Source organism: Hippichthys cyanospilos, chromosome 6, assembly GCF_059441005.1.
Source record: "Hippichthys cyanospilos isolate Australia breed blue-spotted pipefish chromosome 6, RoL_Hcya_1.0, whole genome shotgun sequence".
NCBI classification, from domain to species: domain Eukaryota; kingdom Metazoa; phylum Chordata; class Actinopteri; order Syngnathiformes; family Syngnathidae; genus Hippichthys; species Hippichthys cyanospilos.
Genome location: NC_142374.1, coordinates 23,997,720 through 24,069,808, shown reverse-complemented (window position 1 = coordinate 24,069,808; position 72,089 = coordinate 23,997,720). Strand labels below are relative to the sequence as shown.

Below are 72,089 nucleotides of genomic sequence, written 5' to 3'. Positions count from 1 at the left end.
GTTTGACATTTGCAAATGGCGTCGGGGAAAAAGTGGGGAAAACAAAATGATGCACTGTCACACTTTCATATCTCAAAGCGACAGCAAATTTTCTCAAACTGCTATGACCGATTGAGTGGTCCATGTCCTGCTGGTCACGTCAGCAGCTGTCGCCAAAATTCGACACGCCGAGCTGCAATCTCCATCTTGTTGACTCGTTTGTTACCTGTGACCCTGTTACCTACTTTTGACTGCATGTGTTCAAAGCAAAATCGCAAGCTGGAATATCGGTCAAGATATTCGGACAGCGTCCCCTTTGTAAGTTTTCTATTTAGTGTTGTTAAGATCTACTCTGCTTACCCAGAACTCATAATTCAGGACATAATGGTATGGCCTTTGTGACTCTGACTTGACTCGGACTTGTGGACTCAGACTCAACATAGACCGAGACCTCTGACTGACTTGATTTGGAACTTGTGGACTCAATTTGTATGTGGATCTTTGTGACTGACTTGACTCAGACTCAATTTGGACGCCGACTGCTGTGACTCTGACTCGGCTTGGATCTTGTGTACTTGACTCAACTTGGACTCAGACATTTGTGACTGAGTCGACTTGGAACTTGACTCAGACTCAGTTTGTAGTCAGATCTTTGTGACTGACTTGGACCTTGTAGATTCAGACTCAACGTACTCAAACCTTTGTGACTTTGACTCGACTTGGACCTTGTCGACTCAGGATCGACTTGGACTCAGACTTTTGTGACTGACTTGACTCAGACTCAACTTGGACTCTGACTGCTGTGACTATGACTTGGACCTTGTATACTTGACTCAATTTTGACTCAGACATTTGTGACTGACTTGACTCAGACTCAACGTGGACTCTGACTGCTGTGACTATGACTTGGACCTTGTATACTTGACTCAATTTTGACTCAGACATTTGTGACTGACTTGACTCAGACTCAACGTGGACTCTGACTGCTGTGACTATGACTTGGACCTTGTATACTTGACTCAATTTTGACTCAGACATTTGTGACTGAGTAGACTTGGAACTTGACTCAGACTCAATTTGTATTCAGATCTTTGTGACTGACTTGACTTGGACCTTGTGGATTCAGACTCAACTTGGACTCCAACCTTTGACTTTACTTGGATTCTGTCTTTTGTGACTCTGGTTTGACTTGGACTCGGGCTTGTGGGCTCAGACTCTGCTTGGACTCTGACCTTTATGACTCCGACTTGACCTGGACTCAAATCTTCTCAAGTAAATCAAGTCAAATTTATTTGTATTGCCCCAAATCATGACAGTCTTAAGGAGCTTCACAGGTGGAAAAAAAATCACAGAGCACATCACAAAGACTCAGAATTGGACTCAGACCTTGGTGACTCTGACTTCACTTCAATTGGGACCTTCTTGGACTCGACTACAGCTCTAGTCATGAATTCTCTGGTGTCACCAAAACACATCTGATGAAGTAAAACAAGGTAAACAACCTCAACAACACTACACAAGTGATTGTCTCATCAGAAAGGATTGCGGTAATTTGAAAAATAATCCCCTCAAGGAGAAGCTTTGATAACATGCAGGATACCAGCCCTCGAGGACTGGAGTTTGACACCTATGACGTAAAGCATTATTTGGAAACTCCGCTTGCCAAACCGTCACCTTCATTTATGGCTGTTGCCAAAACGCAGCTGAGAAAGATCAATGTCTTTGACAAGAAAACCACCGCTCTTAATTCCTGTTGCCAAAACACCGCGGACAAATAGCAACATACTAAATGGACACAGCCAACGCGGATGTTGAAGCGGCACTGAAAAGGACAATTGTAAAAAAATGGACACCATTGAAGAATGCGCCCCACCCCCCACGTGGCCCACCTTTCGTCCCGGGCCCGTGGTGGGTCTTTCTCTAACCAGGGACAGAGAAGATAAGATTGAAGCCAATTTGGTTTTAAACGCTGACGGACACCAGACAGAGCCGCAGGGTTCCGTGGACGTGTCCGCCGTCCGCACCTTCTTTAATGTCGACGGCGATTTGACAAACGGGAACTTTGGTGCCACAATGGAGGCTGGATGATCATGCTAGATGTGTTCCAGCACCTACGAGGACATTTTCAGGGTTCTAAAACTGTTCTTGAATGATGCTTGGGAAAAAAAAGGTCAGTTTCTTTCTAAAATATCATTTTTGATTGTCCTTCATTGGCTACTGCAGAGGCAGCGTGGGAATAGGGTCACGTACAATCAAAAAACGCTTTCCATTTGGGGGTGCGCCAAATCTGTCGTCTTGTTGAAGCTTAGGCACTTTATTACGTTTCGGAAAGCTTTGGGGGGGGGGGGGGGGGGGGGGGGGGCTTTTGGGACTGTGTATAAAGATCAAATACCAACATAAACACTTCACACTCTGTTGCGATGCGAAAAACAGTCTGGGTGAACTGGAAATCAAGCCGTAAGCCAAAAGCAGCTGTTAACATTTTGATGTGTAATTAGATACAGTGAAAGTACATTTTTACATCCACTTTATATATAAATATTTAAAAAGTCCCAAGCGCCCCGATTAAAATCTATCATCACTAAATTTTTTCATTTTTTTTTTTATATGCATATATAAGAATTTCATTGTATGGTACAACTATACAAATGACAATAAATCTTTTTTACATCAATATTATATAAAATAAATAATAAAATAATATAAATAAATATAAAAAAATCCCTTATATATATATATATATATATATATATATATATATATATATATATATATATATATATATATATATATATATATAATATTACATAATTTTTTCGCAGTTTTATTTATTTATATATATAAGAATTCATTGTGCGGTACAACTATACAAATGACGATAAATCTCTTGAATTTTGAATGTTCTCTGTGACCACTAAAGTTAGGCATGGGTAGTCTTATACTTGCGTTTTTGTGAAATTCACCCTAATTGAAGAAAAAAGACTTATACGCAAGGTCGATTTGTACTCAGAGAAATACTGTGGTACTTTTCAGTCAATAAATTTCCCCTACCAAAAATCTTTGACCAGTAGTATAATTTTTGGAGAAAATAACATAAAATTCATCCAAATGGCAAAATCCCGTTGCTGTGCGCTATTTTTAGAACAGGCCCACGAGGTCCTTACGACTGACGTAAACATGTGATTTGCCAGTGCTTGTGAGATTCAGACCTCTTTTTTTTATGCTTTATAGGAGCTCTTGTGGCTTGTAACTAGCCAGTCTTCAAAGCAACTCATGATTTAAAAAGTTCAAAAATGAAATAATGCGTTAAACGAGAGAACCACGGCTGTGAAAATGGCAGATTAAACGATGCAGTACTACATTTCATGGACAAAGTCCCTGTGCTAATATAGACATCCATCTCATTTTGGACGCAACAGAAAATTACGGGTAGAAATTCGGGTCCCATTTGAACTCTGTTGCAAACAAAAACAGCAGCAGGAAAGCTTAAGCTTCTGTCAGATGATCTTTTTGACATTCCAACAGACTCCAGAGTGTTTGCTCCAAAATGTTGTGTTTATAATTTACCGGGGAAAACCCGTGTGTTATGACAGCGGTTTTTGCCGACAAAGTTCACCAGCGCTTCAAATTTTTAAACAACCTGAAAAGTAGTAGTAGTACGAGTGCAGTATGTCATGAGTGCAGACAGAAGTAGACCAGCGCCTGAAGAATGACGGACCAGAAAAAAAAATTCAAATGTAAAACTACTGAAGTGATGTTAACTTTAAGTACCAAAACAGTAAAAAATAGTTAGTATGAGTGCATTATGCCATGAGTGCAGACAGAAGCAGACCAGCGCCTGAAGAATGACGGACCAGAAAAAAAAGTCAATTGTAGAACTACAGACGGGGTGTTAACTTTAAGTGTAAGTACCAAAACAGAAAAAATAATTACTATGAGTGAAGTATGTCACGAGCATAGACAACAGTAGACCAGCGCCTGAAAAATGACGGACCAGAAAAAAAAGTCAAATGTAGAACAACAGACGTTGTGTTAACTTTAAGTTTAAGTACCAAAACAGAAAAAATAATTACTATGAGTGAAGTAGGTCATGAGCGCAGACAGCAGACCAGCGCCTGAAGAATAATGGGCCAGAAAAAAAAAGTCAAATTTAGCACTACAGACGTGGTGTTAACTTTAAGTGTAAGCACCAAAACAGAAAAAATAATTACTATGAGTGAAGTATGTCATGAGCGCAGACAGTAGACCAGCGCCTGAAGAATGACGGACCAGAAAAAAAAGTAAATTTTGTTTAGCTTGAAAAATGACAGACTGATGATGATGAATGACGGAGCAGCAAAAAAAAAAAAAAAGTTGCCCACCTCTGGTAAAATATTGGCATATATCTATAAACACCGCAAAAACAATTCCACCAAGCACCAACATGAACTGCGTGCGTTTTGCTAAACCTGCTCAGCTGCAGCTGAAAAATGAGCCTGTAGCAAAAAGTGCCTCTCGCGCTTAAGTTTCCATTTGCATGCTAGCTTGTTGGTTTCCTTGCAATCTTTTCAAAGAAAACTTTGTAAACTGCAAAATTTATACTTTGCCAAAATTCTCATTCCCTTGTGGGATTTGCGCCTCGTCCCGAGTAACCACGTTAAGTCCAATTCAAAGTACACGTTCAAATCCTGACGTCGTGAGCGGAATAAATTGATCTGGGAAAAATTAATTTTCACCCGTAAACATCCCGGAATGGGTGAAAATATGCAACTGTGTGCATGTTTTTCTCGTCAAGCATTTTGAACTTATGGACAACAGATATTCATCATACTTCCAAAGACTTGGCAACTAGATCAAATCCGTTTTGTTTTGCCTGTGTCCCCATGACGCATCTTTTTTTCCTCGCTTGAGGCCGGAACTGTTGCTCAACGACCCCCAAATATGTGACTGGATCGTTAACGTTATCTGAAAAACGAGCAAATGCGTCACTTGAAATGGAACAAAGTGTAATCAAATATATTTGGAGATCATTGTTAATAGCATGCGAAGACTCAAAACAGAACTAGCAAGACAATGGGCCCATGGCATGAGTTTGATGCCCAGCTTGCTAAAAAACGAAAAAAAAACATTTTTCCTACGGCTAGTGTTTTCAGACTGACGTTAACCCTTTTTTTTTAACTGTATTTTGCGTACCCGAAAGCCTTCAATGGTCTCAATTGCCTTATAATCAGATGCGCCTTCTACATAGCAAAAACCGCGAGTTTTCCGTTTTGGGGGAGGAAAAAAATAAAAAACAGTGGCCCGACGTTTTTTTTCACTTTACGACGTGGACTGCGATGTTTTTCGTCCCCTCTTTATGGCATTTTCCCCGCTTTACAACATCAACAACTGTCATGACGTGAGGTAGGCTGTGTTTATGTTGTTTTGCCTCCCTCTTCAGGCGTTTTTAGTGTTATCAAGAGGTTTTTTTTCCCCATTCTTCACATAGTACTTTCCACAAATCATATTTATTCTTAATTTCTGATTGAAGTTTGACTGAGCCATCTGATTGTTTTTTTGGCATTTCCTTTAGCGCAGCTCCATCTAATGGCTGCATAAGGCAACTCTAGCCATTACTGTAGCTTCTATTCTATGCTCCTTATATTGCGATGCGCCCTATAAATGAAAACATTTTTAAAATAGGTCAATGCGGAAAATATGGTATACAGTTTTTGTCTTGATGGTGCAGTTAAAGTTTAAATCCGATATGGTTTTCATGACTATAAACTATTGTCTTTGGCGACATCTTTTGTGGCGCATATTCAAGATTAGCATGCTACTAGCAGCTAGTAGCTAGTTAGAGTATTAGTGGATGAACAGGTCTTGTGTCCACCTATTACTCGTCAGCTTCACTCCATTCACCCCGCGTAAGCTATACACAGCAGAGACTAAGCGAAAGTTAACAGTTAATTACGTTTGCTAGCTCGTGAGCTAACGAGCTAATGAGCTTATGGGCTAACAAGCTTGTTTGACAGTGGTATTGTCATCCAATACGTTAGCTCAGTGTCGTTTTGTGTCTGTTCTACTTAAGTCAATGTTAGCTGTTTATTCCATTTGGTAGCTTGTAAGCTAGCGCGATAATGAGCTGTATTGTTATTTAAATTTGACCTTTAATTTTGATTATTGGGGTTAAAGTTTCCATCGTCGTTCATATTTCCGTCACTTGTATACAGGATATTTACTTGTATACAGGATATTTACATTTTTTTCAGATAACGTTGGATTTTTCCGTGCGTTTTCTGTCAAGCGGCTTTGAACGCCACATATTATTGAAGCTAGTTTGTTGTTATGTGAAGACCTTTTTAAAGACTTGCGAGGACCTATGTGGTTTTCGCTTCTTTTCGTGCTGTTAATCGTCAAATGTTTAGCGTTTGATCGTGTTTTTTGTTTGTTTGTTTGTTTTTAGTGTGTCCGGACAGTATTTTAACACACCGAAACGCTTCGATGACCCCACCAGCGTAATCTAAAATCATCCCAGATTACAATGCACTTGTAAACAGGAAGTGGAGATCCCCTTGCAGTCAACGCGATTAGCGGACTAAGAATAAAACCGCATGTCCGCCTCGATTGTGGCAGGTCAAATTGTTTTGAAATGTAGTCAATATATGAAGAGAAAAAAGAAAAATAACCAAAAAAAAAGTTTTTATTTTCCTATATGAACAGCTTTTGTTTATATTCGGTGTATTGTCAGAATATGTCATTGTAGGATTTAATTGAATAATTTAAATTATTGTAGTAACCATTCTAATAATATGACTTCAGTAAGTTATCACACAATATTATGAAAATTACAAAAAAAAAATCATCAAAATGAAATCTTATCCAAATCTTTTCATCTTCAAAATTGCACGGTAATACTGTATATTTTTTTAGATTTTTTATGAGTTTTGGAGAGATTTTTGTTTTTATTTTGTGCTTGTTTGTGATAATGTCATAGTTTGGAATCCGTCATGCAAAATTACAAATTTATTCTCGTAAAATTGCCATTTTTCTGAGTATTTCCTTTCAATCTTTTTTTTCATAATCTGAGATTTCTTGCATCATTGTTTTTTCTCATTTCCCACCAACAATTTACCCCACAGAACTAACGAACATAAAATTGACATCAGCTATGGCTGACATTTGACATATTCACATAAAAACACATATGTAACAAACCACTTTGGCCTGTTGCGTTGTTAGCACATCCTTTGAATTAATTTTGTAAGTAGAAGTATCACTCTTCCAAATTCTCCCACATCTCCCAAAACGATCGTTTGAAAACATTTTTCCAAAACGTGTGACGCGTCAAAGCAGCGAAAAAATCAGGAGCCTGGAGACAAAAACGTAAGAAGCAGCCCCGTATGAACTGTTGGTTTACGAGCCCGTTATTTTACTGTCGTCACGAAGGAACTCGTGCGGAATGCCCTTTTGATACCCAAAATAACCACCGACCTGGTTTGAGACCTTTTAAAAAATAAAGGTTGAAATGTGTGTGCAAGTGAGTCATACCACCCAAGTTGATAAGCATCAGGAGTTTTAAATCTATCGGAGGCGGCGCTCTTTGGTCTGGTAAACAACCGACAGGGACGGGATGACAATATGGCCGTTGTTGCACATGGGCCCGGCGTACGTAACCTTTCACGCCGAGCTACCGGGTCCGATCCGATTACGTGATTGCAAATTTCTTGGCAATCGGTCGCGCTCGCCTCGGGAGCGAGATCGATTTGTTGTTTTTGCTAGCTGGAGGCTCACGAGTCCTCGTTTGGTCCTTATCGGCGTTATCGGCCGCTTCGGGATTCCTTCTTCGAGCGGACGTTTTTTAGCTTTCGGCCAACGTAGCAAAATCCACCTCGGCGTCAGAGTTGGTTCCACTTCACAAATGTTCGTTCCTCCGCAGCTTTTGTGGTTTTTCCCGTTGCCGGGAAATTCTGAATGTTCAGAGTTCCGTCGTCACAAGGAAAGTACGTGAAAATGACACGTTTCACGAAGGTTTTGTGAACGTTTGCCACCCGCAACGAACCCGTTTTAAGCTCCTATCCCTCTGAGGAGCGAGCATTTACCTTTTTTGCCGAATGTAGCAAAATGTTCTTGTCAGAGTTTCTTAGGTTTCGGTCTTTAAATCCCTATCCTGCTGAGGCAAAAAAAAAACGCTAAAAACATCAAAATTGTATATACAAATTAAACGTGTGTAATAAAATAGTATAAGTGCTATTTATGTTATTTTATTGATACATTATTTATGATTTTTCTTTGTTCAATTCGTTCAATTTAAGCTGCAGCTTATATACCCATGTGGCTTATAGGCCAAAAAATTCGGTAATAACAATGCCTGTTATGCACCATGATATCGTGAATATCGGCCCCAATAATCGGCCCAGCCGATAATCGGTCTATGTCATAGTCCATAGTCCATTGTCTTATGTCAGTGTCCAGGAGAGTTATGCAGAACTTCTTCTATGTAATACCCTCCAATGGCTTGTTTTTTGGACTAAAAGTTGCGTGCTTGTGAAAATGTTTTCCGGATGATTCGTGCAAACGTCTGTAAGGTTTTTGAGGATCTACCGATAAGCATCTCTGTTGACATTGTTGATTTACTTTCTTGGATTTATTTTGTAATCATCAACATGATCAAAGAGGCACTGTGAGTCAACTATTTGTGTAATTGCAATATTGCGGCTGGCGATGATTTTATTTAGTTCTTTATTTCTTTATTCGTACCCAACTACAAGTGCGAGCAGAGGTTCTGGCTGAAACATGGTGACGGCAACTTTGTTGGCTTTTCAATGTTCTGTTTCAAAACACAGGATGTTTTGGGAGCTAACCTCTCGGGGTGAAACCAGTCCTCCATTACCTGTACCTTGGTTAAAAATGTATCGTTTTTTTCCGCCTAAGTATCCTTTTATTTACCGTATTTTTCAGACTATAAGCAGCACCGAAATGTTAGCTGCAGCAGCAAAATCGTAGCCCCAAAAAAATGTTGTCGTGGATAAACCGCAAACGGACTATAAGCTGCAGGTAGCAACACTAGATATTTACGCAGAATGGTAGGGTTAGGGTTAGGTAAGGTTAAGGTAGCTTTCATTTATTGTCATTACCTGCAGTACAAGGAAAAGAAAGGGTTAGGGTTAAGGTTAGGGTCCAAGATGGATCCAACACATTTTACTGTATTTGTCACAAGGCAGCGCTGTGCAATGGCGTGAAATTTGTTACATAGGCGGGGATAAAAACAGCCACTATTCAGCCATGTCCCAAAATGGCTGAAGTCCAAGAGAAAATCCCTGTACATGCAGCAACGGAAAAGGACCCAACAACATATCTCGCACAGCAAGAGGATTGGCGGCGTACTCACGTGACGTGATACAGTTGAATAGTTTTTGAAGTCCAAACTTCAGAAGAAAATCTCTCATTTTGAATTTGACGCCTCTCAAATCTGGCAAGAAGCCATCGGGAAAAGTGAAGCTCTTCGGAAATGGATTGAGGCAAAGTGGAATGTTGTGACACAACGTGGAAAATTGTGCGATCTGACGAGTCCACATTTAGAGTTATTTTTGGAAATCACTCAAGTCCTCCAGGCCCAAAGAGGAAATGGAGCATCCAGACTTTTATCGGCGCAAACTTCAAAAGCCGGAATTTGTGACCCAGGGTGTCCCGATACAACTTTTTTATTTCCGACACGATACCAATATTGCAGTCTAGCGCGGCAATTCTCAACTTTTTTTTGATGTATTCCCGAGAAATATCTTTTATTAGCCAAGTACCCCCTAGATAGATAGATAGATAGATACTTTATTCATCCCCGTAGGGAAATTCACATTTCCAGCAGTATCCTCAAGTCGAGATATAAAATATGAGAAATAAAATACACAAGATACACATAAGTCCAGTACAGAGTATACTTAAGGTAACCAGCGTGTAACATGTACCGTATTTTCCGCGCTATAAGGCGCACCTAAAAGCCTTATTTTTAAAAAAAAAGCTGATGGTGCGCCTTATAATCAGGTGCGCCTTATATATGGATCAATATTGGGATCCGTAGACAGGGAATGAACTGATAAAGTAAGCTTTAGCTGTTTCTTTGTGTGTTTCCAGTTGAACAAGGTTGCTCATATTCACATTGAGTTATAATGCCATTGAGAGTTTAGAGTTATTATTTTAGTTATTGTTATTACTTTGAGTATTGCTATATTGTGATTGAAAAAGTTTCAAAATATGTCATTAATTGAGGGTGCGCCTTATAATCCGGTGTGCCTTATATGTGGAAAAGTTTTAGAATGCGTCATTAATTGAGGGTGTGCCTTATAATCCGGTGCGCCTTATAGTGCGGAAAATACCGTATTTGTATGCATCCAGGTATAACAAAATAAAAACGTGTCACCATAACAGTTTTGCAAAATGTTCCTCCATATTCCGATTAGCAAAACAAAGCACACGACAGAAGGAAAAAAAACTAGTTTGCTGGATTCGCGCCGGATCGAATCGCTCGAGTCAATACCGCTGGAAAAAAGGTTCTCATGGAGGATTCTTGTGACCAGCGTGGACGTGAGGCCTTTGGTTTAGATCCAGCCAGATATACTTAATAGTTGCATGAAGACCAACATTGTTCATGATGGAGACACTCAATTCTATGAAAACATCCCCAGTGTACTTCCAGTCACCTGACACTAAACAATGTAAGCAGATTATTTACATTGACCGATTTCTGGAATGCTAATCGTAGCTAAACCGTAACGCAACCTGGAACTTAAACGCAAACGAAATCGCTCCCACACGTTATAGTCTGCTGGAACAACGGCGGCCATGATGTAGCCGTCGCGTCCTAGCTCCTCTCCGCGTAAACATGACGGGGGAAGGGGAGGGACTCCGCGTCATCGTCTACTAAGAACGCTAATCATCATTGAAGACGTAAGATCATCCCTCGCTGGCTTGCCACCCAGCGCCGGGCCAGCGGGTTCACGTCTCGCAGAAAATAGAAAGTCGTCTAATCTGTCGCTCCTCCGCCTTCTCGCTAGAAACTGCAACCACGCGCTGCATCGCTACACTTCACTATAAAAATATGTCATTCGTGTACGTACAAAGCATACAGTCTGTTTATTTTGGAGTCTATCTGGTATATTTGTTCACTTTGATTTCTTTAAAGTGAACCGTGGCGCTCAAGAACGTTGATCAAGAAAAAAAAACTGCATCCAAAAATTTTTTGTTTTGCTGGCTGTATTAAAGGAAGCTTAAAATAGCTCGAGGTAACTAATTGTCCAGACAACATGCGCCAGCCATACTCGCCAGCAGGCGGCGAGTCTTGGAGTCCGTACTGGATATCGATCAAGAAAATGTTGCAAATGGGACACAGTGGAAGAAAACACCAGATTCTGGCAAATATGGAAACATCTAAGTAGTTTTGACAAATAGTTTCCCCGAGCTATGATAAGCTCTTTTTAATACAACCAGCCAAACCAAAAACATGTCTGAATGCAACAGGTGGGGGGGGGGGGGGGGGGGGGGGGGGGGTGTTAACAGTCTAGCTAAAAGCTAACCACAATTACCATTTGATATCACCAGTGCAATTTCCATCTTCCTATTTTTATTCAAATTTTGAAGAATTACAAATATAGCCATAAATAGCAATGTAAAAACATATACAGGTATTTACTTTTTACTTTTTTCTTACCCCAGACATTCAGTCCTAGCTACTGAATAATCAAATAAATTATAAAAAATTAATTTACTGCGGTACTAAAGTCAAGGATTTTACTACTTTAGGTGCTTTATGTAATTTAGTACTAAAGTACTCGATTACGTTATGCAATTAATGACGAAAATGATTTGTTTATGTACTTGAGTGCAAAAGTAATCGATTGCTTTAGTACCTAAAGATTACCTTTAGTACTCTAGTACCCAATCAATTACTAAAGTGCTAAGGTAATCGATTGCTTTTGTACCTAAAGATTACTTTTAGTACTTTAGTACCCAATCAACTGATTATTTGTATTTTAGTACTGAAAGTAATCACTTTTTTTACTCTAAAGTAAAAGCTTACTTTGGTACTGAATTAATGACCCTAAAGTAATCACTTCAGTTATAAATTATTGAAGTAATCACTTCAGTAATTAATGACCTAAAGTAATCGATTCCATTTGTTTGTTTTAGCCAGCAGTAAAAATGATCAATAAGTACCCGGGATTATAGGGTACTTATTCCCGGGGGCGGCTATTTCCCCGTTAGCATTTTGTTGCTGACTCAACGGGCTGAGGGCGAGCGAGCGTAAGAAGGCGTTTGAACTTAACTCGGGTGGCCTCTACATTTAAAAGGATTCGACAGGAGGAGTTCACGACCTTTGTCGGCACACCAGACGACCCGCCCCCGCCCCGCCCCCTCCTCCCAGCTTTAGCATTAATGCTAATCTGCTTAAGCGGCAGGCGGCGAGAGATCACCTGGCTTGTTGTTGCCGAGCTTGCGCCGCGTTATGTTGCGACTTGCTTTCCAATTACCGCCGCGCTGACCCGGAAATGCTGAGCGTGCAAACGGTTGCCAGCGATAGCGTCAACTTTTCGAGCAACCGGAACGTAACGCACCCCGATTCGGGCCGGGCGCCCAAGTGGGACACGCGCTGGTGCTACTCCAACATTTTCAGGGACATTTGTAATGGGAGCTCGCTATACTTCCGCGCCACGCTTGTTTTTTTTTACGCTACATTACGGGGGAATCTGGAACCGGACCTTTTTGAAAGAAAACGGAGGGAAACATTTTTGCCTGTATAAAAAAAATAAATAAACGGCGTATACTTGGCGGTTAGTGTTTCAAACTTGGTTTAAATATTGGAAATAGGACTTCATTCTAGGTTTTTGCCTGTATAAAAAAAAATAAATGTCGCACCCTTGGCGGTTAGGGTTTCGAACTGGGTTTAGATTTTTGAAATAGGGCTTCATTCTAGGCGTCTGGTTTTAAACTTGGTTTAGGGCCGTGCTTCTCAATTCTATTTTGCCATATTTTGATTCCGAAGTCTCTAATTACTCGAAGGTTCCCGTCCTAGAAAGAAAAAAAACATGGTGCTAATGGTGCTAGTGTGCGTGTATGATTAGTACATGTGTGGCAAAGCATTCTGTGCGTCAAGACATTCTGGGCCCCCGTGTTACCAGATGAATCTCGTTTGGGCCTGTAAGGCGAATTTGATGTGGCCCTCGAAAGAAAATTGTGTCGATTTCCCAAATTTGATCTTGTCATGTAAATAATAAAGTTGAGATTTTGCGCTACGTTTTGTTTAGTTTTTTTACTTTAATGTCATCTGACTGTTTGGTTTGATTCCCGTTAAGACAGCTCCATCTAGTGTACAGGTATCAAATTCCAGTCCTCGAGGGCCGGTATCCTGCATGTTTTCGAAACTTCTTTCTCGAATACACCTGATTCAAACGATTAGGATAATTTTCGGGCTCCCGTAGCGCTTGCTAATCGGCTCATCGTTTGAATCGGGTGTGTTGGGGAGAGAAAACTGAAAAACTTGCAGGATGCCGGCCCTTGAGGACTGGAATTCGACACCTATGATCTAGTGGATGCATAACACACCCCTAGCTACGACTGTAGCTCCTATTCTATGCGCCTTATAATGCGGTGCGCCTTATATATGAAAACAGCTTTAAAATTGGCCCTTCATTGGCGGTGCGCTCTATAATCCGGTGCGACCCAGCTGAAACGTTCTGAGAAACCATCAAATACGGTATAAAATTAGTGACCCGAAGGTGGAAATTAGCGGGAATTTGTGGGTATTAACTGGAATTAACTATGAATCCGCACCTGTGACATTTGGCTCGTCGCCAAACTGTTTTAGCATACTGTAAAAAAAAAAAAAACATAACTCACTGTTTCCCTTCCACATCATTGCGGGGCGACCGCACGTTCGCACGATCAACTAAATGTTGCTTTGGATGAGTCATCGAAGCTTACACGTAGAAATGCTATCGAGAATTTGCATAGACTTGCGAGCACACGCTAACACCTTAATGGTATTCGTGGCTTGAGGCGTTAATCATTTATACAAAAACAACAGGCCTTGAACTTGTTAGTATAGCCTCCACATGTTTTGAGTTGGATTACACAATTGTGTGCATGATAGGGACACCCCGCGAACGCCAAGATTTGACTCACCGTTTGCATCAAAGGATTAACTCTGTGCGCTCCGTTTCGCATTTTCTTTACCGCGGCCTTAACCTGAGAAAAGCGAACGCAAATGTGATCCACGCTAAGCAAAGTTGTCAAACTGCCACCGACCGGCAGAACGAATTAAGAAGGCACTTGGAAGCTATTTCGAGGTGTTCAAAATGGTATGTAAAAATAAAGCTTTCCAACCCGTTGATTGCTGTCGCTGTGGCCACGCGCCACTGCTTCAAAATGCGTAAAGTTTTGTTGATTGGGTTAGCGGTTTCAGCGTACGTACTGTACGTGATAAGTCATGATCTATGATTGGTTTGTCGCCGCTAGCGTATGTTCTGTACGTAGTACGTAAACTTCTATGAGTGTGTTAGCGTTTTCAGTGTATGTACTGTACGTGATAAGTAATGATCTATGATCGGTTTGTCGCTGCTAGCGTCTGTTCTGTACGTAGTACGTAAACGTCTATGAGTGTGCTAGCGTTTCCAGTATACGTATTGTACGTGATAAGTCATGATCCATGATTGGTTTTTCGCTGCTAGCGTATGTTCTGTACGTAGTACGTAAATTTCTACGAGTGTGTTAGCGTTTCCGGTGTCGTGCTGTACGTGATAAGTCATGAGCTATGATCGGTTTGTCGCTGCTAGCGTATGTTCTGTACGTAGTACGTAAACTCCTATGAGTGTGTTAGCGTTTCCAGTGTATGTACTGTGCGTGATGAGTCATGATCTATGATTGGTTTGTCGTTGCTAGCGTATGTTCTGTACATAGTACGTAAATTTCTACGAGTGTGTTAGCGTTTCCAGTGTCGTACTGTACGTGATAAGTCATGAGCTATGATCGGTTTGTCGCTGCTAGCGTATGTTCTGTACGTAGTACGTAAACGTCTATGAGTGTGCTAGCGTTTCCAGTATACGTATTGTACGTGATAAGTCATGATCCATGATTGGTTTTTCGCTGCTAGCGTATGTTCTGTACGTAGTACGTAAACTTCTATGAGTGCGTTAGCATTTCCGGTGTACGTACTGTACGTGATAAGTCATGATCTATGATTGGTTTGCCGCCGCTAGCGTATGTTCTGTACATAGTACGTAAACTTCTATAATTGTGTTAGCGTTTCCAGTGTACGTACTGTGCGTGATGAGTAATGATCTATGATTGGTTTATCGTTACCAGTGTGCATATTGTACGTTTTACGCAATGTTCTCTGATTGGTTTATCGCTGCCAGCGTATTTTCTGTACATAATACGTAAACCTCTATGATCGTTTTTATGTTTCCAGCGTAATGTTCTTTGGTTTGTCACTATATGGGTTATCATTCTATATTTACCGCAGCGTACATATTGTACGTTTTACGTAATGTTCTGGGTTTATTGCTGCCATCGTATGTTCTGTACGTAGTACGTAAACTGCTATGATTGTGTTAGGGTTTTCAGTGTACGTACTGTACGTGATAAGCAATAACCGATGATTGGTTTATCGTTGCCAGCGTATGTTCTGTACGTAGTACCAAAACTTCTATGATTGTGTTAGCGTTTCCAGTGTACGTAGCGTACGTGATAATGAATGATCTATGATTGGTTTATCGCTGCCAGCGTATGTTCTGTACATAGTACGTAAACTTCTATGATTGTGTTAGGGTTTCTAGTGTACGTACTGTACGTGATAAGTAATGTTCTATGATTGCTTTATCGGCGCTAGCGTACGTATTGTACGTTTAACGTAATGTTCTGTGAGGTTTTAGCCGCCGGCGTGTGTTTTGGATATCATATGTAAAGTTCTGCGATTGGTTCAGCGTTTCCGGCGTACGTATTGTTCGTGATAATGATCCACGATTGGAAGTGCGTCGCTTTAAAGGAAGTAGCTAATGTGGATTATGGAAGGACGGCTTTGGATAAATAAGGAGCGACCTCGGAACATGAAAGTGAAAAGGCTTCCCAATTTGAAGCGCTAATTGCTAATTAGAGCGCCGGCGGTTAGCGGGCGCGAGGTCCTCCGATGACTTTAATGGGAACGTGACGCACGCATAGCGCGCAGCAGACACAGCGGCGCCGTATTAAAAAAAAAAAGCTTCCTTGTGGAAACATGAAAATTGATTAGTTCAAGAGCATTTTGAGTCGTTTGAGCCTTCGCGGGCGCATCGGTGGGCCAGGCTACCTCCACGTTCACGATACAAGAACACTTTTGTGCTCCGGGGGCCATATTGGATCGTTTTCGAAGTCGGCAAGATAAGACGGGTCATTTGGAGATGAAGTTTAAAAAAAAAAAAAAAAAGAAACAAAATACTTTTTGTAATAACATCCTTTTAATTTGAGTTATTGGACTACTTCTTTAATTATGTAAATGTCCTCATGGCTAAATAAGGAAGATAAATCCATGCCTGATTCATTAAATTTTTGAACTACTGGTACCGCAATGTATTAGATGCTCGTGTAACGTCATCTTTTTTCTCATCTACCGCAATATTACATCACTAATCAAAGTCCATGTCAAACTTAAAAGGAAAGAATGACCCAAGTTTCTCAAGGAAGTCACTTAAAGACAATTTCGGACGAAATTGCTTAATGTTCCAATCAATTTGCTCTCAATTTGAAAGAAAGTAATATTAAACCAGATTTGCCGATAGCTGCAGAAATCTAAAACGGCACCAAAGAGAAGCACAACCGGCGCACAGATTTTCCTTCTCGATTTGGAACAGGACTGGGCATGAGGAAATGAAATGGGACAGGACAGGACAGGACAGAATGGAACAAAGTCCTCAGTCTGCGTCTTTCCTTAAAGAGACGCTAGCATCTGCTTTAACAACTTGGGCCAGATTACTTTAATCTGCCTTCAAGGGGGTATGACCACTCCACCACACACACACACACTCGCACACACACACACTCACGAGTCGAGTAGCAGGGAAAAGTGACATTAGTTGAGCGGCTTTAAAGACAATCATTCTAATTGTCCTGCGGTGGGCAATAGGTCACGGATGGGACACGCCGGCTTGTGTGTCTTCGTCTAACTCTGCGCTTCTCCATTATATGTCGCGAAGCACCCAAAGACGATGATCATTTTCGACGTCATTGTTCCAAACCATTTGCTCTCAATTCGAAAAGAATGCATTAAATTACATTTGGAGATTAGAATCGCCACGACGAAGATGACGACAAAGTCAATGACGACCGATGACAACGATAACGACGATGCCGACGATAATGGCGACCGCGATGAATGACGAGAACGATCGCCACGACGATCACGATGACGAAGAGGACAAAGACGACGACGAAGACTATTACAACGACGATTGCAACAGTTGCGACGACAAAGACGATGACAATAGCAATCGCCACGACGATGATGACGACGGCAATGTCGACGATGCGCCTTTATCATCGTCGTCAGCGTTGTCATCATGTTCCAAATAGCTTGCTCTTAATTTGAAAAGAAAGCATTGTTGCTTCATGTTCCAATCAATTTGTTTTTAAATTAAAATCATTGTGTAGTGTTCCTGTTATGTTATTACAGAGCTTTTAATTCAATTTTTTTTTTACTGAACTATGCACTTGTTGGTATTTTCTTAGCCAGTTTCATGATGCGGATGATGCTTTATGTCCTGGAATGGAAAGATTCGCTTTGATTCAATGCACTGGTATCTTTCAAATCAAAAACAATTTTCCGATTAGAGTCGATTTTTTTTTTCATTCGGCCCCAACACCCATATAATGCCTATCATCGTCGTCATCGCCGTTTGCATCATGTTCCAAATAGTTTGCTCTTAATTTGAAATCAAAACCAAAGTTCCCATTTGAGTCAATTTTATGGGGATTTGAGTCGATTATATGGGCGGTGTGAGTGTGATGACAGCTTACATGTTTTTGGTGAGGCAAAATGCTTCCCGCAATTCAAAGCCCTGAGCCCCCAAACTGCGAGGCGCGCGCCCAGCCGCTCATTTTCCCCAAAACGAAGCGGAAAGCGTGTGACGAGCGGCGAGGAGCGGACAGCATGAGAAAATGCAAATAACAGCAAACGTCTTTTTTCCCCCCCTCATTTATGTGTTAATCGCCAAAGGCGGTTCGCTACGACTGTGACATGTCGAGACATCCGCAACATCTTGAAGGCTTTAGGAAACGCACGGAAAACGCCACGTCGGGATTTTGCGTAAATTACCGCGCGACCGCAATGTGTCAACTTCCGACCGTCGCCTTCAGCTTTCCGGCGGGAGCGGCGGTTAACTTTCAAACGAGCTGCCTGCCCGGTGACGGAGCCAAGAAATGTCAGCGCTAACGCAAAAAGAAGCAAAGCTTTTAAGTCAAAGTGGTTTGCACCGGGGGCTCCCGCTAATAACGCATTCCAGAGCCGTGGCGCTTTCAAAGGTTGCCGTTTCCATTTTTGCCTTTCAAGCCTTGATTAAGGTTTCAAACTTGGGCCCGGATCTCGAATTAGAAATTTGCCGCAGGTTTGTACAGTTTCAAATGAGGGTCCGACGCTCGGGGCCTAAAACACGCGCATCATAAATCGTAATCCCCACAAATGCAACGTGCACCCGATTTACGAGATGAATCCGTTGGCGTATGGCGGACAATCCAAGGCTATGTTAACCCTTGTGCACACACTTTGCAAACTATAGCATTTTTTTCCTAATTTTGTAAATGCTTTTAAAGTTATTTATGAAATTTTCAAATTCAGTAGCTTCATTTCTATCCATATGTATGTAGGTTAAATTTATTAACACCCATAAAAAATTCAAAAAGGGTACGGTCTGTCTTTGTAGTCCGTCATGTGAGGACGACACATGAACTGGTCTCTAACGCCACCTACTGTCTTGAGGTGAAACACAAGTCAGCAAAGCATTTGCGGAATGCTGCAAAAATCGCAGGAAAATCAATGTCATAAATCTTTTTAAAATGCATCTCAAAAACTGTAATTATAACGGTTTTATACGGTCCAAAATTTGGACAATTATTATTTGTGTATGCAAAATCTCGCACGTCCAGCTGCAATCACATAGAAATGTCAGTATCGTTACATTTTGAAATTTGACATCTGCTATGAATTTCAGCTCCCTAGTTTTTTTCCCGTTGATTTTTTTCCCATTGATTTTTCATATCTGCCATCTTCTTAATTACAATTCAACTTACTGATGTTTTTGGTGTCATTTTCCTGTCTGTGAAATGATGCCGACATCTTTTTTAAGGCATTTATTGACAAAGTTTAGTAGCTTTAAACATCAGTGTAGAAAAAGAGGAAAGGAACGTCTGAAAATCTATACAGAGACATGAAAGACCTTTTTCTTCAGCGATTAAAAATGTAGAGAAACGAACCTTTGTCTGACATGTATTATAAATGTTAGTATAAAGTCATCACTACAAGATGACATTACCAAACAATCTGTTTAAAAAAAAAAAAATTCAAACTTCAAACGTAAAAATTTTAAGGACGTTGTAGGAGCGCTTCAATGAGTCAGAAGAAAAAAAGCAAAATTGTCCACTACAGTGGACACCAGTGAATAGGCTAGCTCCTGGTAGGATTATATAATTTGTTTATGCAGCCTTCCCAAACACATAAGACGTGATCGGAAAGGCCAGAATGTGTCCTCTACTGAGCACATTAGGATTTAGTAGGATATCTTAAATTAGCCAGAGGAAAAAAAACAAAATTGTCCACTGCAGTGGACACAAGTCAATCGGCTAGCTCTCAGTCGGATTATAGCATTTTTCATGCTAATGAGACATGATCGAAAAGGCTTTGATGTCCTCTACTGAGCATATTAGGATTTAGTAGGATATCTTAAATTAGCCAGAGGAAAAAAAAACAAAATTGTCCACTACAGTGGACACAAATGAATAGGCTAGCTCTCAGTAGGATTATAGCATTTTTCATGCTAATGAGACATTATCGAAAAGGCCATGATGTCCTCTACTGAGCACACTAGGTCTTATTAGGCTATCTTCAATGAGTCCAAAGATATCAACAAAAAACAAATGTCCACCACAGTGGACACAAGGGAATAGGCTAGCTCTCAGTCGGATGATAGCATTTTTCATGCTAATGAGACATGATCGAAAAGGCTTTGATGTCCTCTACTGAGCACATTAGGATTTAGTAGGATATCTTAAATTAGCCAGAAGAAAAAAAACAAAATTGTCCACTACAGTGGGCACAAGTCAATCGGCTAGCTCTCAGTCGGATTATAGCATTTTTCATGCTAATGAGACATTATCGAAAAGGCCATGATGTCCTCTACTGAGCACACTAGGTCTTATTAGGCTATCTTCAATGAGTCCAAAGATATCAACAAAAAACAAATGTCCACCACAGTGGACACAAGGGAATAGGCTAGCTCTCAGTCGGATTATAGCATTTTTCATGCTAATGAGACATGATCGAAAAGGCTTTGATGTCCTCTACTGAGCACATTAGGATTTAGTAGGATATCTTAAATTAGCCAGAAGAAAAAAAACAAAATTGTCCACTACAGTGGGCACAAGTCAATCGGCTAGCTCTCAGTCGGATTATAGCATTTTTCATGCTAATGAGACATTATCGAAAAGGCCATGATGTCCTCTACTGAGCACACTAGGTCTTATTAGGCTATCTTCAATGAGTCCAAAGATATCAACAAAAAACAAATGTCCACCACAGTGGACACAAGGGAATAGGCTAGCTCTCAGTCGGATTATAGCATTTTTCATGCTAATGAGACATGATCGAAAAGGCTTTGATGTCCTCTACTGAGCACATTAGGATTTAGTAGGATACCTTAAATTAGCCAGAAGAAAAAAAACAAAATTGTCCACTACAGTGGGCACAAGTCAATCGGCTAGCTCTCAGTCGGATTATAGCATTTTTCATGCTAATGAGACATGATCGAAAAGGATATGATGTCCTCTACTGAGCACATTAGGATTTAGTAGGATAGCTTAAATTAGCCAGAAGAAAAAAAACAAAATTGTCCACTACAGTGGACACAAGGGAATAGGCTAGCTCTCAGTCGGATTATAGCATTTTTCATGCTAATGAGACATGATCGAAAAGGCCATGATGTCCTCTACTGAGCACACTAGGTCTTCTCCAATGAGTCCAAAGATATCAACAAAAAACTAATGTCCACCACAGTGGACACACGCGGTTGAATATTGGGTCTCAGGAGGATATCTTTTTTTTTGTACTTAAAAAATGAGCAGAAATACATAAGGCACACAATTACTGAAAGGCAGTATCGTCCATGCTGTTGCATTGTTTGTAAACTGCCGTGTCGACGCCGAGCGGGAAGAAAAAGGACGGGCGTCAAGGCAAGGCGTCCGGCGTACCCCGTTGCCCGTTTTTGTACGACGGCAGGAAGGGCAAGTAGCGGAAGACGCGGAAGCGCTGCCACACCATGTTGCAGAAGGGGATGTCGTAGCACGATTGGTCGCACGTGGTCCGGCTTCCCTGGTTGGCCGTTTGCTGCCACTTGCGGAGGCCTCGCTCCTCGGCGCTACCTGCGGGGGAGGGGGAGCATTGCGCCGCGCTCACTGTCATCATTCGTCTGACCGTTTCCTTGGTGAGTAGCGTTTTCATTTTGTTTGTTTGCGACCTGGATGATTTTTAACTGTTTTGAATCCGAAATAAATCATCAAAAATATAAAGAATTAATAAATAAACCCAACAAACATTTGTAAAAAGAAGGTTTGATTGGTTTAAAAAAATGTGAAAAATGGATACTGACAGAAGATCAGTTTAAACGTATTCATAGCTTAGCTAAAAATAGCGATTCATATCATCATATTGAATTTGCTTGAATGCCGTAATTAAGTAGTTAAGAACCTTGATTTCATGATTTAGTAACCGTTTTTTCGGACACCTTTTTTCTCATGATTTGAGCCCTGAGGTTTATTGCTATCTTTTAGCTCTATCTATCTATCTATCTATCTATCTATCTATCTATCTATCTATCTATCTATCTATCTATCTATCTATCTATCTATCTATCTATCTATCTATCTATCTATCTATCTATCTATCTATCTATCTATCTATGCTAGCAGTCTTTTTATCGTTCTATGCTAGCTAGCAGTCTTTTTATCGTTCTATGCTAGCTAGCTAGCATTTTATCTATCTATCTATCTATCTATCTATCTATCTATCTATCTATCTATCTATCTATCTATCTATCTATCTATCTATCTATCATCCATCCATCCATCATCCATGTATGCTAGCAAGCTAGCTATCTTTTTAGCTCTCTCTCTCTCCATACATATATATATATATATATATATATATATATATATATATATATATATATATATATATATATATATATATATGAGGACACTGATCCTACCTGGAATGGTGTTGTCCAGGATGAAACCGAAGAAGCCGCCAATGAACATGTGTGTCGTGAAAAGCACCACGATGATCTGGTCTAGTTCTTTGATTCCTTCAAAAAACAACGCAACAAACACACGCATAGTTTTTTTGAAGCTTACATGTGACTGGCGTAAATCAAATCACTCAGGTTCCCAGTTGGAAACTTTTCCGTAAAAGCGTATTTTATATAGTATTGGTGTCTTTTTTTCCCAGATTTGCCTCACGTTTTTATTTGATCTATTTTTAGAATACATTCAAGACATTCTTAATCAGCGTCATCGTCCGTCAGACTTGGTTCAGATTTTTCTCAGAATGCCAAAAATCGGCCCTGATAATATAATCGGTCAATTCCGTCAGAACATTAATTGCAGTTAAGGCTGTCCACTTCACTTTAAAATAAATTACAATTCCTTTTCCCTAATTACTGATTAATAATGCGTTTTAATTTATTGGGTTTTCTTTATAGTGCTCAAATACCGCTTCAGTCATCGATAAAGCGAAACTTGGACTCCGTCCCGGATTGTGGTACGGTGTCACTTGAGGACCGCCGCGCCGGTCAAAAGTTCAGGACCTGGTCGCAACACGTCCTGCGGGCGGGCGGGGTGAGGGAGCGAACAACGGGGCGCTCCTCCGCCATGCGTCGCTTATCTGAGCCGGGCAGATTACAGCCGATGACACGGGGGTTGGGGCGGGTAGCGCCAAGAGGATTGGGGGAGCTAAGCGGACTAGTCCCCAGAACGGCAGACCGGTCCCACCGCGGATTAGCACTTTCCTCACAAGATAGCGGGATCGCCGTCTTATGTCGGCGCCCCTTTCATCTCCGCCGACCGCGGAGAGACGCGCCTCCTCCTTGACGTTCGCCTTGTTTGTCCGAAGCTCAACCTGCTGCCGGATGCGGGCCTGGTCTACCGGGATTTTTCTACGTGTCTACAAACACCTCAAGTGCGATCGTCATAATCGTTCCCCGGTTCAAACAAAACTTCTTTTTTAGTACATTCGTGACGTTGGAGACGCCGGTAGAGCAAAAAACGGGCTCCATTTCAAATTCATGTGCACGGGATTAGCATGTGATTATCATCCTCTGGAAATATTCAAACTCCAAATATTGAGTTAGTGCCATAGGGCAGAAAAATTTTCGTCACATAGTGGAGAAAGAATGGGACCGATTGAGACCAAAAAATTTTATGAAAACCTTTGAATGAAACGCTTATAAAAAAAAATATTTGAACATTGAAAGGGTTACTTCATTCATATGTTTTTTTTAAACTCTGACATTAAAATAATCCGAATTGTTGTGAGTTTTGTTCTAGTCATTTGAGACTAGCATAAGGACGTTTACATGCATGTGACTAAAAAGCTTAAATGTCGGACGCATTTTTTGTCCTATATGGAACGTCCATTTTTGCTCTACAAAGCAATTAAAAAGAGCCACTGTTAAAACGTCCGCGAAATTAAAAAAAAAAAAAACTCTTTTCGGAATATATATATATATATATATATATATATATATATATACAAAATGTCTTTTCATAGTTTGCTGACACTTTGGCGCTTGAGGAAGAAGCGGCGAAAGTCGTCATCAGAAGGAAAAGAAAAAGTGTTTACCTTAAAACACTTGCAAGTATCAAAGCTGTAGGAACTGTTCAAGAAAAAACTTGTCTGAAATTATCCAACATTCGCCTGTGGCTAATGCCAGCGATCATTAAAACCGGCAAGTTCAGAGCCACTGTGCACTGTGCCAAGAATATTCGTGGGAAAAAAAAAATGCTAACGCCGCCGATGGCATGACATTAGCAAATGTTACTACGCTATCCTTCATGTATATATAGAAAAATATTTATTCTTTTCATATTCAAGACGAATATTACTGCAGTACACATATTCACTTGAATCTTAGATTAGTAAACCCTATACCTGCACACTTACTGTACTGTTATCCCTTCCCTTCCCAGCCCTTTGGCTGTAGTCTCACGGAGAGCCGCGGTTATATTAGCGCTGCCCGGAAGTCTAATTAAAGCGAAGCCTGTTGCTGAGCAAACATGCTAACAATCAGTTTACACTTGAAATTCCGATCTATTACAAAAGAAACCTGGGCAAGAGATTTCCAACTCTCCGCTGCAGCGCTGCACTCTCCTGGTCTCCCTTCGCAGCTACCTAACAAGCGCGCGTGAGTTTCACAAGGTAGACGGGCACTCCTACAAGACACGTGATAGTAGCTATGCATACTGCAGTAGTTTGACGTCTGAGGACCCTTTGGAATTTTATACGATGTCATTAGGGACACAATTTTCCAGCAGGGGGTATTAGGCGGAAAAAAAATATTCCAGGAGGAAAATGTTGGCAAGAGGCACCCCGGCGGCCTCAGAGCGCGCTCTAAACATCCGTTCCCTAAAATCCCCACTTCAGCCAAAACAAACAAGCGCGCAAAAGCAGACGTTAAGGCAATTAGGATTTTCAAATCTGGGCTAGGGGACTCAAAGGTGAGCGGGCAGCCGTTGCCATCTGGGCCTCCCGGGATTTGGGAAGCCCTCCCGGCTTTTCCGCAAGATTAAGGGCTGGCACCGCCGCTGCCGCCCTGCCCGACCTACGCGACCCAAACAGCACAAACGTTGCCGTGGAAATAAAACGCTTTTCGTTTTAGTGGGGATTTTTATGTATACATACAGTATATACATTATGTCCATCCTTTCTTCTACAATCCTTTTTTCCTTCCTTCTGTACTTTCCTTCCTTCCTTCTACCCATCCTTCTATCATTCCTGCCTTCATTCGTCCTCCTTTACTTCTGTACGTCGTCCTTTCTTTTACTCAGACCTCCTCCCGTACTTTTCGTCCTTTCTTCTATCCATCCATGAATCCATCTTTCCTCTTTCCTTCTATTCATCCGTACTTTCTTCTGGACTTCCTTCTTTCCTGTACCATCCTCTCTACCTCCTCCTTTTATTCATTCTTCCTTTCTTCTGTACCTTCTGACCTTCCTTTCCTCTACCCATCCTTCCTTCTTCCATTCTTCCTTTCTTACTTCTATTCATCCTTCCTTCTGTACGTCTTCCTTTCTTCTACCAGCCATTCTTCTGTACTTCTTTCTTTCCTTCTATCCATCCTTCCTTCATCCATACATTCTCCATTCTTCCTTTCTTACTTCTATTCATCTTCCTTCTGTACGTCTTCCTTTCTTCTACCAGCCATTCTTCTGTACTTCTTTCCTTCCTTCGATCCATCCTTCCTTCATCCATACATTCTCCCTCCGTCCTTTCTTCTTTCCTACTATTCATCTTTATCTTTTTCTGTACTTCCTTCTTTCCTTCTTTTTTCTACGCATCCTTCTTTCCTTTCTGCCTTCATTCTTTCTTCTTCTGTTCATCCTTTCTTCTGTACTTCTTTCCTTCCTTCCTTTTTCTACCCATCCTTCTTTCCATTCTGTCTTGATTCTTTCTTCTGTCCATTCTTTCTTCCTTCCTCCCTCCCGCTCTCCTATTCATCCTCCCTTTCTTCTTTACTTCCTTCTTTCCTTCCTTCTATCATGCTTTTGTCCTTCCATCTATCCATCCTTCCTACATCCATAAATGTTGCCTCCCTCCTTTCTTTTTTCCTTTTATTCATCTGGTTTCTTCTACACTTCCTTTTTCCTTCCTATTTTCAACCCATCCTTTTTTCCTTTCTGCCTTCATTCTTCCTTCTTCTGTTCATCCTTTCTTCTGTACTTCTGTCCTTCCTTCCTTCCTTCCTTCCTCCCTCCTTCCCGTTCCCCTATTCATCATCCCTCTCTTCTCTACTTCCTTCTTTCCTTCCTTCCCTCTATCATCCATTTGTCCTTCTATCTATCCATCCTTCCTTCATACATAAATTTTCCCTCCCTCCTTTCTTTTTTCCTTTTATTCATGTTTGGTTTCTTCTGCATTTCCTTTTTCCTTCCTATTTTCAACCCATTCTTCTTTCCTTTCTGCCTTCATTCTTCCTTCTTCTGTTCATCCTTTCTTCTGTACTTCTTTCCTTCCTTCCTTTTTTTACCCATCCTCCATTCTGTCATGGTTCATTCTTCTGTCCATCCTTTCTTCCTTCCCCCCTCCCGCTCTCCTATTCATCCTCCCTTTCCCCTCTTCCTCCTTCTTTCCTTCCTTCTATCATCCTTCTGTCCTTCCATCCATACATCCTTCTTCCCTCCCTCCTATTCATCCCTCCTTCCATCTGTACTTCTCTTTTCTTTTATTATGAGTTTTTCATTTTTACACTATATATGGCTTTCAATTTACAGTATTTTTTGTTTTATACTATATATATATATATACATATATATATATATATATATGTATGTGTGTGTGTGTGTGTGTGTGTGTATGTTGGGGTTTAAAAAATGATTGAAGGCTAACCTCAGTGATTGATTCCCACGTGAGTTTCGGTATCGTCTTTCAAGCGCGTGTTTTCAAGCTGCCAATGTATGAAGTCCAGCTGTTTGTCAAAAGGCCCCCGTTGTCCGTTAAGTGATTTATTTATTTATTTTCTCCCCGCGCACTCAAGCATCCGAGTGCATATAAAATGTGGACGTAGCCTTTTTTAGAATACCTGGACGTTTGACAAACATAAATCATTGCAAATCTTTTTCCATGGTTACTGCTTGAGTACAAGTTGTACAAGCGTGCGCACCGTCTTCTAAATACGGCCAGGCCGCTTTGAGAAGACGATGTGGGAAACACACACCTGCCGCCGTCCAAAGTGCCTCTGATTAACACGGCATAAAATTCACTTGTTCTACTTGACATTTTGCGCCGCTTGCCAGTAGAAGCGTGAAGGTTTCTTGCTCCCGCTGACTGCTATTTAAAACGGCTCGTATTTAACCGCTTCCAGCTGAGATATAAACAGCCTGAATAATAACAAGAGGCATGGTGTTCTTTCTTTGAATTAAATGTGCTGTTATGATTAGCCTTCATGTTTTTTGTTAAACTTGTAAATCAATTTGAAAAATAAAAGCTTATTAAAGCTTCACATCTTCTTTTTTTTTTTGCGCCCAAGCCCGAGTCACTTGATAGATTAAAATAAAGTTGATATCAAAGTTGTATTTTTTTTTTTTAATACAAAACTTGCTTTTATTGTTCTTTTTGTTTTGGGAATATCTACTTACTTTGGATTATATTTGTATATTCTATATAATATTTTGTCTTTATATTTGCTTTGTAGCTGGAAAAATATATCTTAAAAGAAAGCGATTCCAACGGCCTCTGAAAGGATTTTTTAAAATTTTATTTTAAATACAGTATGTAGATCCAGTATATATACTGTACTCTAGTAAATATCTGCTACAAGCTTCCTAGAGAATAGTTATATATATATAATAAGTGACATTTATTTTATTTACATTTATTTTTATCATTCTTACTATTTTTTAAAAAAAATTAAGTAATATATATATATATATATATATATATATATATATATATATATATATATATATATATATATATATATATATATAAAACATTTTTATATTTTTTATTTTTATTATTATTTTTACTATTTTTTAAAATATTTTTTAAGTAATACATATATATATATGTATATATATATATAAATATATTTATTCGTGATCACGTAATCGTAATCCGGAAATTAGAGTATTTAAAAAAACAGGAAAGGTAATAAAAAGAAATCAGCAAAGTAAAAAAAAAAAAAAAAAAAACCTTTTTAAAGCCACGGCTGCGGGACGAGCCGGCGTTACCTGTGTCGATGATTCCGGGATTGGAGTGAAACCATGTGGGCAACACCAGACCGCTGAACGTGGAGAATCCGAGGATGAGCAGGTTACGAGACGAGTTGAGGTCCACATACTGAAGACATCAAAAGAGAGAAACGACGCTATAGTATTTTTATTGACAGATGCAAACTATTATATTGCGTTTTAATTTGCTGGGGCTGAAATAAATTCTACGCCGTGCGGTGCGCTGTCCATGGAATGTTTGCAGTACTGCCTTGATTTACAGTATGTTCATGAGACATAAATGCCGCTTGGCCATGTTTGCTTTGAACTGAATCTGCCGACTTTGGCACCGCTCTCGCTTTATGTACAATTAGCCTTTCTTGATGTTCTGTGCGCCCCCCCACTAGTTTGTCAAGTGACCAAATGTGGAAAACAAATTAACGTCAGATACTGTGAAACGTACACATTTTAAGATTCCAAAAATAAATAACTATTCAAATCTTAACATTTCTGGAGCGTTTTTACCGGCCGCCTTCTTTGAAAGAACGCCGACACGTGTCAGGAAAAAACTCTTGGAATTTTTAAGATTTTAAAGCTATTTATTTTTGCAAATTTTAAAATTTCCACGTTTCATACTGTCGGAGAAAAAGAAAACAATGTTTGATGAGAACAGGTGGATTTTGCTGCTTGTTTCATACACTAAGGATAATATTAACAAATTTTTTTCTCATGATTTGAGGCCTGTGGCTTATATTCTTGTGCTGCTCATCTGCAATTTTTTTTTCCCGTTTTATTGCCATGATAGGAAAAATTGAGACGTGCCCCTAAAATTGTGCCGTTCACGAGAAAAAAATATGACTTCAACAAAACAAAGAGTGACTATTCTTGGAATATTACCGTGCATTTTTTTTCCAAGACAAACGAGACATTTTCTATACTCAAAATGGGTCCAAGGATTGACCCTTGAGGGGCTCCATATCTCATGGCCAGAGCCCGACATAATTTCTGTCGCTTGAGACGCGCCCATAAAATTTTGACGTTCAAAAGAGAAAAATACGTTTTTTCCCCAGATGAACAAGACATTTTCTTTCCCAAATATAAAATTAGTGTTTGTTTTTTTTGCATGTGTTTTTCTTTTTTCTCCCTCGTTGTGGCCTTCATACCCGCTCGTTGTGCTGTGCATTTCTGTGTTTTCGATTTGTTCTTCAAGCGTTTCTCGCCGCCTGCTTCCAACCGTCGTCTTTTCATCTTTTTTCGACCTTTCAACGCCATCGCGTCAAGCTCGCCATTGGGCGAGACGCCCCGGGCCCGGCTATAGGCCGCGTGCGCGCGGGCAACGTGGGAAATATTTCTTGAATCCGCTGTTTGTTTTTCCGGCTAGAACTCCTCACCGAGCCGCTTCCCCGCTGCTAAGAATTCTGGGAACCGGGACCCGAATGGCGAATACTGCTGTGAGGGAAGAAAACATCCAATTGATTGAGTACATACTCTTTAAGTCACTTGTCTCGCTTTCATGAGCTTGTTTTTCTTTGCTTTTCTTTTTTCTTTTTTTTTTTCCCGCTCCAAATAATTTCCACATGATGCGGGGAGGGTGCGGTATTTATTGCTTACTGTTGAATGCCTGCAAATAATTTCTTCCCAAATGCCTGCGAATAATTTCTTCCCCTTGAAGTGATAAAATGCAAAGGGGATTGTTGACGCCAGGTCTGTGAAAAGGCACGTGCGTGTTTGTCTTTCCAGTTCAAGCGCTATAGGAAGGTCATTTGATGTGACGGTAGGACGTGGCCCCCCTCCCCCACCCCCCAAAAATAACAAAGCGTGGCCTGCTTGCCATCTGTATTCGGAGAAACTGATGAGATAAGACTCCTCATATGCTTAATTCTCAAACAAAATGCATTCGATCTGAAAAACGTTGCTCGTTGCGTCAAACATTTCTGGAAAATTGGATTACGGGCTGCTTTATTTATAGAGCGCCTTGAGAATAGGACTTTTAAATACTGAAGAATTCAAGACGTTTGGAAACGCGGTAGAGGAATAAAAGTAGCTTGTAGACTAACGCAGAGTTGAATCAACAATTAGTAATTTGTTGACGGCATAGTCTGCTTATTTCGCCTTTTTCAGCTGTAAAATAGTTAATTTGAGGGCTAAATTGCAGAGGTGGGCAGTTCACCCATGAAAAAAACATTTAAAAAATGACAGACTAAGACTGACTGACGAAACAGTAGATTTCATCCCGCTTTTTAATCCGTTGTTGTGATAGATAGATAGATAGATAGATAGATAGATAGATAGATAGATAGATAGATAGATAGATAGATAGATAGATAGATAGATAGATAGATAGATAGATAGATAGATAGATAGATAGATAGATAGATAGATAGATAGATAAAAAGTTAGGTAGCTAGCATAGATAGATAGATAAAAAGTTAGGTAGCTAGCATAGATAGATAGATAAAAAGTTAGCTAGCTAGCATAGATAGATAGATAAAAACTTAGCTAGCTATCATAGATAGATAGATAGATAGATAGATAGATAGATAGATAGATAGATAGATAGATAGATAGATAGATAGATAGATAGATAGATAGATAGATAAAACGTTAGCTAGCTAGCATAGATAGATAGATAAAACGTTAGCTAGCTAGCATAGAAAGATAAAAAGACAGCTAGCATAGATAGATAGATAGATAGATAGATAGATAGATAGATAGATAGATAGATAGATAGATAGATAGATAGATAGATAGATAGATAGATAGATAGATAGATAGATAGATAGATAGATAGAGAGCCAGCTAGCTAGCATTAATATAGAGAGTTAGCTAAAAAGATAGCCGGCTAGCTAGCATTAATAGATAGAGCTAGATAACAAGATAACTAGCTAGCTAGCTGATAGAGACAGACAAACAGACAGATACAGACAGACAGACAGACAGACAGACAGACAGACAGACAGACAGACAGACAGATAGATAGATAGATAGATAGATAGATAGATAGATAGATAGATAGATAGATAGATAGATAGATAGATAGATAGATAGATAGATAGATAGATTGATTGATTGATTGATTGATTGATTGATCTATAGAGGGAAAAAACGATGCCCCAAACTGAGGGCATGGTTTAAGTCTGGGAAAAAAATCAACAAAAAGACACTACAACATATCTCGCACAACATGTAGCTGTCTGGGGAAAGGGTTTTGGGAGAAGGAGCGGCATAACATAGCCCAACCCGTCACCACCCGCGACATCCGACAGCATTGCGTGCCACGCTCCTGTAAGGTCTTTTGTTTTGTGCTTGCTTAGTATTTTTGTTTGTGTGGTTTAAGGGCCACCGTACAAAAACGATGCAGCGTGAAAATCAAGGAAAACAAAATCTTGAAAAGAATGCATGCGTTTTACGATATTTCGGGGCGTGTCTCAGTACCTGCAGGTTGGATATCCCCACGGCGGCGATCATTCCAAACATAATCAGAAACATGCCCCCGATAACCGGATCCGGGATGGTAATAAAGACGGCTCCGAACTTCCCAAAGATTCCCAGGACAATCATAAGGATTCCAGTTGTCTGGAGCACCAGTCTGCTGCCAACCTAGGGTGCGTGGGGGGAGGGGGGGGGGGGGGGGGTAGTACAAAGCCTTCAGAGAGTTTCCACCGCGTTGGTCTTGGCCGGCGGGTTGCCGACTTGGATTCACGAAGCAGACATGTCAAGTGCATCAAATGTACATCAACATGTTAATTTATTTACATTTCATGGTGGACTCTCGGGTATTTGCGCTCTGTCCAAAATCAATAGCGTTGATGGCCCGTCTCCAAGTTTGAAGACCAAAAAAAAAAAGGAAATAATGACTGAAGCTTGGAACGTAGCAATCCTGGACTACAAGTCAGGATTTCAGCATATGCGCTGGATGTTTGCGTGACATCTCGAAATTAGCGTTTTCGTATTTCACCCTGACCCAACTCCAACTTGTAACGCAGCACTGCTCAAAGGGATTTTTCAACACCGTTTAAATTGAACTGAGTGCCTTTTAATGCTGTCACAAGAACTGTATATTTTTTCTTTTCAAATCAAGAGCAAATTAATTGGAAGATCCATTAAATTGTTGCTGCGCGTCAACCCACATCGAGTGGTCCCTGCAATTTTACCAGGGTTTCTGTGGATATCAGAAAATCTATTTTAATGCCATGACAGGAACAGTAGATTTTTTTTCCCTCAAATTAAGAGTAAATTAATTGCAAAATTTATTGATAGTGACTCCTTTGCAAAATGCTGTATGCCGTCATTTTAAGTTTTATGCAGATGGGCATTTGCATTAGTAGGGATTTCTGATACCGGATATTTTTCAAACCGATACCAGAATGAATACCCAATGATAGAGTAGTCACTGATACCAATACCAAAATATCCGTCAAGGCTCGAAACAAGTGCTTTAAAGTAACATTGAAAAGGGTGTGTGTGAGATTTTAATTGGATTCCTGAGGTACTGTTCTCTTCTCAAATTAACAGCAAATTAATTGAAACATGAGGCAACAGATTTCTCCCTAAAAGCCTAAAAACGAAAACTCAACTATTGAACAATCACTGATACCAAAACCAAGTTCTGATACCACTAGTACTTTTGATATTCGTCTCATTTGAAATCTCTAGGCTGTTCGATATATTATTTTTTTCCAGAGCGATACCAATAATCAATTATTGATTGGTATCCTCATTGATACCAATACCAAGTACCACAAGTATTTTTGATATTTAAATACTGCTACTCATTTGAAATTTCTGTGATTGTGAAAGTGGTCCAAGAGAGCGGACGATACTCGTATGTCTAGACAACGGCAGGTATCGCCCCGGTATCCACAAATTGGATTTAATGCTGCCATGACAGAAACACGAGTGTTTTCAAAGTAAAAGCAAATTAATTGGAATATCACGCAACCAATGGGAAAATTTGAGTTTGGTTAGTCCTTCGCAAAATGTTGTATGTCACTCTGACACGTGAATCCGTATCAAATTTATAATTAGTAGATCGGTATGGTCATTGATACCAATAGTGCTGATATCACTATATGGAAGGCCTGTCTTGCAACTGTTGTGTTTTAAGAGCAAGCCAAGATGTTTGTGACCTGCAGTAAATTACAACCGCAGCCATAAATGACGCCAATTTGCATTTTATGAGGTTTTAGGTTTTAACAGATGCCCCATCAAGCGTTAATGAGCAGCCAAAAAATACATAAAAAATCACCTCATGTTCCACGCAAAGGGTCCGTATGAGGACATGAAAGCACGCTATGTCCTAAAAGCTTTATTTTTATTTTTTAACGGGTCTTGAAATTAAGCAGGTATTTTTCATCAGGCAACACTAAAGACGACAGTGTCGCTCCTTGGATTGTATTGACAAGTATCAGTGAACCTGAGAAAAAAAAAGCATATTTGAAGTGTTTGATGACTTTTGAAAGTTCCGCTCCAAACGACGGAGGCGTTGACAGAAGATCGGTAAAGCGCTGGGGTGAAACGCGCCTCATGTTGCCCCTCTCCACTTTCTCCTCGGAGAAACATTCCCCGGCAAAGGCGTTAAGTGGCGCCTCAATCCAACGCAAAGTGATGACGGACGCCTCAAGGTCACGTCGCACTACCGCCGCTCAGATTCCTTTCCTTTTTTTACTTTTTTGTTTTTGTTTTAACTGTATGTCTAAAGGAAAGTCGAAAAATGTAAAAAGTACTACAGTTATTAATTACACTATGTAGTTGAGTAAGAAAGTAATTGATTACTTTAGGTACTAAAGTACTGAAGTAATCAATTACTTTTAGGTTAGTTTTATTTATTTATTTTGGTGCTTAAATGCCCAATGTTATCAATTAATTAAAATGCTAAAGTATTAATCCATTACTTTTATTTTTTGGTAATCAATTACTTTAGTACTAAATTACCTCAAATAAATACTTAAAGTAAACTACTCAGAAGCTAAATGATGACTAAAGCACTGAAGTAGTTGATTACTTTTGGGTTAGTAATTTTGTTAATTAAATGTCAAAGTAATCAATTTCTTTAAATGTAGTACTAAGTACTAATCCATTACTTTAGTACTTAATTACCTAAGGCAAGAACATAAAGTATTCATTTATTGTTACTTCAGTTGGTCAGTGATCATTTTAGGTCCGGAAGTACTGAAGTAAATGAATACTTCAGGGACTCAAGTACAAGACTAATTACTTCCAGTACTAAAGTATTCATTGATTACTTCTGTACTTAATTGCCTAAAGTAATTATTACTTACCGTACCTATTTACGATATTTACGTACCTAATTATCTATAGCAAGTACATGAATGAGTTATTAAAGTAATCAATTACTTGTGTGATTAAGTACTGAAGTAGTTGATTACTTTTGGGTTAGTAATTTTGTTAATTAAATGTCAAAGTAATCAATTTCCTTAAATGAAGTACTAAGTACTAATCCATTACTTAGTACTTAATTACCTAAGGCAAGAACATAAAGTATTCAATTATTGTTACTTCAGTTGGTCAGTGATCATTTTTTGGTCCGAAAGTACTGAAGTAATTGAATACTTTAGGGACTCAAGTACAAGACTAAATACTTCCAGTACTAAAGTATTCATTGATTACTTCTGTACTTAATTGCCTAAAGTAATTATTATTTACGTACCTATTTACGATATTTACGTACCTAATTATCTGTAGCAAGTACATGAATGAGTTTTTAAAGTAATCAATTACTTGTGTGATTAAGTACCAAGGTAACAGATTACTTCAGGTAATCAAGTACTAAAATTATTATTTTAAACACAAACGTACTAAAGTAATTGATTAGTTTAGGGAATAAAGTAATGGATAACTACTTTCAGTACTGAAGTATTAATCGATTAGTACTTGATTGCCTAAGGTCATTGATTACTTTCGTACTTCATGAGCTAAATCAAGTAAATAGTCGATTAATTATTCGGTAAATGTTTCTTCTTTTTTGGTTTTCTGCCAAGCGTTTGACCTTTTTGATTTCGGCCAAACATTTTCATCTGGGTGCGTTCAAATTTGGAATCGGAATCGATTTGGGCTTTTAAAGTTGACTTGGGAACCGGTGTTGAACTTTCAAACGCGGGTCGGAGTTTGAAAGTTTGAGTCTCAAGTCCGGATTTGGGGCTCGTGAGCGCACCTGCGTCGACCTCACTTAAGGGCCCGTCTCAAATGTCACGCCGGCACAATCTGATTTTGCACGGACGCCTAGCGGCCAACGCTGACAAGTCGACGATTGAGGGCGCGTCTTGCAACTTTACCGTCCTCCTCGATTTAAAAAAAAACCCAGAACGACCCCGTGCGTCCGTCTCAACAATGCGCCTGAGCGATTGACACTAAAAAGCTTTGCTAGGAACTTTTGTAGGAGGAGAAATCGGAGAGGAGCGACAGCGTTCTAAGGTTGAAATGTTCAATGAATCCAACTCACGCGATGATGAATTGCCTCTGCGCTGATTTTTAAGGGTTAGAACTGTCAAAAGGAATCAATCAACGCTTCAATCAATTATTAAATGAATTGACAACTAATTTAATAATCCAGTAATGGTCTCAACTTCAAATTGTCAAATTTCAAACGGTCATCGGTCATTATCCTCTGATTTATTCGGGCTTTTGTGAAAACAGACAATTATCTTTTTAGTTGAATCATAATACGATATTTGCAGACATCGGCTTTTTTAGGGGGGTAAATGTTACAAAATAAACACCAGTCGTTGGTTGATAAACGGTAATTGAGAAAAATGATTGAAATACACTTTTTTCCTCAAAAATAAAATGCCAGACGATTATTCAATTTATCAGTGGACTAATTGATAGTGTAATCAATTATATTAAAAAATTTATATATATATATATATATATATATATATATATATATATATATATATATATATATATATATATCAATGCATTGGATATTCTGTGTTTATTTTTTAATTGATTTACAGATTTATGATATTTTTACTCCCGTTTGAGAACGGCTAATGTAACTCATATATATATATATATATATATATATATATATATATATATATATATATATATATATATATATATATATATATATTAGGGTGGGTGTCAAACTGGTCATCCTGGATAGTTCCGATTTTATATAATAATTAATAATAATGAATAATTTCTGTGAAAAATCTTCAGACAAGGACAATGTGTACATTTTAAATACATGTAACTTTTGTCCTACTTGCTTTATTTATATTATTGCTTTTATTTTTACTTGTATAATCAATATATATATATATATATATATATATATATATATATATATATAAAAATGGGCATGGTTGGAGCGTACCTTGGTGATGCCAAGCGCGGCGATGTTCTGGCTGTAAGAGGTGGTCCCGTTGCCCGTGCCCCACAGGCCGGCCAGTATGCAGCCGATTCCCTCGACGCCGATGCCGCGGTTGACGGCGTGGGTCGGCGGCGGCGGCGCCCCGGACAGCCGGGCGCAAGCGTAGTAGTCGCCGATGGACTCCATGGTGGACGCCAAAACGCCCGCCATCATGCCCAGTACCGATGACACGCTGACGGTGGGCAAGCCCCACTGACCTGCCGACAGAACGCGATTTACCGTAATTCCCCGACAGAGACAATATTTTTCCGAAAGGGCGTTTCGTAACCGGAATTTTTCGTAACTAGAGAAACTCGTAGGAGGAGCTTCAACCGTACATTAATGAAGATGTTTTGGCTTCAACTATATCATAAGATTTGAGAAACAATTGGAATAATTTTGGAGACAATCTTTTTCGTAAGCAGAATTTTTCGTAACGAGAGACGTTCGTAAGTAGAGGTATCCCTGTTTTAGCTTTGACTATATCGTCAAATTCGAGAGTATTTAATTTAATGAGCAATCGGATTGACTTTTCTTTCGTAACTAGAGACAATATTTTTCGTAACTCTTTCGTAACGAAAGACCACTGCGTATGAATTGAGCCGTTTTACCTCCGACTATATCATAAAATTTGCTCGTAATTTGATCAACGACGACTGAGGTTTAATTTCGTGCCGATATTTTTACTCTAATGTAAGTCATCCTAGCGAATGGTGTGCAGCGTTTCCCAGAGTTCTCGCACGTTGTTTGGGGCTGAATGAGTTCCTGATGTGTGACCTTGCGGACGGGTTCTGGATTCCGTCAAGCGCTCGTCCCGTCACTCGCCAGGTTGGAGCGCTTTCGTGTTTGCGGCCATGATGTCAGGGCGTAGTGAGGATCCATCAAATGTTACCTCACCCAACAACATAGCGGGTCGTGAATATTTAACTCATTCAATCCCAAAGACATAGTTTTACGTTTTGTTTCAGACCCTCACTCCCGGGTACTTATGTATGTTTTTTCTTTTTTTTTCCCCAGTATTTTGCTCCCAAAAATGTTTTTTGTTTGTTTTTTTTGGCATCAATACCAGTTATTTATTTAAAACATTTTTTTTTTCATTTTTCGCTTCAACTTCCCGGACGCGCTCCATCCATTCCGATCGTGGCGAGCTTTCCGTTTGGCCGCGTATGCCGCAGTCGAAGTCTTATTTATGTCCCGCTACACGTCAAAGTACACACGTGTGTCTTTAATGGAGACATAATGTGCATTTTTTCCACCTAAAAGAAGTTCAAAGCGTTTCCAGGTGTCGTCATAAAATGCCTCCGACATTCTTAGCTGAAAATCCACCGGGAAAAAAATGACAGAACAGACGACCTTCTGTGTGATCCTTCCTTACGTCCATCCTTCCTTCCCCATCCCTCTATCCTTCCTTCCGTTCTCCCGTTCGTGCGTCCTTCCTTCCAATGTTTATCCTTCCTTCCTTCGACACATTCTTTCCTGCAACCATCCTTCCTTTCTCCCATCCATGCAACCTTCCTTCCTGCCTTCGTTCTTACTTTCTTCCTCCATCCCTCTATCATACCTTCCTTTATTCCATTCATCCTTTCCTCTTTTCTCCCATCCATACATCCTTTCTTCCTTCCTTCCTTCCTTCCTTCCTTCCTTCCTTCCTTCTTTTCATACATCCTTCCACACATCAGGCATCCTTCCTTCCTTTCTTCCATTCATCCTTCTTCCGTCCTTCCTTTCTCCCATCCGTACATCTTTCCTTCCAACATTTCCTTCCTTCCTTCCTTCCTTCCTTGCTTTCTTCCTTCCTTCTTTCCTTCCTTCCATACATCCATACACCCTTCATCTTACCTTCCTTCCTTCCTTCCTTCTTCCCTTCCTTCCTTCCTTCCTTCCTTCCTTCCTTCCTTCCTTCCTTCCTTCCTTCCTTCCTTCCTTCCTTCCTTCCTTCCTTCCTTACTTACTAACTTACATCCTTCCAACTTTCCTTCTTTCCATCAGACATCCCTCCAACCTTCATTGTTCCTTCCTTCCTTCCATATATCCTTCCATACATCCAGGCGTCCTTCCTTCCCTTCCCCCATCCCTCTACCCTTCCTTTCTTCCATTCATCCTTCTTCCTGTCCTTACTTTCTCCCATCTGTACATCCTTCCTTCCAACATTTCTTTCCTTCCTTCCTTGCTTTCTTCCTTCCTTCTTTCCTTCCTTCCATACATACATGCACCCTTCCTTTCTTCCTTTCCTTCCTTCCTTCCTTCCTTCCTTCCTTCCTTCCTTCCTTCCTTCCTTCCTTCTTTCCTTCCTTCCTTCCTTCCTTCCTTCCTTCCTTCCTTCCTTCCTTCCTTACTTACTTACTTACATCCTTCCTTCCAACTTTCCTTCCTTCCATCAGGCTGCAACCTTCATTGTTCCTTCCTTCAAACCTTACTCTTTTCTATTATACATCAACTGTCCTTCCTTCCCACCTTCATTCTTTATTCCTTCCATCCTTCCTTTTATCCTTTATTCCTTCCTTATATCATCCCTTCCTTCTTCTGTCTTTCCATCCTTATCTCCTTCCATCTCTTGTATTCATCCTTCTTTCTGTACTTGCTTCCTTTTTTCCTTCTACCCATCATCCCATTCATACATCTTTCCTTCCTTCATTCCTTCCATCTGTCCTGTCCTTTCTTCTTTCCTTCCATTCTTCTACCATCCTGCCTTCCTTCCTACCTTGCGTCCATAAATCCTTCCTGCCCTCCTTCATTCCTTTTCTTTCCGTGTCCCTTCTTTTTTCTTTTCCAACCTTCCTAGCTTCCTTCCGTCATTCCTTCCTTTTGTGCATCTTCCCACATTTTCTCTACCATCCTCCCTCGTGTCATTCTTCCTTCAGCTCCCCTTCCTCTTAATGTCTTCAATCCGTCCTTCATTCCTCGCTTTCTTCCATTGTTCTTGTCCTCTTTCTCTCCATCCTTCCTTCATTCTTTCCTTCATTTCCTCAAAGTTCCTCCCTTGCTTCTTTTCTTCCATTTTGAGGGGGACCATTCAGTGGATTTTGCCTCTCCTCATCAGGGTCCGATCCCTTTCCGAGACAAGTAGCAGAAAAGACTTCCAGCCCTCCTCAATCTATACATATGCTAGTCACTTTGCGTCGCTTGAAAATACTCTCTTGCCACCAATCGCTATCTTCCAATGAGCCGTGGTTTTGAAGGCATCTTCTGTTCCCTGCGCGTGTGTGTAGTCTGCTTCCGGAAACGGTAGGGGAACATGCAGAAAATGAGCAGTGAGGGCTGAGCGCATATTTGTCACAATCTAAACAAGTGATCTCCGACGGCGATGCTAACGCCCTCCCGGTGACACCCTAATGAGCGCCGGCTGTGCCGTATTTGTCATTCCAGCTGTCTTCATTCATCATTGAGAAGAAGAAGAGCTTCTGTGCAACAAGGTTTCTGGGTTCTCGCAAGGACACATCAGTCATTTTTAGAACCGCCTTGAGTTTTCTACACGCATTTGTGAGGGCATTGACTTGTTCAGACCTCTTTTTGAGTTTGATTTGAGTTAGGGTAGAGGTTAGGCTTAGGCAGAGGCTGCAACTTCCCTCATTGGTCCGATATGACGAGGGAACCGGTTCATTTTAATTCGTCTCGTAGTATTGTTACTGTACACAACACGTTGATGGCTTAGTAGTTTTGAAATCAGAAGTAAATAAGAAGTGTGATCATTTATTGTTGAAGTAACTGTAGCAAAACAAACCAAAATATATGGAAAATTCTTAACTTTGTTCATTATTATACACGGCAAGTAAAAATGTTGCAAAATGAGCCAAGGACTGTACGTCAAATAAGCGGAATATAATTGAATTCATAAGTTTGCATAGTTGTGGTCATGTTTGTGCCAATGATACATTTGGAATGGGGGTAAAAACAAACATAATGTACTCAGTGCAACGTTTCTCGGACAGAATGAAGCCCCCAAATACTTTGTTGTACAGTTAATGCCAATTCCAGGAACATCCAATCAACTCTTAACTTTCTTCACTGCAAATGGACCATTTATGTATTTTGTTTCTTTTGTGAGCTGATGAATCTGTTTGTATGGCTTGAGCAGCAGTAATTTCTTCCTACCCTTGAAAAACGCCATAACAATCTGAGATTTTGTTATTATGAATATCACATTATGTTTTGAAAAAAGGGGTTGATAAACTCTGGATTCTTTCTACGTTTTTTTGATTGATAGGGATTTCCCGGTAGGGAATGCTAGCTAATGCTGATGCTAAAATAGCATGCCTAAACAAACTCCACATTTTATTTCACCCAGTTATTGTTATCTGTACTTTGCGTCCTCTATGATAATAAAAACATTTATTAAGATTATTATTATATTATGTTGCGTAATAAGGGTGTAGGCTTGATAGGCTATAGCTTTTTTCTAAGATTGAAAGCAACCAATCAGGTTGTTTTTGGACTGAAGCTGGTCAAAAAAAAAAAGAATCGTACTTTAAGTGGTAACTAGCTAGCAATCAGCCAGCAGTGAAAACTAGCGCATGCTAATGATAAGACACGTTTAGTGTTGTCCCTACTTGGGTTCATTGAAAGACACCATAAAAAAAACAATTTCCATTGTTATTCAGACTGAAGCTTGTCAAAAAAAAAAAAAATCGTACTTAAAGTGGTAACTAGCTAGCAATCAGCCAGCAGTGAAAACTAGCGCGTGCTAATGATAAGATACGTTTAGTGTTGTCCCTACTTGGGTTTATTGAAAGACACCATAAAAATCTGAGCTTTTGTTATGATTATTATTACATTTTGTTCTGTAAAAAAGGCGTTGGCTTGATAAGCTCTAGCTTCTTGCTACGCCTTTTCAATTGGCTGCTTCTTTATGAGGGAAAAACAAAAAACTCTGAAGCCAGGCTAGCTAGCCAGCAATCAGCCAACAGCAAAATCTAGCTAATGCTAAAAATGCTAGAAAAAAATGCTAGAAAAATCAGAGCTTTCATTGTTGTGATTATTATAATTATCATCGACCGTTTGCGATCATTTCAAAGCCTTTGTGAGGGCTAGCGTGTGCTGAGCAGTTACATTCGAGTCTAAATTTGCAGCCGCCGCTAGTTTTACCCGCAGCCTTCATGGTAATGAATTCCCGACTCGCCATCGGCCCCGCGGCGACATATCGTGCGTAAAGTACGATAATTCTCAATCCATTGGCTATTTTGAAGAAGGCAACAAACATACATGTTATTAAGGCATCTGGGAGCGTTTTTATTTTGTGGGAAAAAAAAAATATCCATTGTGCCCCGGGATGCCATGTTCGAATGATCGTTTATTGTTTGCGTGTCTGCTTTTGCCGCATAATCGTCTTTTTATAAATGATTTCCAGTAACCTGTGGTGACCGTTGCACTTATGTCAGGGTATATATGTTTTTTTTACATGTATACACTCCAGGCACGCCTGTGAGACGCAGTCGTATAGGAAGACTGTCTCCCAGGGATGTTTGAAAAGAGCCTTTGAAAAATATCGGAGATAAAGCAGACGCAACGGCACAGGCGCTGCAAATCCATTCAAACGTTTCGGACTCGTTGAGCGTGGGAGTTACCCGCCTAATAGTACCCCCAAAGTACACTTTTTTTTTTCATTTATAGTATCTATTTTGTTTATTACAAGAGTTTTTTTTTTTTTTTGATGAAAAAAAATGAGTTATATAGATGCCGTTTTACCTTAATATATTTTCTTGGTCTTTGCCCTCGTTTTTGTTGTGGAATTTTTATTGTTGAATTAAACTATTATCTGCCCTGCCAATTATCTGCGCCGTTATTTGCAGAATGTTGGCCTTCGAAGAACAAAATAAAAATCTGATCGCCGACTACGGATTTATAACTAACTATATATTTGATATTTCTGAATCTTTCTGGCCTTTGGAACGTTTTGGAGAACTTGTTTTCTCAGCAATGTTGGGGTGGTGTTACCTGGGTAGGGAATGTGGAACCAGGGCGAGTTGGCCACAGCATCCAGGTTGATGTCGGTCCTGGCCGAGTAACCGTACTTGTCCGAATTGGACGGCAGCACGTCGAAGACGGTCAGCAGGAAGCACACCAGCCAGCCGCCGCACATTCCGAACAAGGCCTGACGTTTAGGCGGGAGAAAAATCTACATGAGGCAAACTGGGACGTTCGGTACGCTATCAGATTCCGGTGGAACGGTTCCAAAGAACAATCCCTTGAAATATGTTATTTGGACTTCCTGGATTTGGTCTGTTGCCATTATCGGGACGTGTTGCTGTGCGCTGGGGATTATACGGGGCAGATAACGCGACGGGATCAGGGTATGCTCAGGTTCAAGGAAGCCAACGTTGAAGGGTTTTCAAACCTTCAAAGCTGCTTTGATCCGACTTAAGGGCGCTCCGAATCAGCCATTTGTTTTCCTGATTCTGGAGATGGCGGATGTTATATTCATATTCAAAAGAATGGGTGCGTCCTATAACCCTTTATTATCACCCAACTTGAGCTGACTTTGAAAGGGTCATAACATCGTCAAATATAATAATTTTGTACTTTCAACCCCTCAACATTTTCAGTGGCATCAGCCCTATTCATACATGCTGTACGTATATTTACATATACGGTATATATTCCAAGACGTTTCGTTTTGTGAGGAAAAAAAACAGCGTTAATAGCTATTCAATGATAGAAGATAGAATGTTATGCATTGCACGAAAGAAAAAAGTTCCCCGCAGCAAACTAAAAGCTTCCCTGCAACATTTAGTTCTTGGATGGAAGCCCTTTGTCAGCTATGAGTCCCACGATGCATAGCAAGAACTTTGCATTATGGGAGTCCAGGCTAAGCCACTCAATGAAGTCATGCAAAAGGCTTGCAAAAGTCATAAGTTGTCCGCTAGCGCCATCCGGTGGTTTTGGAGTCTCAACACAAAACTTTCTACTGCACCCTGTTCACGAGTTGCCGTTGAAAGGATTCATGCAAAAATCGCGGGAAATGCACAATAAAACATCTTGTAAGTTGCCCCCCTCTTGTAATTTCCATGATTTGCTTTCGCGGGCCACATAAAAAGACGCGGAGGGCCAGATTTGGCCCCCCGGCCGTGAGTTTGACACCGGTGAGCCATTCTGGTCCACCGATCGACCTCAATCGACTCATTGAGCGCCCCGAGGCGTCTTCGCTCAATTGACAACGCTTGGCATAGAAGTGAAAATTGTAAAGAAACTTTTTGTCCTGACTTCCCTCGGTTCAAAACAGTCAAACGGTAACATACGCACAACTGGGCGTTAGCCGCTCTTTCAATGTTGCTTATAAACAAAAAAAAATCTCATTCCGTTCCGCCAGGACACCCTATATTGGTTGTGTGTTTAATATTAAAGCGCCCATTGAAAGATCAGCAGAAATTCTATTGACTGATTTATTTATTTTTTTATGTAATTTAACGCCGGGAGCGGGAGTGAGTCAGAGAGCTCTCGGGTGTCTTGAAGATGAAGATAACACTGGGGCGCTCAAGCGCTACGGCATTCCGCGGCTTGACATGCTTCGGGAGCGGGGCCAGCGTCGCAGGTGCGAGCCGGTGTTACTCAACAGCGATACAGAAAAAAAACACGGCGCTTTGTGCGGCAGAGGCCGGGGCAACCGAGTTCAAGCCCGGCGCCCGCTGACTCACCGAGAAGAGCTTGAAGAGAGGGTAGTGGAACACCTTCCACTTCTTGTTCTTGTAGGCGATGAGCGGCACGTCCACTTTGCTCAGGTACTGCGAGAAGAGCAGGATGAGGCACACCGTGCTGCGGATGCAAACAAAGACTCAGTAGGGACCCCGGCCCGTTTAAATGCCCCCGTTCCAAACGCGGACTTTAAAAACCCCTTTTGAAACCTAATAGGTAATAAAGCTCGTAGTTACCTTTCTTTAAGATTTTATACTTTAGTAAGGTACTATATGTATACATAAATAAGTCCTACTTAGTACCGCTATACTTAATCAATTATTTTGGGTAATAAGTACTTTGCTGACAGATCACTTTCGATCAGTGGTTCTTAACCTTTTTGGGGGCACCTAACCCTACCGGGGTCGCAATCTCGCAGTGGCCGAGACCGTGCTGACAATTATTACCGTGCTAACAATGCTGCGTTAGCTTAGCTCAGTAGGACCGGTAGGAAATCTCAGAGCAGGACTCTTTCAATGACTGTGCCATCTAACTGCAGACTAGATTGAGGAGTGGACCTCTGCGGCGGAGGCTCCACCGAACCCCTGAGACCGACTCACCGAACCACCTGGGGTTCCATCGAACCCAGGTTAAGAACCACTGCTTTAGGTAATTAAGTTCTAAAAAAAAAAATAATCTACGGAATTTCCATAGTTTGCAACATAATGCCACAAGGGTTAAAATAATAAGAACAATTTGAAAAACATCCATACGCCATCTTTCTGCGTAAGTATCTAATGGTACAACCTGCGGCTCGCATATTCATGACAAAAATAGATTTTCCGTTGGATCTTTGTTGTTGCGGCTTATGATCCGGTGCGCCTTATAGTCCGTAAAATACGGTATTCCGAATACCGTCTTCAGACCATTGGTGCCGCATTGAACATATTGGTCCGTAAAATACGGAAATCAGACCACTGCCGCATTGAACGTATTATAAAAAAAAATATTTTAAGACTTCGCTTCCCCCTTGAAGAATGTTGAAATATTTCCCCGGTAATAGTTTATTAAATTATGACCATTGCTTCCTGTGGGAAAAACAGTTTGAAACGGTGTTCCACACTCTCGGAGTTTTGATGTATGATGTCGGAATGAACGCATTGACAAGCGGGACATCTGCAGATGTTAAAGAGCAGCAGCGCGGCCATTCTCCAGCTCAGGTGGAAGCATATTCCTGGGAATGTCATGTAAAAAAAAACTTTACGTGTCTGAAAACAGACGCGAGACTCCCTCGTTGGCCGGGGGGACGACAGCTGGCCCGCCCTGAATTATGGGACTCGGTCATTCATTAAAGAAAGGGGCCGCCATGATTCAAAGCAACATTTTTCCCGCCGAAAGACAAGGAGTGCAAGAAAGTTAATGCCGAACATGTGTGCCGGGCACCGCACCGCCGGTTAGGAGACGGCAAAACAAGCCGATAACGCCGTCATCGCCGTCACGCGGCGCTTCCATTTCCAAATCGTATTTGTCGAATTATCTTCGGCGGCTTCGCGAGGAAGACGCTAAATCACGTCGCCGATGGCAAGGAATCGTTCGAAAACATCGGTCCAAACCGGCGAGCGTCGGGATTGCTTAAATCTCCCCGCTCTTTGACCTAAATCATCAGTTGCGAGAATTCCTTCGTACACCTGGTCCGCGTGAACATGAGCAAAGAGATAAAATCGCCGATTGCAAAAAGCTGTACGTTAGGCGGAGTGAACGCCGCAAATCACGGGTCCCCAAATGTTTTCATCCGAGGGCCACGTTACACTTCTCCGTCAGTTTGGAACCAAAACGGTTGACGATCGCAGACGAACGTTTATCGGTTTCCAAAATGTCGCACTTAATCAAATATTAATACTTCCTTCTGGCGCAGACAGAAAAAACTAATCATAATGAGTCTCTAGTATTGTCCCGGGGGCAGGACAAAATGCGGAAGCGGTCCGGATCCGGCCCGCAAGCTGTAGTTTGGGGACCCCCTGTAAATTGTCTTCTGTACGTACAAAAACATTACAGTGAAGGGGCATTGTTTTATTTTAAATCTGGAGAACCCTTTTGAGTTCCTTCAACTCAGGGGTACCCACCCGTACCCCCATTTGAGAACTACTGTCACGGGGGTACATCACTAAAAAAACAGAGAACATCATGAAATAATGTATAATAATAATGGTCTGTCTTTGTAGCCTGTGATGTGATGATGACACTTTGAAGACTTAGCCATTAATTGGTCTCTATCGCCACCTACTGTCTTGAGGTGAAACACAAGTCAACAAAGAATTTTCTGTTTACTGACGTGGTTTGACCACCGCTCAATGGATTTTTGCCGAAATTGCAGGAGAATCAATGTCATAAATCCTGTTAAAATGCATCTCAAAAATTGTATTTAGAATGGTTTTATATGGGCCAAAATTTGGACAATGATTATTTTTGTACACAAAATCTCACACGTCCAGCCGCAATCACTTAGAAATGTCAGAATCGTTGCATTTTGAACTTCCACGTTCTAATCATCTGCTGGAAATTTCAGAAAAAAAATCCTATTGATTCTTTTACAGTATATCATAAAAAATCAAAGGACTTTCCGTTATTTGTAACATCCATGGCACTGAAGGCACTGAAAAAGTTAAGGTCCACTGGGACTCAAAGCGTCCCTCAGCGTTCCTGCAGATGTTTCTTCGTTCAAGCTAGGAGACGAAGCTAAGTGAATACGAGCGCTTCTAGTTAAGCGCCTGCAGCTGCAGCCTCCTGACCCCTTTGACAAAACCACTTGTACTGACAAATCCGACGTTAGGGACGGGAGCTTTTCAGCACCAAAGTCAGCGGAGAAGAAAAAAAAAACACTGCGGCATAGGGATGAAGATGTATGACCCTTCGCCGCAGTGGTGTAAATCTTTCATCTGCCGCCCAGAACCCCCCTCAAAAAAAAAAAAAAAAAAGGCGATGAGGCTTTGCCGAAAGCGGGCCCGAGGCCTCGTTGAAGGTCTGGACTTTGAACGGGGGCCTGCTGATGGTTATGCAATGTGCCGTTGTAAAAAGAAACGAGACTCCGCAGCTCATCCTGGATGTGTTTCATGTGTGTGAGAACACCGCAGTCAGGCGGACGAGCGCCGCGTTTGACGTTGCGAACTCGCCGGAGATCGGTAGAACCTGAACCGTACTTTTATCCTCACCTCAGCAGCTTGTGGGGACTGGGTTTTGCTTCCGGGAAAGCAAAGAAACTTCAAAATAAAAGCCTGAAAAAGGCTATCGCATTGTGTTTGTATTTAAATGGATAGAATTAGCGTGTTGGTGGCGTGTTCAGTTGTTGGAGCACTTGACCATGACCATTACATTTTTGGTTATTGTTTTCCTGATCATATTTTCGACATCTACTCACGTTAGACTTGCTTACCAAATGTCAAGTTAGCTAAGCTAAAAAGGCATCAACCAATCTGGCAATGAAAACTATGCTAGTCGCATTAGCATCCGTTATTAGCTGCGCAAACTCACAGAGCCGCGATCCCCCAATGGCCGCCCGACTTCTTGCCGGCCTCGGTGAACAGCGACAGACCGATGAGGTTGATGGTGGGCGCGATGGCCAGCGGCCCGATGTACCGGAGCACGAAGCCGATCAGGCCGGTGAAGCCTAGCATGATCTGGACCAGTGACGACACCAAGATAGCTCCTTGGATCTGTCGAGAGAAGATGGGGAATGAGTCAGATGTTTTGCCTGAAGGCGCTTGTGAGATGATTCAGTACATTTGTGATTCCGATGATGTGATATGATTCACCCCAGATTGGTGTGATATGAATCACTCCAAATACCATGCTCCTGAATTCCAATACGATTTATTCACATTATTATGACGGTGGTCCTCAAATGCGGGGGCGCGTGGACCTCTAGGGTTCCCTCAAGGCATTTCACGGGGTGTGGGAAAGTTTCACCGGCAGGTATCAGGCAGGTCTCACGAAATTTTAAAGCTTTCCAGTGTCGGAACAGGAAAAGTAATTTTCTCTTTTCAAATCAAGAGCATGTGACTTGGAAGATGAAGACACTGATAAGAAACTAATTATCTTCCTACCAGTCTATCTATCTTTGTATCTGTCTAGCTAGCTAGCAAGCTAGATAGATAGATAGATAGATAGATAGATAGATAGATAGATAGATAGATAGATAGATAGATAAAACGTTAGCTAGCTAGCTAGCTAGCTAGCTAGCTAGCTAGATAGATAGATAGATAGATAGATAGATAGATAGATAGATAGATAGATAAAATGTTAGCTAGCTAGCATAGATAGATAAACCGATAGCTAGCTAGCATAGATAGATCGATCAAACGTTAGCTAGCTAGCTTAGATAGATAGATAACTAGCTAGCTAGCTAGCTATCTCACTTTTGTACCATAAGTGAGATAGCTAGCTAGCTAGCTAGCTAGTTATCTATCTATCTATCTATCTATCTATCTATCTATCTATCTATCTATCTATCTAGCGAGCTAACGTTTTATCTATCTATCTAGCTAGCTAGCTAGCGTTTTATCTATCTGTCTGTCTGTCTATCTATCTATCTATCTATCTATCTATCTATCTATCTATCTATCTTTTCATATTTGATCTCGTCATTCCTACTGTAGCTCTCACACTGAATTCAATGACATTTTAAGGATTGACCCAATCGGGCAAACGGGTCACGCGTCTGTCTGCGGGATTATTATATTCACACATCACAGCAAAGATCTAAATGTATTAGTTATGGCCCTCTGCTGAGCATTTTTGAGTCATGGTGGCTCTCGCGAGGATTTCTTTTGCAACACTTTGCTGACAGAGACCGGATTAATGGCTGCGAAAATGCATAATGCGCTTTTAACAAACGGCAGATTTATTCTCCAGACGGACGTTCATTTCATGACCCCAAATATTCTTGTTACCGCGCGGGTTGCCTGTTGAGCTACATTCCAGTATAAAAGCGACAAATTGGAAGTTTTTAGAGACGGATGAATATCCTGGCTGGACATTTTTAAACCGTTACCAGCAATAAGATTCTCCGTCATTTCGTTACGTTTTACCACAATCGCTTTAAAATTCGCTTCAATTACGTATGGTTCCCCAATAACGATACAAGTAATCGTGCTCACGATTGTATTCGGTCAGATGACGATATTCTCCAGTTTCGATTTTTCTTTTTTTTTTTTTGACGCTCTGAAAAATAATTCATTTTGTCTGGCCTGTGACCGGGTAAATTGGACATCCAAAACTATCCTCGGGTGTGATTGGGTGCGCGAATGCTTGTCGGTCTCTAGAAAATGGATGGATGGATACCATTCACATTGGACTTACCTCGCGCATTCGCGACATCCACACTTCGTCGCTACTTTCCGCTACCTGCAACGGGCTGGTGCCGTTATGCGCGGACAACATGGCGAGCCCTTGCCGGGCGGGACACTGCCACTTGGGCAGCGCCAAGATGGCCAGCGTGGGCGTGATGAAGCTGAAGGTGCCGCCCTGGAGGATTGGCAACCTGTTTACCAATAAAAATGATTTATTAGACGCCTAAAATGCATCTGATATGATCCTGAAGCCCATCTTTGATGCCGATGCCAATTTTGGGCAGAAAAATCCCATTTGCACAATAGAGATGTTCTTCCCTGTCAAAGAATCATGGGAAATATCATCAGACCGGAGCAAACTGAGAGTTTCTGGCGGCGGGTAACCCTATGGGGCAACGGGAGGTTTCTTGTGCCAAAAAGGTTTTCAGTAGGGATCTTTCATCCCATTTGTTCTTTCAGTATGAGTACAGTGGTCTTTCGTTCTGATACTAACCTGTGATGGGAAATCCACGAAGTAGCCATTTTTATTTTATTTTTTTATTATTTTAATAAAATCCCGCACAATCCATTTCTCATTTAACCCCTGGGTGTCCAGGGATTTTTCGCTCATCACCCAACTCGGGCTGACTTTGAAATGGTCATAACAACGTCAAATAGAAATATGTATGTTTACTTTCAACTCCTCAAAATATTCAGTGGCATCAGCCCTTTCATCGTGAATAAGATAAAACATAATTCCTGCTTTTTTTTTTAATTTTATGAACATGTTTTTGCAAAAAAAACAAAAAAAATGTGGAGAGGCAACAAAAAAAAATAATACGGTAAGTACTGTATGCATTCACACAGGTGACAAGAGGTGCGTTCAATGACCATTCATACTGTAGGACATCTCAAAAACGTCTCTAGAAAAACTCATATAACGTGCGCGGAAACATTAGATGATTTATCCGACGCCCCAAAATCAGAACATGCGCTTCTCAACTCAAATTTTAGGGTTAGCGGATCCAATTTTTTACTACGACAACGACGACTCGATTAGCGCAGTCCAACTGTCATCCAAATGTCCTTTAATGCTAGCTTCGCTTGGAGCGACCATTTCACGGCCCTTTAAACACAAACAGATTTTATCGTCGCGCCACCGAACGCGAAAAGCCGTAAACAGACGACGCTAGCTTAATTTTGGCCCATGCTAACACGAGCGCCGCTTTCGGCCACATGTTTTGCGCGGATGTGACAGCGCGGACTTTGAAGCGCTCCGTTCGCATGTCGTTTGGCGGCTTCTCACGTCGTACCAGAGACGTGACAGAAGCGGAATGCCTTCGGCAGTTTTACTAGCGTAAACTGGCTGTCCACGCCGCTTTTAAGTTGAAAGCAAAGGCCTCCGGAGTGCTGACGTGGGCACGCATCGCCCGCATCAAGATGTATTTTATATATTTTATATGTGCAGTTTAATGCGATAAATACATATTGTGATAAATCAAAGATTGGTTTCAGACCCCTTTGACTATATGACGAGAAAGCACATTCCTTTGGCATGCATGCATTTGGACAGATGCTGCGGCCTCTGTTGTTGATGGGAACAACATCGTTTACAAGGGAAGGCTTTTTTTTTTTATTTGACATGGAATAAATTAACATTGGAAGTGTTTTTTATCGTCACGTGTTCTACACTGTTAAAAAAATTAAATGACGGTAAGGCATTTTCTACATTTACAGTCAAAATTTGGATTGATATTGTTGATTTTAACATTACAAAATGCACGGTGTAAAATCAACCGTATCGATACAATTTTTTAACGTAAATGTAGAAAATGTGTTATCGTAAAGCGGTATATTTTGTAATTATAAAATCAACAGTATCAATACAATTTTTTACCATAAATGTAGGAAATGTCTTACCGTAATTTAACTTTTAACTGAGTTGATGGTATATTACTGTAAAAACAGCCATTTTTTTTTTTTTTTTTACAGTGTAGAACATAAAAATTTACCATTTTATTGGCACAATTTTATTACAATATATGTAGAAAATGCGTTAGCGTACTTAACGATTCTTTTGTGGCAACTGAGTTGATGATATTTTACCAAAAAAAAACATATACTGTGTACATATATATATATATATATATATATATATATATATATATATATATATATATATATATATATATATATATATATACATATATATATATATATATATATATATATATATATATATATATATATATATATATATATATATATATATATATATTTTTTTTTTTTTTTTTTTTTTTTTTACAGTTGAGAACATACTACGGTACTACTACAGTTGCTTTTACACAGTAAGTACAGTACAGTATTTTGTAATTGTAAAATCAACAGTATCAATATCACTATCAAACAATTGTATTGAAACTGTTGATTTTATAATCACAAAATGTAATGCGTTAAGTCACTGTAACACGCTCTACATTTACGATAAAATATTTGATACTGTTGAATTTATAATTACAAAAAGTACTGTGTAAAACACGCTAAAAAAATTGTTGTTGTTGATTTTACAATTACAAAAACGTACTGTGTAAAATCAACAGCCTTTTTACCCTAAATGTAGAAATGGGTAATTAACAATATGTTGGTTTTTTTTCAGTTTTAGACTAACCTGTAACCTGTTTCAACACTGTCAAAAAGTAGTTGTTGAAAGTTGAAATTGTTTTTATCTTTTGTTACAATTAAAAGGATAACATTTGTTAACATTTTTAACAGATAATAATCTTATTGACAGTCAGCGTGACGAGTGTGGTGGGGGGGGGGGGGCGAAGGTTTTTGTCTTTCCCGTGGGGGCGTAAAGGATGCAAAGCAAACAAAGATGAGCCGTTTGGCGAGATTTGCGTTGACTTCTGGTGACCTGCGTGGGCCGCCCCCGCCAGACAAAAGGCCGGCTTATTTGCTCAGGTTGTTCGCTACGACTCAATCGCGTGGGAGGCGGCGGCGTGCTCATGAAGATGGATGCATCACCATCGCCGTCGTCATCTCCTCACTCCCCCGCCGGCGTGCTTAATGGCTCCCGCGGGTTCGGGACACACAAAAGTGAAGCTGTACGCGCTAAGCTGCATACACATTGGACAGCTTATTTATGGACGGTGTGTGTGTGTGTGTGTGTGTGTGTGTGTGTGTGTGTGTGTGTGGTAACGTGAGCATGACCCGGGAAATTTGTCTGGGCATGAAGGACGAAGAAAAAGGCCCAATCGTTTTTCATTTTTTAACATAGGCACCTTTTGCCCTGATAACAGGTTTGCACACGTTCTCAGGCTATGATGTGGATAATTCTTTATGACCCGGAAGGACTTTCGGTTCACACACAGCCGTGTTTTATCAAGTGGTTAATAGCTTGAATTCCTTACCGCGTTTGAAACCAAGGGTGTTCCGATTCAATATTAATGTTTTTCGCGTCATTTTCTTCAACGTCATTCTGGCAGTATACAAGAGCTGATACTTACAAATAATAATAATAAACGAAAATAGATAAATACAGTAAATAATCATTAAAACACAGGGCAACACGACTAATTTCCTTGATGAGTCCAAACCAATGAAAAAATGAAGCCTGCTTAGACTCGAGTACATTATTTACACTTTTAAATTTTAATCAATTAGCAATTTCGGTCTTTTCAAACCGAATTTATTTAAAAAAATTTACAAATCGGATTTTTTTAAATCCCATTCTCTATTGACAGCAGTCTATAAGTTAGGAATCAGGTGAGAAACAACGCCATTTCACACTGGTAAATAATATATTAATTGAGCTAAGCGGAGGCTTTTGCCATGCAAACGTGTAAAACATTGCCCTCTGGTGGTAGAATGACAAAGCGCTTGATTTGACATGTAGATAGTCGGCTTTTTAAAAGTTAAATCGCTCAGGATCAGCTTCATTAATTGTGGCAGCCGTTAAGTCGTGTTCGCGATTAAAATTCGATTGATCGTGCTGCCCAACAAAGCTAGATGCTAATGCTAACGTGAACGCTAGTATCGTGTAAAGACTTTCTGTCAGGGAAGCTCATCTGGACATTTCTCGTAAAAGTAAGTTTTTTTTTCTGTTGACAGCAATCTAATGGATTCCGTCCCATACATTTTTTTAACGATTCGCAAAATCATTTTGCGGGCCGGATCGTAGCTCCTCGCGGGCCACATTCGGCCCGCGTGCCGCGTGTTTGATAGCGATGCGTTATGGAAGCAGGCGAAGTGGATATTTACCTGACGCCGACGCTGGTCTGAAGCAGCGTGCTGAGGCCGGACACGAAGAAAATGGTGCAGATGAGCTGACTTTTGGCCACGTTGTCGTCGCCGATGCAGAGCGGCTCGGCCAAGATGAGCGGGATGGCGATGATGCCGCCGAACGCCAGGACGTAATGCTGCCGCACAGCGGACCATAGCTTAGCGCTTCATTTTTGAACAAATCGCCTTGAATTTCGCTTCACGGTGATCTTAGCGTAGCCGTGACACATTAGCGTGTCTCGCTAGGACGCAAAGTTTACTACTGGTGAGGTTCGTGTTTAAAAAAAAATATGTATATATCGACATTCTTTTCGCATACGTAATATTTGGCCTTACGGGCTTGCGTTTCCAGGTGTGCAAAACATGTTTTAACAGCAAAACCTGAATTTTAATAGCAGTTTAGCTAGGTCGCAAAATAAAAAAACGGCAATAACTTCAAACTCGTACGCTTCCTTTATTGTAGCGGGGACTTGCCTTTTTTTATTAGCATTTTCCCGCAAAACACGCACGTATATTTTACAATAACGCGAGGAAGCGCCGAGGTTAGGCGCTTCAAAAAAATAACGCAAGATATAACGAGAACCATAAATCACGATCGGGTTTCATGAGGATAGCTCGCTAACAAGAACATACACGCCATGTAGTTAGTCCTTATTACCACCCACTGCCGGCTGATCCCAATAAATTCTTTGTTGTTTTCGTTCAACACTTTGTTTTTTTTTTTTACTAGCCCGGCCTTATTATCACCCAACTTGTGCTGACTTTGAAAGGGTCGCAACGTCGTCAAATATAAAAATACTTTCAAACCCTCAAAATTTTCAGTGGCGTCAGCCATATGCATACATATATCATTTTTGGGGGCGGGGGGAACCTACACCTCCTTTACCTACAAAAATTGTAAAAATGCGATTAAAGCAAAAGTAACTGCCCTGTATATTAGTATATTTATGAAATAGGAATAACTATGATGTCATAATTAGAGTATTATGACTTTTGATGACTTTTGCATTACGGGAGTCCAGGCTAAGCCGATCATTGGAAGGCTTGCAAATGTCATAAATTGGCCGCCAGCGCCACCCGGTGGTTTTGGGGCGTCAACACAAACATTTCTCTTGTGCCCCGTTCACGAGTTCCTGTTGAAAGGATTCATGCAAAAATCGTGGGAATTGCATGATAGAATATCGGGTTTTCAATATATCCAAAAATGACAAAATTTGAATGGCAGTAATTGAGCCTGACATGGGCTAAATTTGACACCTATATATATATATATATATATATATATATATATATATATATATATATTTTTTTTTTTTTTTTTTTTTTTTTTTTTCAAGAATTGGATCTAAGGAATTACAACTTACTATACTGCATTAGTCCTAAAGTAATTGATTACTCCAAGTACTAAAATAAGTAGCAATAACGCATCAACTGTGATTGATTACTTTAGCTACTGAAGTATTAAATTGCTTAGGTAAGTACTAAATAACTTACCTCATGTAATTAGGTACTAAATTAATCAATTAGGTAATAAAGTACTAAGGTAATCAATTACTTCAGGTAATAAAGTAGGAATATAATAGATTGTCATTCATCTAGTAGCAGCCATTTTTTCAACCCTGTTTTAGCCAATAATGGGGGAAAAAAATAGTTCAAGTACCAGGAATTAAATATCTGCTAAAAAGAAACTAAGTGTGTTTGGAAGCCAAGGATTTCAAATTGTTTCCATCAATGTGGATTTCATTGTGTCATGAAATTGCCCGTCCATCATATTTAAATGACCTACTTTGGCGTTCCTCGGTTTTTTTTTCCCGCTGATGTCTGAATGGAAAATGACAGCGCCGATAAACCAGCACTTTGGCAGTAGGAAACGCGGTCTCTCCTTTTCGGTGAATTTGGACCCATTTTTTTCTTTTTTTTTTCGCCAGGACTTACGCCGAGAACTTCTTTTGGCTTATTGTTTCCAAAATAGCCTTGTAGTTTGTTTTTTGTTTTGTTTTTTCAAACCTGCAGCGCGTTCCTGATTAAGTGCAGGTGCTGGAAAGGAAGGCCAAGCTGTCACGGTTTCTCAAAGACGCCGCCAGTTCTCGTCATCGTAACCTTTGAAGTTTTCTGACGCTGCCAAGGCGCCGTGTTCGCGCCGCGCCGCGCCGACGCTACCGACCTTTACGTTACATTCCGGCCAATCCCCGTTGTGTGGTTTTCTTTTTTCTTTTTTTTCTGGCGTTCCCGTTTTAAATCATATAGATTTACGCTGATGTCTTTGAAGGCTGGTACAGGTTGTGTTTGATGGCGGGAAAAAAACTCCGGGGAAGGGATGTTCCCCAGCAGGATTCCCCAGAAAAGATGACAAATGGTGTAAATCGAGTTTTTTGTTTTGTTTTTATTGCTAGCTTACTGATAAGACCGGGAAAAAAAATTAACTCAGAATATTTGGAAAATTGAAATTTGCACAGAAAGACCACCATTATTTTTTGAAACAGCATTTGTTTTTTTTGTTTTTTTGTTGTTGTTGTTTTTTTTTTACCAATTTGGACAATTGGAAAGCACACAAGTTGATTGTTTTGGTTTGGAGCAGGACTTTTTTCAACCGATTTCCAAAGGATTGAAAAATTGAAAATGGCACAGTAAGTTGATTGTTTTGTTTTTACCCTTTCATTTTAGGGACTTTTTATTGAATTTTTTTACCAATTTCCAAAGGTTTGGAAACTTGAAAACGGCACAGAAAGTGCTGAAAGTTTTTATTTCAATTTTTATACCAATTTCCAAAGGTTTGGAAAATTGAAATCAGCGTAGAAATTTGTGTGTTTTGATTTAAAGCAGCCGTTTTAGGAACTTTTTTGTTGTTGTTTATGAAATACCGAAGGTTTAAAAATTTGAAAACTGCACAGAAAGTCCACCGTTTTGGTTCGAAGCAGCCATATTCTGGACTTTTTTTAACCGATTTACAAAAGTTTGGAAAAGTGAAGAGAAAGTCGACCGTTTTGGTTTGAGGTAACCATTGAAACCGGCATAGAAATTCCATTGTTTTGATTTAAAGCAGCCATTTTAGGAACTTTTTTGTTGTTGTTTATGAAATAGCAAAGTTTTAAAAATTTGAAAACCGCACAGAAAGTCCACCGTTTTGGTTTGAAGTAGCCATTTTAGGGACTTTTTATTCATTTTTTTTTTTACCAATTTCTAAAGGTTTGGAAAATTGAACCCGCCATAGAAATTTGACCTTTTTTGATTTAAAGCAGCCATTTTCGGAACTTTTTTGTTGTTGTTTATGAAATAGCGAAGGTTTAAAAATTTGAAAACCGCACAGAAAGTTCACCGTTTTGGTTTGAAGTAGCCATTTTAGAGACTTTTTATTCATTTTTTTTTTACAAATTTCCAAAGGTTTGGAAAATTGAAACCGCCAAAGAAATTCGACTGTTTTGATTTAAAGCAGCCATTTTCGGAACTTTTTTGTTGTTGTTTTTTGAATTAGCGAAGGCTTAAAAATGTTCAATTCACAAAGAAAGTCGAGTGTTTTGGTTTGAAACAGCCATTTTGGAGCCTTTTTTTTTTTTTACCTATTTCTTTGCGGTCACTGCAATTGAGATAATGCCGGGTTGACGATATCAATAAATTGCAATATAAAGTGACGCAGTATCGCAATACAACGTTCAGTTTTCAATATATTAGCCCTCAATTTTGAGTCGCTTCATTTTCATGATATTTCACGATAACAAAGTATCCATTCACTAATTATTCGATATAATGTCCGTCATATAATATAACAGCATTTCTTCTTGGTGTTTGTGGTAGGGCACAGATTTTTCTTCCGTATCTCACGCCTGAATTTAAAAGGTCTTGAAAAATCCCAGTCTTCGTTAACGACATTTTCTGACGAAACCTCGCCGCTCATAAGTTGATCAAATCTTCCTTTTGAACTCGGCGGATGCAAAGTTAATCAGAGTGCGGCGTCTAATAACGGGGGCGCGCGGAACACGCCGTATTATTGCAAAAGGGCATTTCTAACTTGATTTCCGATCGAATATGAAAATTCCGGGTCATCGGTTTTCACTTATTTCATTAGGCCGCTCGGAGAGCTCGAGTTACTGAAAGCTTTCAGTGTGAAACGTTTCGGTCCAAACTGAGCAGGGCGGGCAGCGACGCTACGCTCGTTTGCCTCGAGGTCACCAGCTGCAAAGAAATATTCCGCCTTGGCGGAAATTCGTATGCAAACAAAGCTATGATGCGAGGCCAAGCTGGGATTTGCGTAGCCGTAATTAGCCGTTAGCTCCGTAACGTCATCGAGGCGAAAAGAACTCGTAATCTGCTCCGGCTTGGCGAGACGCTCCTTTATATCAAATCAAATAAAAACACCTTACGAACATTCGGACACGGAACGTTCGTAAAATACGCCCTGCCAATTGATGAGTCACAACGTTTGCTAGCTAGTCGGTCGGTTAGATCAGCGCTTGTCAAACGTCTTTAGTCGTGCGTTTTTTGGACGGGGGGAAAAAAAACGCTGCGCCATCTGTGCCTTAACTCATTCAATCCCAGAGACGTATTCGTACGTCTTTACAGAGTCCAGACATTCAATCCCAGGTACTTATTTACCGTACACTGTCTTTCTCTTATGGGTATGAAAATAACCGACACTAAATGAGTTCAACTTTGCACCTGCATGTGTACTGGTATGTAGGTGTTTTTTTATTAAGTCATTCGGTGCCGTGGACGAGAATTCTCGCCTTTTAAAATAGTAAGAATAATAAGAAAATACGTTTGTTTTTTTTGTTGTTTTTTATGCAAGGTAGCTGACACCCTTGACTAATGCTTGCCTGATATAAGCCAATTGAGCAATGCAGTGCTAACTGTGACCACTGGATGGCAGTGTTTCCACACTTACAACACAGCCATTACCTACATTCAAATCTATATGCAAGGAACAGAATTGATTAATCGTGATTAAAATACCGTAGTTGTGGATTAATCTGTCAATCGACTGGTTGCTTACTTTTCATTTCCCCGCTTCACGTCGGAGAACGGCTAAGCTAGGTAATCGGATCCTCGGTTCCCGGTCGCTTATCTTTTATCGTACGCCGTTTTCGCGATTTAGGGCCGTCGTAAAGCGAGCCCCCCCCCCCCCCCTCCGCCCCGTGGTGGGGGCTTGACTCGACCTTCGACCCTACCTGGAAGCCGAGCAGAATGCAGAGGTACCAGGGCGGCCGGTCGTTGAGCGCGTAGACCAATTCGGCGGCCGAGTCGGCGCTCTCCTTCCGGGCCTCCGCCTCCACCGCCGGCTGTTCCTCGACATCTTTGCCCTTCCGAAAACAAGCGCGCGGTGAAAAATGTGAAATTGCAAAAACAAATGGAGCGACGCGCACACAAACGGAGCCGTATCTCACAGCGGGTTTTATTTAGGTTCCTGCCTCGCCGTGCGTAATGGAACGCCGTCAATGCCGTTTGGCGCGCCCGGGAAGCAAATACCGAGCATATGCGCTGAAATTCTTTTTGATTTGCGGCATGCGCAACAAGGGAGGTTATGGCATACTCCCCCGCGCACACACATACCGCAAATGTTATTTCAGTCCCGGTGGTCCGTCTAACCTTCCACCTCGCCTGTATTTTGCCGCGGATATCATGACATGTGTATGAAATGTGTCGGTACGCCTAGGTCAGTGCCTCCCCACGCTCCGAGTTTCCTACTCGGTGTCTCGAATTAAGACGGCGGTCGTTTTTCAGGGCTTAGTCAAAGCGCAAGGCCTACACCCCGTTGGGACGGTTTCTCCTAACGCTCGTTGTTGTTGACGTTGTGCGGGGTTTCGCCTGGCAACAAAGTGCGCGCTTAACCCCCGAGTGTCCGGGGATTCGCCGCCCTACCCTGCTGACTTTACGCGTCCGCTGTGGTGGACGTGGGTTTCCGCTTGCTGTCTTTTGGCTCCTTGGAGATATGCGACTAAGTCCTAGTGGCCTCAGTTTAGAGCGGTCAGGTCTTTCCGAGGATATCTCATGGGCTTGGGTGGGACCCGATTCACTTTTCTGTCTTGCTGAGGCAAAACATTTCGGTACTTTATTATCATATCCTCCTGAGACCCAGACAATGATTAGTGTCCCCCCATAGTGGACCTTTGTTTTTGGTCTATATCGTTTGACTGATTGGAGCTTCCCTACTAAGTCCGAGTGTCCATTGTAGTGGTTTTTGGTCTACGCCGTTTGACTGATTGGAGCTTCCCTAATAAGTCTGAGTGTCCATTGTAGTGGACATTTGTTTTTGGTCTATACCGTTTGACTGATTGGAGCTTCCCTACTAAGTCCGAGTGTCCATTGTAGTGGTTTTTGGTCTACGCCGTTTGACTGATTGGAGCTTCCCTAGTAAGTCCGAGTGTCCATTGTAGTGGACATTTGTTTTTGGTCTATAACGTTTGACTGATTGGAGCTTCCCTACTAAGTCCGAGTGTCCATTGTAGTGGACATTTGTTTTTGGTTGAAATATGTTGGATCAATGCAACTTAGTCCTCGTGTCCTCAGTAGAGGACATTCTGGCCTTTCCAATGATGATCTCGTGTTTGGGTGGGTCGCAATTCCCTTTGAGGTCACGCTGAGACAAAATGGACACAAGGGTGGACATTAGTGAATTGGCTGGCTCTCGGGAGGACATTGCCTCTTTTTTCAATGTTTAGCTCAAAAAATATGTTCCCATTAACAGGTATAAAAAGGAGAGACTTCAAATCGAGGATCACACGAGTAGCCCGCAGACCTGTCCCGCATACAAGTCATAGAACATTGTGATTTTCTCAGAGTTTTGCAAACGATTATGCATATATGACATTTACAGGTATTAGCTGGTAACCCTTCGTATTACTCGGTACCAAAGAAGTAGCGCTCGGTTTCAAAAACGATTCCTGCTTTAAATCTCCGGAAATGCATTTTTATTCCGTTTGGATGCACCGCACCATATTTTGGCTCAAAGCTATGCTTGGTCCCGAGGTCGACGCGCGCCGAAGAAAACGGCGGCGGACACCGGCCGGCGTTCGACGGCCGCTTCCGACCGCGAATCGTGGACGGGCCCTCGATCGGGTTTCATGTCAAACACGGGGAGCGATTCATGCTCCGTTTTATTTCCCGTGTCAGCACGTTTGTGCCGTACACAAAGGCGCCTTTGATACCTGAGCCGCCCGCCGCGTAGCGTGACGTCCGATGAGACGCTAACGCGAGTCCGTCCCGTCCGAAATAGCCACAAGGGTTCCTTTGTGGTCACGTTGAATCCGATAGCCTTTGTCGTCTTGTCTTTGTCGTCGTTTTGTTCTCGCGTTTATGTCACGACAAAGCGTCCTCGTCATGCTCGGCTCGAACAAGGCATTGTGGTAAATGAGAAGGGCGTGTACGCACTTCAAAGTTGGGCCCGATTGAGAAACTTGGAAAACAGAGCGACCGTTTGAATCTCGGGTCGGTTTGAAAATCTCCGCTCAGTGCCGATGAAACCGGCTACGTACTAGATTGCTCATACCGCGTGCACCTACGAAACCGACTTTGGTGCGTGCTTGGGGTGCGCCAAGGAAATCGAAGAATCGGGAATTTACCACGATTCGGGCATTTTGAATCAAATGTTTTTTTCGATTTGAAAATCGATTCTGAATTCAATCGTAGAACGCCAAAATCAGAATCTAATCCAATCGCGAGACCGTCAAAAATTCCGACCAGTGAAACATTGCGTGCGCCTACGATGTGCAAGGAAAATGTTACATGTATTCACAGTTAAACTATAATTTATTCTAGTATTGAAGTCAGCACAATAATAGGACCCTATATCACAAATGTCAGCTAGCTATATGCTAACATTTGGGACAGGAGGACCACTTGGTTAAAAGGCAAATATTACAGGAGAGCGACAAAGGAACAAAAAAACAAAAAGCGGTGTGGGTTCATTTTTCCGTCCTAATTGCTTCAGATTGATTGACAGGGAATGACGATATTAGACGTGTCCACAAAATTTACCGTTGCTCGGATGCGATAGGCAGCAAATCACTAATGGCCAGAATATTACGGCATCCGTTTCATTTCAGGCCAGGAAAAACCTGATAAGGAACCCTGCTGCGTACTGAAAGAACAAACTGTCTGCACAAACTTGATTCGACCGGGGCAAAAGTGTATCTTAATACTTTTTTTTTTTTTTTTTTTTTACCTACTTGTAGATGTGTTGGTATGTGTTGGCATATTTACGAGCGTTAGGAGCAAGGACTACTTGATACCGAGGGGGTGTCTTAAAAACACAAAGAGGTCAACTCCCTGTTCGAGAGGCCGCATGGGACGGATCGCTTTCCCCAGCGTGGTACAAGCATTAAACATTCAAGTTGCTAAGCTAGCGCCGGGCTAGAATGGCGTGGCGTGTTTGTTGAAAATATTCCGCCAGAATATGTACTCAATAGCAATTAATGGGCTTTGTTCATTGTAAACGATGCTAAAAATATGTTTACATACGATTTACTAATGCGTTTAGTTAGCGATTAGCATTTAAGCTAGCGATTAACATATTAGCTCACGAACGTTAGCATGCTAGCTTAGTCCACTGTATCATTCAACAGACAAGAGGGGCAAAACATTTTATTGTATTTGAATATCAATATCTATAGAAAATATGGAAGATTGCCCAGATCGATTTACAAATGCGTTTAGTTAGCGATTAGCATTTAAGCTAGCGATTAGCATATTTACTCACGAACGTTAGCATGCTAGTTTAGTCCTGTTTAGTCCTGTAGATAGATAGATAGATAGATAGATAGATAGATAGATAGATAGATAGATAGATAGATAGATAGATAGATAGATAGATAGATAGATAGATAGATAGATAGATAGATAGATAGATAGATAGATAGATAGATAGATAGATAGATAGATAGATAGATAGATAGATAGATAGATAGATAGATAGATAGATAGATAAAACGCTAGCTAGCTAGCTAGTTAGATAAAATGTTAGCTCGCTAGATAGATAGATAGATAGATAGATAGATAGATAGATAGATAGATAGATAGATAGATAAAACGCTAGCTAGCTAGCTAGTTAGATAAAATGTTAGCTCGCTAGATAGATAGATAGATAGATAGATAGATAGATAGATAGATAGATAGATAGATAGATAGATAGATAGATAGATAGATAAAAATATGTAAAATTATCCATATACTGTATGTGTGTATAGATATAAGGCTGGAAGATAAATCAACATTCAATTATTATGTAATTGTTGCTGAACCTTTGTCCACTAAATCTGACTTAAAATCGGTCTACATTATTTTAATTATTCGTTTTGGGTTTATTATGTTGATTAAAATCGTAGTTGTCCAGAATGACTGAAGAAAGGTCATCCAAATTAAGCATTTCTTGGTTTCCAGTAGAAAATCTGTCTTTTATACTGCAGTTTTTTTTTTTTTAATTTACTCGGATTTTCAAATGATCCCTCTCCAGAATGGCCTTTGTTTACATTTTCTGAACATTTGAAATCCCCCCCCGCACGCTGGATCTGTTCTGTCCCTTTCCTCGCTTGGCTTCGCAGTGCAAGCAGATTGTCAATCCCCCCCCCCCCCCCAATGCGGATATTCTCAACCTGACTTTTCCGTAGTTGGAGAATCGCTTTATGACTTTTGAACTCGCGGTCCAGGTGTTTTGTTTTGTTTTTTTACTTTTTTTTTTTAAACACCTGTTTGTTCTCAATACGCTGAGAAATTTCCTCACCTGACACTCGATAAGCGTGGTGAAAAAGCGACGCAAAGAAGTGTGGGTTTTTTTTTTTTGGGGGGGGGGGGGGGCAATAAAAGCGATGCACTGGATGCCCACACGCTGACTGCCGTTGCCAGTGATGGATACGCATTGTGAATTACTCAGGAACATCTGGAAGGTGGAAAACGATACGCTCGGGCAATAGGCACCTGCATAGCGCAAGTGTTTTTTATTTTCATTTTTATTTTTGCTGTTTCATAGCACATGTTCGCATTTGGGGAAAAAAAAAAAAAACATGACTTAGTGCTTTTTCCCGGAAAACTTATGAGAGCAACTTTTTGTGACCTTACTGCTTTTTGTTAATGCAACGTATCTAAAAATGAGAATTTAAAGCATTATTTTGGAGACATTCATAACTCCAGTAAAAAAAAAAAAAATAAACAAAAGAGTATATGATTGAATCTATTTAGTTCCAGACATTTTTAGACCCTCCTTTAGCTGGAAAAAAATGTGAAAGGAAATATAGGTATCAATTATATTTAAAAAATAAATAAATAAAAATTACAATAACGTATTGTTGATGTGTAAAAATTGGATTATTTCCTGGGGCCCCTAAGCATTTGGGGGCCACCCCTCTCTCTCCTTGAAAAAGTTGGCCCATCTAGTTCCCGTCTAGTTGGTAACGGAATTCTTTTTCATTCAAAGAAGAAGAGAAAGAAATCACTACCGGCCCCCAACACACTTGGGGCCACCCCCCTCCCTGGTTGATAAAGATGGCATCAGGCCTCCTTAAGGCTAAAGAATAATGTAATAAGCTATTTGCTGGATTTGTTTTGTTTTGTGAGCAGTAAAATATCGTCAGTAAAATATTTCTAAGCACCACTATCACCCCCCCCCCCAACATACCTGGGGCTCCCCCTCCGGTTGAGAAAGGTGGCTTTGGGTTCTTAAAGGGGTGTGGATAATGAGATGAAAAAATATGTTTTTGTTTATAATGTTTCATCAGTAAAATAGCTGTAAGCAATATTACTGGAGGTCAACATAGTTGGGGCCCCTCCCTCTTCTTGTTTCTTGGATTTGGGCTTTTTAAGGCTAATCAATAGCCTTTTGGGGCCTTTTAAGGCTAATCAATAACCAATTATTTATTCACAAAACCTTTCATTTGTGAGGTGTCATCGGCAAAAGCACTTCCGGCCCCCAACAAACTGGGGTCACACCCCTCCCTGATTTACAAAGGAGGCAGCAGGCCTCTTTAATCTGATCAATAATGTCATAAATACTTATTCACACACAAGATTTTTCTTTTGTAACGTGTCATCAGTCAAACCACGACTGGCCCCAAACATACTTGGGGCCACACCCTTGCCCGGTTCAAGAATATCTGTAACGTACTCGGGACCCCGAGAAAATCTTCCCGTTACAACTCTCCTGCACATCCAATTTTGGATTGCACAACAGTTACTAGACATCTATGCAAAAAGTGTCTTAACAACTTCATGAGCCAAGTGCGTTCCCTAAATTATCCGGCGTACCCCATGGCGGCAGGCGCTGTCACAAAAGCACGCAAATATATGGAGGTGCCGGGTCAAAGTGCAAGACATGAGACGGAGGGTGCACACCAAGACAACAAACAGGTCTGCTACTTTTGCTAGCGCATGCTTTGCATTGTGCAACAAAATAAGATCAGTATTTGTGGCTTTGTGGGGCCATCTGCTGGTCGGCTGCCTGCACTGCACTGCTCTACATTCAAATAGCCTCTACATTCAAATATATATATATATATATATATATATATATATATATATATATATATATATATATATATATATATATATATATATATATATATATATATATATATATATATATATATATATATATATATATATATATATATATATATAATGAGTGCAAAGTATTTTTCAATCAGAATAAGAAAACTTTGAATAGTGCTGTTCCCTCAATATCAGATTTATTCATTCTTTTTTTACTATGCCTTGGCGTATTTTCATCTGTTTTTCTTTCCGGGTTCGTCTGCTGCAAAATTGTGCCATCAATGACAATCTGAATAAAACCAAGCACAATACAACAGCACAAATTAGTGATAACCTGCCTCATGTTCCAATTCATTAGCTCTTAATTTGAAAACTATCTCGTTCGTGTCACAAATCCTGTTAAAAGCTCGTGAGCCATACGTTGCTACACCTTCCAATTCATTTGCGTTTAGTTTGAAAGTAAAACCACGTTGTATTTATGAATAAAATAATAATAATAAAAAAATAATATTAAATAATAATATGAATAATAATTTTAAAAAATGCGTACATAAATATAATAAATGATATATAAATCAGGAGAAGGGCTAAAAGTGAAAAAAAAAACTTTGTCCTTTACTCAATAAGACAGTAGTACGGCAGTAGTCATATTTATGCCCTTATTATTAAATACATCTTTGACCTCAGAGGATTTTGGACTTAAAAATAAATTGTCGTAAATACATGAATCGAAAAATACATATTTTTATGTCTTGAATTGTATAATAATCATAAAATATTCAATTGCGCAATAAACTGTTTAGGCTTGCTGCTGATGAAAATTAGCTTAACTTAGCTAACTCGCGCACATTTGTATGGCATAATATTCATAAATGCGCATCATCTTTTTGCAACCAAAAAAAAGATCAATTGCGTAATTATGAAATTAAACAAGCACGGACACATACTGCCATCTAGCGTTGACCTTCTGATCTCTCACTCGAATGAGGACTTCAATGACACTTGAAAACACACACACGCACACACACTTTGAGTGTAGTTGAACGCCGATATGTCAGCTTTGGGCTCGAAAAAAAGAAATTGGAAGTATATTTGGAGAAAGGCCCGCTAGCACATATGGCAGCCATTCCACTGGTATGGCTCATAAATACTTGCCAGGATGTCTACGACGTTTGACTCAGCATGAAACGCAGCGGGCTTCGGCTTTTATGGACTTTACTGTTTTTCTAGGATCTTAAATTATTCTTTTATTGTTACTGTCTTATTGTACGGTAACAGTCAAAAGTTTGGAAACACCATCCAGGGTTTCCTCCAGGATCTTTTTGTTTTTTTTTTCCCCTTTCGCCTGCTGGCCGTTGGGGGGGGCTACATTTTTTATACCGTTTGATTTTTTTTTAAAAACAAAGGAACCAAAGATTTCATGATACAGTGCGATAATCACAATGTACATTCAAAACTACACGAAAAAAATTACGAAAAATTACGAAAAAAATTATATATATATATATATATATATATATATATATATATATATTAGTAGACAAAAAAAATCTCTCTCAAAATAAACATTGTTTTTTTTTTAGTAACCATAGTTTGTTTTTATTATTATTATTGATATATAAAGTCACATCCGTACGTCAAAATTCAATTATGTGGCTCGAATGCTTTGAATACAAAAAAATTCGAATTTTTAATTTACTGTTTATAGGACGCGCCCATGTGTTTGCCCTTGGGAAAAAAAACGTTTCTTATATTTGGGGAATTACGGTAAAACATTATAAAACTCAAGGAAGGAAGGGATTTTTTTTTTTTCGAGGTGAAAAGCGTAAGGAAAAAAAGGCCCGAAATCCTTCTTCTTACCACGTACATTTACATTATTTATTTATTTACGACTTGTACACTCACTACAAAAGTAAAGCCCAGTGTAATCGATTCCATTGACATTTAGCACACTTTGCCGATTCCACATTCCGCAGTGGCTTACTACTGAAACACTGTAAGGTTAAAAAAAAAAGAAAAAGAAACGAAAAATCCCTTTGCGTTTTTGGTTTTTGGTCCAAAGGAGGGCCGACTCACCCCGAAAGCCGGATTGTCCGATCCCAGCTCCTTGAGGCCCAGGTCCAGGCAGTCCTCCTTGACAGTGAGATGCATTCCGCAGGCGGGCGGACGGTCAACAAACACCGACCTCAGAGTTGTAGGATAAAAAAAAAAAAAAAAAAAAAAAGTGCGGGACTAAGACGCTGGGTCGCCACGGCAACTGAAGCTCTGAAGGGCCGGTCACAAGGAGGACGGCGGAGCCATCGCGGGACCTCCCTCCCTCCCTCGGCCCACCGGACGCTCATGTGATGCGTGACCGGGGCCGGTCCTGTGAAAGCGCGTCCGTCACATGCGGCGCTCGGTTGGTCACCCCCGTCATCGGCGCCAGAGGCCTGAGTGGCCCCCGGTTTTTACAACGCCAAGTGTTCTCGAGAGCCCTCCAAGAATTTGGAGAGGCTTGCTAGTCCCGGACCCGTCTAGGGTCCGTATAGGCACGTCCGGCAAAATGTTGGATGATGAAATGTAGCTCTTTTGTCGTTCGTCGTATTGGATGGCTGGATGATGGATGGATGGATGGATGGATGGATGGATGGATGGATGGATGGATGGATGGATGGATGGATGGATGGATGGGTGGATGGACAGACGATGGGTGTATGGATGTATGGATGGATGGATGGGTGGATGGACGGACGATGGATGAATGGATGGATGGATGGATGGATGGATGGACGGATGGATGGATAGATGGATGGACAATGGATGGATGGATGGACAGATGGACGATGGATAGATGGATGGACAGATGGACGATAGATGGATGGATGGATGGATGGATGGATGGATGGATGGATGGATGGACAATGGATGAATGGATCGATGGATGGATGGATGGATGATTCATGGATGGACAGACGGACAATGGATGGATGGATGGATGGATGGATGGATGGACGGATGGATGGATGGACAATGGATGGATGGATGGACAGATGGACGATGGATGGATGGATGATGGATGGATGGATGGATGGATGGATGGACAATGGATGGATGGATGATGGATGATTCATGGATGGACAGACGGACAATGGATGGATGGATGGATGGATGAATGGACGGACGGACGGACGGACGGATGGATGGATGGATGGATGGATGGATGGATGGACGGATGGACAGACGGACAATGGATTGATGATGTGGCTAATGACGATAATGGATGGATGGACGGACAGACAGATGGCTGGATGCAGTGAATTGATGACAGGCTGCCTGGATGAATGGATGAGCTTTTTGATGAATGGACAAAGAATAGACGTTTGGTTGGAGGATGAATGGATGAACGGTTACAAAGTATGCCCAAATAAACAGACAGGAAACAATTGGTTTCCTGGATGGAGAACTGTTTCAATGAATGGATGAAAGGTTGTTGGATGAATGAATGATGATTTCTACAGTGGATGAAATGGACTGTTGACATGGCTTGATTGTTATGTAGATAGATTGGTTGAATGTGTCTTTCGCTGAATGGATGGATGGATGGATGAATGGTAGCTGTTGATGGCACGAATGATGATGGACTAGCAAACATCACAATGGATCATTAGATTATTTTTTTTTTTAAATACGAGAGCGCATGAATGAATGAATAGCGGTGACCTAGGCAGCTTTGTCAACAGAATGGGGCCGCAGTCCGGACTCAGCGGGGTCGCCGCCATCTGACACAACAAGCAACACATCAAGTGGGGGTCTGAAATTTGCCGTTCCCAGTCTTGAGCAACTACGAGTTCTCTTGCCGAGTGTTTCTCAGACTTTTGACACAAACAACCGCCCAAAAATAACCGCATGAAACTCATCCTTTTTTTCAAACCGCTCCGACTTAACAGGCCGAAATTTAGCTAGATAACCCAGCAAAAAAAAACTTCTGGACATCCACATGGAACGCTGTACATATAAAATACAGGAAAACTCAAAGGTACTTTGTGTTGGTTGTCGGAATATTCAGCTCGCCCTGTTTGTTGGAAAAGAAAAAGTTTCCGCTGAACTAACACACAACATTGTGGGCGTTGAAAGCACCCCAAGTCATCCCGAGTGATTAAGTGTTTTTCCTACAAGAAATACTGTAAGAACCTGACTAGCGTACAAAGCGTGTAGCCTGAATAGCGCCTTTCACATGCTAACCTGCCACAACATTCAAGGCCTTTGAATTAGCGATGCTAACTGCAGCTAGCCTTTGAAGCCGTGGGACGCCCTAGCGAAGCCTTCAAGGACCCTTTTGTGCTATTTTACCTCTTTCGGGGTCACTACCTAAGCTCACGTACTGCTAACGGATTTAATGTAGCCTAGCGTAGCATGGGGCGTGACCGAACTGTATAACAACATTAGCGCGGACCATTGTAAAGAATCAATGGGAACATTGCACAAGCCTTGTGACTGCGAATCTTTGGCTGCCTCACACGAGACCGCGTCAAATGTTGCCCCGCTAAACTCGCTAAAGCGTCGCCACGAGATAGCTAGCGCATGTCATGGCTACAGGAAGTTTGCGTGACCTCAAGCGATGTCCAACTAGAGCGGAACGGCATCTTAAGCCATGTTAGCTCGCTAGCTATTGTTAAATAAAACTCATGTAGCGTTAGCTAAAGAGCTAATACTTGCGTGACGTTATTTTACGGATATCGTGTTTTGCCTTTTGTCTCGTAATGGCCACCGCCGAAAAACAAACAGACCTCAAGTTGCTAGGAGAAAAGTTGGTTAGCGAACTGACTCGATGCTCTTTTCGAGAATACAAATTTTGAGCTTCAAACTTTCAAAGACTTATCCCGGGGGTGTCAGACTCGTTTTAGCTAGCGAGGAAAATCTATCCCCCCAAAAATTATGGTATATCTTTAACAATAACAACTTCGGATTTACTATTCTTTTTAGTAGCATCCAAAACAAACACAACATCACTATTAATCATAAAACATTTTTATAATTATTAATCATAACACATTTCTTTATTTATTGAAAAAAAAATCATCCAATTTTTATACTTTGCAGTACAAAATCATCTCATCGGCCGGATTACCTCTGTTTGTGGGCCAGACCCGGCCCGCGGACTGTATGTTTGACACCCTTGATGTATATGGTAAGAAGAAAAATGTTTGCGCCGTTTTTTTTCTTTGAACTTTTTTACTCAATACTAGGTGCAACATAACTGGTTTTTTTTTTTTCAATAAATAAAGAATATATCTTGAGTTTTGTGTGGTTGACTTTTTTTGCGTGTTTTCAAACAATTAACATGACTATTAATCATAACACATGTTTTTCGTTTACTTGAAAATTCTGGTTATTTTTTTACTCTACAAAATCATCTCAGCGGTCGACATGAACCCGTTTGCGGACCAAAAACGGCCCCCAGGCCGTATGTTTGACACCCTTGCCTAAGCCCTTGTGCGGAATTTTGATCGTTTCACTTTCTCGCATTATTTTAACCAAGGAATAACCAAGTGCCATGATGTCACCTTCCGAGTGAAATTTCAGCTCCCTAGTGTCTTCTTTCAATGCTTTCCCTTTAATGTGAAATAGCACACAAGAGTTGAACTAGCATTTTGTTAGCATTCTGGCTAACAAGGTAACAGTTGTGTAACTTCCCTTTTTTTCGACATTCTCCATCAGTAAAAGATAAACGATGCGCATGTGTCACGTGTCAACACGTGACTTTTTTCTTTTCCTCCAGCGCATCACTTATATTAATATAATCCAGCATGATGAACAAAAAAATCAATTTAAATACCATTTTATATATATTCAACCTCATCTAATGTCAATGCCATGCGTTGAATATGAAATATGACACCGTAAGTTTATAAAATCAAATACTAATTGAACATAATGTCGTTATGAAAAATGATCGCTAAATATGTGTGGTGCCGACAATAAAGAGAATAGAAATTAAATGAGCTTTATATTTTTGTTGTAACGATATTGTTGCAATGTATTTGCACTCATTCGTGTGTGACACGATCGTCGTTCATTTCAAACAGTGTGACATCATCACGTTTGCCCCGCCCCCCTCCACACACACACTCATCAATAAAGTGACAAATGCATGACAGTTTGCGGCAAAATTGAGAAATGAAGCGTATTAGCACATGTGCGCCGTGATATACTTAAACAATGACGTTATTATTAAGTTTATCGTAAAGCGGCGTGAGGCACTTCCTGTCACGAGGACGACAAAACAATGCGAGCGGCCAGCTGGCCAACATACTTCGGAAAAGTTCAACAAAAAAAACGTCAAGCGATGTTTTCTGGAGGAATGCGACTTAAAGGTGAATTAAATAAAATAATGATGGGAATTTCTGGCAAAATTCTGCTGCGTGTGAGTGAAGTTAAGATGAACAGGAAATGGAATGTTTTGTCACGTTCCAAATGTGGAAACGCTCAACTAAATGATGTTTCAAAAGTCAGACTAACTTGGACTTCAAACATCTTTCGCACATGTTTGTGAGACTTAAACACAGTGACAGTGATGGCAACTCCTGATCAGAAAGCGCAACTTATTTTTATCACGCTTTTTTGTTTTTGTTTGAAAGAGTGACTCAAAAGTCAAACAAATTTGGACTTCAAACTATGGTGCGAAAAATCATGTAGTAATTCAAATATAGAAAGCCAAACAAAAATGCAAGTTCAAATAACCTTACAAATGATGTAAATAACTCAGCAATCACCCTACTGTGAAATATGTTTCAAAAGTCAAACAAACTTGTACTTCAAACCATTTCATCTTGTGAGACTTACGCAGTGATGGGGATGAACACTATTGAACAGAAAACTGAACTTATCAGTCACACATTATT

The 72,089-nt window shown here is 40.5% G+C and overlaps 2 protein-coding genes across 4 annotated transcripts in view; one reads left to right on the top strand and one right to left on the bottom strand.

Moving 5' to 3' along the window:
* LOC148422911 (uncharacterized) overlaps positions 1-6,471 on the top strand; it is an 85,133-nt gene extending 78,662 nt beyond the window's left edge. Inside the window, exons 8-9 of one of the 3 annotated variants that reach the window (XR_015865825.1) lie at positions 1,314-1,472; positions 1,553-2,219. Coding sequence is in view for 2 of the 3 variants with exons in the window: in XM_088416459.1 (XP_088272585.1) it covers positions 1,314-1,373 (60 nt within the window). In the remaining variant the exon portion in view is untranslated. Of the gene's footprint in view, positions 1-1,313; positions 2,220-6,403 lie in introns of those variants that run through there. The other 2 variants (XM_088416460.1, XM_088416459.1) reach the window with 2 other exon arrangements.
* Positions 6,472-19,290: 12,819 nt separating this feature from the next.
* On the bottom strand, positions 19,291-67,527 carry LOC148422910 (solute carrier family 23 member 2). The gene is made up of 12 exons (XM_088416457.1): positions 67,285-67,527; positions 58,902-59,033; positions 53,719-53,876; positions 49,490-49,670; positions 47,663-47,844; positions 44,158-44,275; positions 42,461-42,617; positions 36,494-36,747; positions 31,585-31,749; positions 28,171-28,279; positions 22,434-22,529; positions 19,291-21,588 (listed from the first exon to the last, which is right to left on the bottom strand). Exons 1-12 carry the CDS (start codon positions 67,357-67,359, stop codon positions 21,395-21,397), a joined length of 1,821 nt encoding a protein of 606 aa, XP_088272583.1. The 5' UTR covers positions 67,360-67,527; the 3' UTR covers positions 19,291-21,394.
* Between the last annotated feature and the right edge of the window lie 4,562 nt (positions 67,528-72,089).

Bases quoted from the DNA above. Each gene is read 5' to 3' on its own strand.
- LOC148422910 (XM_088416457.1), bottom strand. From the start codon at position 67,359: ATGCATCTCACTGTCAAGGAGGACTGCCTGGACCTGGGCCTCAAGGAG. The intron at 36,748-42,460 runs GTAACACCACCC...TTCTGTCGGCAG, and splicing joins GTTCCACATTCCCTACCCAG to GTCAGTGGGGCTTGCCCACC. The intron at 22,530-28,170 runs GTAACGCCGGCT...TGTTTTTTGAAG, and splicing joins TCCCGGAATCATCGACACAG to GAATCAAAGAACTAGACCAG.